The sequence below is a fragment of the Quercus robur genome, chromosome 9 (genome assembly GCF_932294415.1).
Source record: "Quercus robur chromosome 9, dhQueRobu3.1, whole genome shotgun sequence".
NCBI classification, from domain to species: Eukaryota; Viridiplantae; Streptophyta; class Magnoliopsida; order Fagales; family Fagaceae; genus Quercus; species Quercus robur.
The window spans coordinates 35,820,083-35,885,847 of NC_065542.1; the positions used below are offsets into that span (position 1 = coordinate 35,820,083).

The following is a 65,765-nucleotide window of genomic DNA, read 5'->3' on the forward strand; positions in this document are numbered from 1 at the left end:
CTAAATTCATAGCACATCCTTCAAATCCATTGAACTCCACCATTTTGGTGTCTCAAAAGAATGTCCCAAGATCAGCTTATAATGAATACTCTAATTAGCTTAGTCACCAATGTTAAGACTCAATGGTATGATTATGACATACAAATTAAGTATCTTGATATTTATAGGGATTATTCCATCCGTTTTATAGTTTATTTTATTTTCAATTTTTTATTAAAAAACAAACAAAAATAGAGGGTAATCACTCCTCAAACATTTTCCCCCTTCTTCGAATTATATGTTTATAAAAATGAAAACGATTGAAGATGATAGATTTTCAAACAAGTTTAGAGAAAAAAAAAAAAAAGTCTTCACAATTACCAACATATCTTGATATGGTTGATATGAGAGCATGTTATGATTGATGAACGATAAAAATATGTAAGTAATGAGACCATGTACAAGTCTTGTTACTTACAACTTGACATTTTAGCAAGTTATGAAATAAATTATGAAAAATATGTACCTATTAGAAGATTTCAAGAATTTCATGATAGAGTTATTCTAAAAACTCTAAAATTTTCTTAATCCTACGTTAAATTATCATGTTGGTAGCCAAAAAAAGAAAAGAATACACAAGTGCTAATATCCATTTGATATCAACTTATTTGAAAGAAAAAATAAAATAAATAAAATAAAATAAAAAATTCTTGATTATACTAGTATGTCGTACCTCATTTGCACCCCATGTGACTCAAACCAGGTCCCCATGTCGCGCTCCATGAAAAGAAGGTACCATTCAAACAAATGAATCTTATAGTTAATCCATGAAAAAAAAAAAAAAAAAAAAAAATCTTATAGTAGATATATAATATATATTTGTACTTTAACTTGTTATACACAAACAAAATAAACTATAAACTAAAAAGACTATCTATCCCAAAAAAAAATTATATATATTATAAACACATACACAAAGGGTTCGAAAGGATCTGAAAAAACTGACAAAAAAGTTAATCACTTTTTCATTTTCCTATAAAAAAAAATTTTTAAATGATTTTCTAAATGAAACATGGGAAATGTTAACTAATACATTTGGTTTAAAAACTATTTTTAGAAACATGTTATTGAGAGAATGATAGAACAATAAATGTTATTGATAGTTATTGATATTTTTTATGAAAGTAATGTTAAAAATTTCTTATTAACTAATAGTTTATTAACAATTGTTTTAAGGCTATCCGTTAATATGATTCCAAAAAAAAAAAAACTTTAATGAGTAGCTGGTTAAACGACGGGAAGGAATTTGGAATCTCTCCTTGGATATCCGAACACTACTACATCGGAACTAATTTGGTACGCACTCATTTTCAGTTATTCCTTATTCTTAACTTTCTCCCAGAGATGTGCCAGCTTAGCTGGCGTATGAGATTATTTTAATATTCAATCTTTTCTTTTTTATTTTCTTTGTATCCATTTGGGCCGGGGTGCTCAAATCAGGGCCAGTCATGTCTTTATTTATTAAATTAAATTGTGTGTGTGTGTGTTGGGGGTGGGAATTGGCAATAGAGAATTTGGAATCTTCATTACACACGATCCGCACATATTTGATATTTCAACTTCAGCAACCTCCTATTAAAATAAATAAATAAAAACAAAAACAAAACTTCAGCAACCGTTTATAATGTTACTGTTCTCCATGTTTATTTGAAATTTTGAATTTTGAACTCATTTTGATAATTATTATTTGTGGTTTTTTCATTTTTTAATTATGGAGATAGGATGTAACTCGAACCATTTATTTTGATAATATGAAAATTTATTACTTATTTCAAAAGTTTAAATCTCAAAGACTCAAAGAAAAAATTTAGATATATTTTTTTCCCTCTTTTATTTTGGTAAAAATAGAGAATTTTTATGTAAAATAAGGCATATTTGATAACACACACAAAAAAGAAAAAAAAGACTATTCTGAGGACAATCGATACTATGTCCAGTATAATATAATTTATTATAAATAATTCAAGTGCTTTAGGAGTCGATTACAGATTGAAATATTATATAATAGAGCAGCGTCATGCCATCATCCTATATATGGGTGATAATAACTGATACGCACAAAATCAAAAAAATTGTTCATATTCTTTGATATCATACAATATGTAAATTAAACTTCAAACCTTTTATTTTATGGTTAACAAAAAGTAAAAATATATAATGACTTGGAAAAATTAAGAAATCCAGTGGGGCTTTAGAATTTAGATAGTAAAAATTACTTTCTTGATCTTGAATCAATTTATTATTTATGTCTACAAATGAACATTTTTTTAGATTATTAAAAAAAAAAAAAAAAAAAAACCTTATCTTTTTGCTTACGCTTTCAAAAATTACTTAAACATATATCTTTTTTTTTCTTTCCCGGGCTCCTAAAATTAAATAAGATCTCTTTTTTTCTTTTTTCTTTTTTTGAGAAAAAGGTAAGATCATAACGTTAGCTAGGCACAATTCCTGCGCAAAAACAACAACTCGACAGGCAGCTAAAGCCTCAGCCAAGTCCACCAAGTGAGGGAGAGGGATTTTCTGAGATAAAGCGCCAATAATCACTCCACTTGAGTCTAGTATAGCCACCCCAATACCTGCACAGCCCGAACCTTCAAACAAAGTAGCGTCAAAATTCACCTTATACAGACCATCCGGAGGACAAGTCCAACGCACGGGGGCTACAGGAACACTTGGACCTGAAGCAAATTGGCAGGCATCAAAATACTCGAACATTCGGTAAGCACTCCGAATGCTAAAATCCCCAGCTGGAGTAAGAGGCCATATTAGCTTATCCGTTATAGACCCTTCACAAACCGGAATCCTTAAAATTGTTTCTACCTCCCATGACAAAAAAATACACTCCACCAAACCTGGATCCCAAACCCTTCTACCCTCAAAAAATAGATCCTTCACGTACTTTGCATCAGTGGAATTCTGTGGAGAAATAACTCGACTGTTGGACAGATTCGGCAACCAACTATGCTCCCAGATTTTAATAGATTCTCCATCCCCTACTCTCCAAACAGCGCCATGTTGAATAACCTTCCTTGCCTGAAGAATACTCCGCCAAGCAAAGGAGCTTCTAGGATGAACCGGGGTCTCCATAATATTCCCAGTGGAAAAATATTTGGCACTAAAGACCTTATAGAATAAAGTATCTTTGTGATGCAAGAGACACCAAACCTGTTTTGCAAGAAGAGCGTCATTGAAGTTTTGAATGTCTCAAAACCCCATCCCACCCACCGATTTCAAGGAACAAAGAGTACTCCATTTAACCCAATATATTTTGTTTTACTCCCCTTACCCTCACCAAAACTTACGGATCATTGCTTCAATGTCTTTACACTTCAATGTCTTTACACAAACGAATAGGTAACTTAAACACACTCATAGAATAGGTGGGAATAGATTGTACCACCGCTTTTATCATGACTTCCTTGTCAACTTGAGAGAGAAGCTTTTCTTTCCACCCTTGCATTTTTGCCCAAATCCTTTCTTTAATCTGAGTAAAACAAGCTTTTTTCCCTCGACCAACAAAAGAAGGCAACCCCAAATATTTCTCAAAATGCTAGATGACCAGAACATTCAAAGACAATTTAATATCCTCCATGGTTTGGGCATCTGTATTTTTGCTAAAAAATAGAGTAGTTTTATGCTTATTCACCATTTGTCCCGAAGCTTCTTCATAAAATCCTAGCAATTCCTTGATCTTTTCACACTCAAGTAGTGATGCTCTACAAAACAGTAGACAATTGTCTGCAAAAAAGAGATAGGTGAGTTTTGGGCCAGTCCTACAAATTGAAAAGCCATGGATCTCTCCTCTCAAAGCTACCACTTGTAGTAAAGCATTTAAACCTTCAGCATAAAAGAGAAATAAATAAGGCGATAAGGGATCCCCTTGTCTCAAACCCCTAGAAGGTCTAAACAATCCTTTGGGCTCACCATTAACTAGAATGGAATAGGACACAATCGTAATACACTCCATCAACAGAGCCACCCAATCTTCATGAAAACCCAATTTCAACAGGATTTGTTCAAGAAAATACCACTCCACTCTATCATAGGCTTTGCTCATATCAAGTTTAAGAGTCATAAAACCCTGCTTGCCTGTACAATTATTCTTCATATGATGCAAAGACTCAACAGCAATTAAAATATTATCCATGATAAGCCTATTAGCAATGAAGGCACTTTGAGTTTCAGATATAATAGAGTTAACTAAAGGTTTTAGACGATTGGCAATAACCTTACTAACAATCTTATAAATCACATTACAAAGGCTAATAGTCTATAATCAGACATCCTTTCTGGATTTTGGACCTTAGGTATTAGAGTGATAAAAGTGTGATTAATAGATTTTAGGATGGGTCTAGAATTTAAGCATGATAAAACAGCCTGAGAAATGTCCATACCTACATCAGTCCAATAGGTCCGGTAGAATAAAGGGGGCATCCCTTCCGGACCCGAGGCCTTCAAAGGAGCCATATCCTTAATTACACACTCAACCTCCTCCACCACAAAAGGCTTTGCCAAATTAATCCACATCTCTTCGGTCACTACTGGCTAAATCCCCTCCAAAATCCGCTCTAAATTACCTGGAATGGAAGAAGTAAATAAGTTTGCATAGAATTCTATCAACATGCCTGAAACCACCTCCTCATTTTCCTGCCAAGTGCCATTCTCATCTCTCAACCCCTTTATAAAATTCCTTTTCTTCCTTTGAGTTGACACCCCATGGAAGAATTTTGTATTTCTATCGCCACTTTGTAACCACTGAACTCTAGACCTTTGCTGCCACATTTTTTCATCATGTTCACATAATTTATTAAGCTCCATTTTCAACCGGTTCACCTCCTTAACCTCCCCTGATTGGATCGAATCAACTTTTGCCTTCCACAATTGCTCCTTAAGTTTTTTTTTATTTTTTTCAACACACTTCCAAAATGGTCCCGGTTCCAAGCAGTTAACATCTTCTTGCAAGTTTTCAATTTTTTCGATACCACATGCATCAGAGTACCATCATGATTTATCGCCCAAGGTCTAGAAACAACACCATTGCTATCCAGACTAGTTAACCACATAGCCTCAAACCTAAAAGGCTTATGTCTCCATTGTTGATGCTCCCCATTTGAGTCAAGGGACAAAAGAATCAGGCGATGATCAGAAGTAAAACAGTGTAAGTGTCTAATCCTTCCTATAGGAAATCGAGCAAGCCATTCATAATTAGCTACTCCACGATCCAATCTCTCCCATATCAGCTCACCTCTACGACGCCTATGCCAAGTAAAATCCAAACCCGAGTAACCCAAATCCACAAAACCACAATGATCAAGAACATCCCTAAAGGCCTGCATGAGATTATGAGCTCGCAGCGCACCCCCCTTTTTTATCTTCCACTTGAAGAAGCTCATTAAAATCCCCAAAACAACACCATGGGAGCTTCGGCTTTGAACTCAACATCCGTAACATATTCCAACCCTCACCACGAATATTCGTATCCGGCTCACCATAAAATCCTGTCAGTCTCCATGCATCCTCTGTTCCACCATTAATAATGGCATCTATATGATAGCTAGAAAAACTATCGACCCAAACAACACTACTATTCTTCCACAAAAGGGCCAAACCCCCACCCCTCTCTTCATTATTGACAGTGAACAACCTAGCAAAATTCAACTTAATTTTAATACGTTTTCTGACAAAAACACAATCCCGAGATCTTTTGCTTGGATAATATCCCCAAGCTCATCAACTGCACGGTGGTTCCCAAGCCCCCGGTAGTTCCATGCTAACATATTCATTGTTGTCGACAGGGCTAGGACCCAGCCTCCACCATTAAATCATTAAAGTCCACCCCTCTTTGCTTCTTGCTGCTTTCTAACTTCTTGCTGACCCCATCCATTTCTCCAAAGGATCTCTTTAATGGACCTGAAGAGGTGCCTTCTTTTGGACTACCCACATTAAAGTCTCCCTTGCCCTTAGCTTGATTCCGAATAATAGACTGGGTATAACCTGATTTTGGCTTGCCTTTTCCATTATTTTTTACTCCATCCTGAACATCTCTGGGCAGAGGTGTTTGCTGAGCCTCTGAAGAGAAGCCCACAACATTCTCCTCCAAACCCCCTTCGGACTTATCAAAGCGTGTTATCTCTCTATCAATTTCCTCCAGTTGGACCTGAAACTTTGAAACCGAAGCCATCCTATCCCTACTTATAGCATTATCATTTTGCAAAGCTTCCAAACTCACATTATGACCCAAAAGAAATATTCCCATCATCCATTATACCTTGCTCGGTCTGAACTACCTGTGAACCAATCTCATTTACCTCTACCCCACTCCTCAGCACCTCCAACCCATTTTGAATCAGGTTAACCACTTCAGTGGACGGAACCATCACTTCCCCACGATCTGGATTGTCATGTTCCAGTCCTTCGTCGAACTTCTCGCTACATACTGAATCACTGTCATAGTCCTCCAAACCAGCCACCTTAACCACTGATTTCCTAGCCAAGTTAGGTGTTGTAGCCCTCATCCATGACCTATATTGCTGACTAGCCTCCTTCGAAATATGCTTACCTTTCTCCCCAATAGGACAGTCCCTATCCATATACGTGAGTTTACCGCACCAATGACATATATTGGGTAGTCGCTCATACTTGAAACTCACCCAACGTTCTTACCCACCCCTAAAAGCAATCTTTCTTCCTCGGCACAATGGCTTTGTCACATCTACTTCAACCTGTAATTGTATAAAGTTGTTGCCTTCATACACTTCATCCCCAGATGTGCACTCAATCACCAAACCAACCTCAGAGACGATACTCTTTGCAATACTGAGTGATACTTCGATAGGCAAGTTGTGTATTTGAACTCACATACAAGTAGTCTCAAACAGAAGTTTGTCCATATTAGTGTGTTTCTAAACTCTTTTCAAAGCCACAAGATGCCTGTCAAAAGACCACAGTTCCCCTTTCAGAATCTGCTCCACATCCCTTTCATCCTGAAAGATAAACAAGACCATATGATTGCCCATGTCCCTGACTTCGAAACCTTTTCTTGTTCGCCATAATAACTTCAAGCATTTTTGCAATCGCCTCCATGCTCAGTACCCTACCTGTGTAAAACCGTGCAGCCAAGAAAAACTCACGTTCATCTTCAATATCCTCCATAAGAAACCTCTTTCCTTCTGATTCCGTTAAAGAGAGCTTCTCCCACAAGCCAGACAGAGCCTCCATCTTACGTCTCAACGTTGAAACGACTTGTGAAATATCAAAACACTAACCGCCTCACTCCAAAGAGTAGGCACGTTTTTCTCCTGGTGGCTAGGGTTTCACAAGGTGCCACCCTAGGTCAGAGGGTCTTGCGATTTTGTGGGAAAATGGACAATTTTAAATGATAAAGTATGCATTTGATTCAAATTAAAAAGTTAGCTTATTTTACTATTTTGCTTATTTTTGCTACAATTTATGGGTTTCATTGCACTTTTTGGTATTATTCATGAGTTCCACCGTACTATTTCAGCTATCTTTTACCTTTATTTACAATACTTTCAACAAAAAGTTTTTAGTTTCAGCAAAATATATAAATTCGAAACAAACCCAAAATGAGGCAAAAAATCATGTTTTCAAATTTTAGTTCATGGGTTTAAATTAAAAACACACTAAAGTTTTTAGAAAAACAATATATAATAAAACCATTTAAAAAGCAAAATTGCGTTTTGAGTGCTAAAGAAGGATTGTATTTTTCGAAGGCGCGTTGAGAGGTCATTTTCGGGTGGGTCACAGACAACAAAGAGATAAAAAGAGCAGTGTGAAAGTGAGAAGTGAGGACAGCACTGCATGTTAAAGTGTACCACAATGCAGAGGATCACGGAGATACCGTTTGTTTTTGCTGGTGGAAACACTTTGACCAAAAAAACTGAGTCAAAGTATGCAGAAGCTGAGCTGAGCTGAGCTTTACTGCTACTCTTTTTCATCATCGTATTTTGGAACCGTCCTCGTGAGTCGTGACCTGTTGGTGAACCCAATTATTGCTTCTATCTATGCCAACGTTTTGTCGGAACGCACAGTGTCTTTTTGACTGCTCAACCCAGAAGGACCTTTTCTACCAGGAAAAAAAAATCAAATACTATTTTATGATGAACAGTTTTAGACAAATTTGAGCTTGTTTTACATTTTAACAAAACTTAAACCTATCATTTCATAAGAGAAACTTGTGTTGGAAATAAAATTAAATGAATAATTGTGAAATTTTAATATATGACTAGACTATATTAATATATGCCTGATGTTAATTTTATTAAATATTTACGTAAGTGATCGTACGAGCCAAGTGAAAAGAATATAAGATTAAATTAATTTAGTTATGTCCCACATGATAATATACATTTGATAAGTTAGAGGTTTAATTTTGATTAATTATATATCTCTTAGTGTTGGTTACTAGAGAAGTAAAAATTAAAAAAAAAAAAATTCTAAGTAACTCTAACATTGATGGGCAAGTGGAGGTTAATTCAACAAGGAATGCAATTCTCTTTCTACCCATAAAAAGACATTTAGATTTTTCCATCTAATTGATGGAATTTACCGTTATAAGCAAAGATGGTCAAAAAGAAAAAACTATCCTATAGAGAATGTCTTTTGATCTAAGATGTGATCTTAAGAAAATTGCCACAATGGATTCGAGTAAGTTTTATAATTATTTAATTATGTTTTATGTACATGTGAAATTCATGGTTATTCTAAATCTTGGGATTGATGAAGCTGTTAATGTTCTAACAACATAAAAACATTTTTTACACATTTTGAGATTGTTTGGTCAAGTGATAGGAAAGCTCTTAAAACACCTATGAAAAAGAATGAGTTAATTCAATTTGAAGGAATGAAAAGGTAATGATAACAATGAAACAAGGAAGATATAACATTTTTTTTAAACTCTAAATTTTTTGTTTCTTTTATTTAAATGTCATTTTTATATTGATTTGGTGGTTATGATTTGGTTTTTAATGATTGAAACTTTAGAAAAATAGATGTTGTTAGTAGAAAATTTTCGATGGAGTTCCACCAAAGTCAAAGCACACATTTATTTCCCCCCCCCCCCCCCCCCCACCCCAACATTTTAAAGATTGGATTCATTTGCTTGTATGTTTCTCTTGCCATTTTTGGTTTAATATGAATTTCTTAGAATTAGATCTCTATCTCTCCATGTTTAATTTCAAATGAGCTAAGTTTTTGTGATGATGGGCAGGATTGAGTGATTTTTTATTATTATTATTATTTTGGAATCACAACTATGGCTATATATTATTATTTTTGAGGGTCACTCCCTTTTTCTAGACCTAATAGGTTGCTGCCATGTGTTCAAAATTACCACATGTCAACATCTTATTGGGTCCATTCAACCCATGTCTCTCTCATTATTTTATTTATTTTTTGGGTGATTGATAGTAAAACACAAGAAAAAGGAAGCTCTTGGGCCACATAATTGCAATTGTTTCAAGTACATTGTTCCAGGAAGCATGGCATGCAATGTGCTTGTGTAAAGATTTTTATTATATTTTGATTGTTTTAATTTTTTTTTTTTTTGAGAGAGATTATTTTAATTAATTAATTAATTTCTACTCTACTTTATTGGTAATTGGTCAAATATTAGAGAAGTAAAAAATGTACATCATACCTTCAAAGACTTTACCAACCAATGTCTAATAGAGTGATACCAAATTTATTTATTTATGTTTTGAGAGAAGCGGTGCCAAAAATTAACACTTCCAACTCTGCAATTGTTAAAAAATATAGTAGTTTTCTTAGCATGTGAATAGGAATGGGGGGCTGTTATTTTATCTATTTTTTGGGTCATTGATAGAAAAAAGAAAGAAAAAAAAAAAGAAAAGAAAAAGGAAGCTTCTGGGCCACGTAATTGCAATTTTTCTAGGACCTTGCGAATGTGAAAGGAATTTGTTAGATTTCAATTGTCCTCAACTTGAAGCATCTCTTTTCATCACCTTTCTCCAGGCCCCAGTTACCAACCCTCATTTGATTCCCTCTCTCTCTCTGCACCCCCTCCCACAACTCACACACTGAGACAACTTGGTCCACCATTCTTGCTTGCAAGTGATCCTCCAAATCAATCTCTGACTAATCTTCATTTCTTCCCATCATTCTACTCACAATGAAATTGTGTGATCTGCACATTTTAGAAAGGACCCTTTTTGAGTATTTCAGAAGGTTGTCTGTAACTAAATTGTTTCACCATCATAGCAGCATCAACCACTACCACCAGAACAAAACATATTTGATTCTATCCCCACAAGCCCCGAACATAACATCGAAATTATATTTTTACTCCACTTTTGATCAATAAAAGTGTCGTATCTATGAGCTAATGTTGTACAATCAAGTGCAAGTTGTGTGCCGAAAGCATTTTCAAAAAAGACGTCTAGTGCTCAAATTCTCCCTTCCTCCCCTAACTAAAGAACTATAAAAAAGAAAAGGCGCAAAACGTGTTGAATACTGGAACTTGATGTGTTTGGTGAATTCCCAGGACATAGAAATTGAAAACTATAAGATTTCATCAATGGCAGAGAGATAACTTACAAACTTCCACTCACTTACCCTTTTGCAGCCTTTTGAGAATGACATCAACCTCAATATGATTCCACATGACGAGACAATGTTCGAGACATGGACCCCTATATTGTCTAGCTACAACAATAGAAGGCTGTGCATATGGAGAGGTGGGGAAGTCGCTTTCTCTCCCAACAGATTACACATTCTCACAGACACAGACACAAGAAGTACCCCACATCCATAGGGCATATAGGGGTTTGTATGTTGGGACATACTAGTGCCAAGACACTCCAAATGTTCGTCAGCTCATCAGAAAAGGAATCTTTATATTTGCATGTTTTAATCATTCAACAGTGATAAAAATAATACAACTTCTGTTTGCAACATAATGACAAAACCCTAGAAACAAATTATTATGACGCCTAGGTCATAGATCTCAATCATAGTCAGCACAACAAAATTAGGCATCTATTTGAGTACCTCTTGAAATATAAGTATAACCTAATTGCTATAGCACCTAACCAATCATTGGACAATTTATTCAAAGAATTTCTTTCATAGCTGACAACAGAGACAAAAATTCCTACAAATGAATGATCATCTGAAATAACCATGACCCAACCACTTATCATATGACATCAAAACCGTATAAAACACTGTAAAATGGTTGTAATTTATGAAATTTGTCCTACCCATTGAGCTCTAACTTAAATGGCACTTCATCTCTTTATAAGAGTACGATAGATGTGAGGTTGTGGGTTCAAGAACTAGAAGGTGCATGTGTAACTTACCAAAATTATAATAAAAACTAAGTTGGACAAGGTCTCATAAAAAAAGAAAAGAAGACAGCACCAAAGTAATAAGTGAATTGAACAAGTGAGTAGACATAAAGAAAAGTAGGGACAATGATCATCATCGGTATGCACATGATGCAACGTGATAGTTGCCGCTGGTTAAAGGTGCATAGGAATCTTCAGTCAAGTTTTCTTCTAATCAGCCCTTTGAAGAAGTCCAAACTGCAGCCACAATGTAAAAAAATCATGATTACTTATATTTCTATCATAATTAGATTTTTATGTAACATACTTCTAGAACAATAACATCTCTAACATACTTTTTTTTTCAGTTCATGTTTTAATGGACTACTGTAATTTTAGCGCTTGATTGTTCTTTGTCCCTGATGTACACTTCCTGTATACTTGGTGACATTTTTTCTTTTTCTTTTTTTTTTTTTCTTCTCTTATTTAATATATCTTTCATTACTTATCCCCCAAAAACAAAAAAAAAAAGTCACATGTAATTCCAGTAATGTTTATATTTTAAACATGATATTAGAGGGAATAGAAGCACAATTTATTCGACATTCGTACACTTATTCGAAAAATGGCAAAAAGTGTATTAACAAGTTGTTAAAGGACTTACTCAACACCACGCTCAGAGGGCTTTTTGATGCAGCATAAATTCTCAAAGGGATTAAAAATCAACAAGAGCAGAAAAATTAATAATAAACCTAGAAATTAGTACTTACTCTTGATTGGAATCAGCACCTAAGGTCATCTGGAATCAACACCAAACTATTGAAGGTAAAACTTCAAACTGTACTATAATGGTGAACTCTAGGTTCTTTAAATAGAGTTCCAAACTAATTATCCTAGTAAGGTTGGGAAATGATTCTAACCAATGAAAGTAATTCTACTAACATAGGAAAAGGAATAAAATCCTAAACCAAGCAGGAAAAAACAAAAGGTTTAACCAATTACATAATGTAAATAAAAAAAATCCTACACATTAATTGAATATGCCTTAGACCGAACTGGTGGCAGCCTCCATTCACCAGGTCAGTGGTTATGCTATCTTCTTGCATCTACATCCATAGGTCTGCGTAATTGGGGACCTATATTTTGCTCCTGCAGCACCTTTCAGAAGAAGAAAGGTAGGATGTTTTGACTGTTTTGACACGGCTGCCTACATCTATGGACCTCCTTTTGATCCATTGTAGTGCAGCATTTGAGCTGTGGAGTTTTTACATTCAGGATGTTTGGGATTTAGTGGGTATTATTGGAGAAGGTTCTTGATTTATTATGTGGGTGGCAGTGTAGGGGACCTAATATTTGTAAATATTTTTTCAATTGTAATTCTTTAGCTACTTCGGGTATTTTTACACGAAGTAGTCTCATTTTAGTAAAATTATTATTAACTATAAAAAAAAAATTAAAAAAAAAGTTATACAACAATGGAAGGCTATGAGAGGCCAATAGCAAAATTTAAGATTTTTTTTTTTTGGGTAAGTAATATAAAAACTTATATTAAGAAAATAAAACAGCACAAGTACACAAGAAATGTACTAGAAGGGCATCATCAACAAGAGACCAAATTACAATGATCAAGCAAAACTGGAAGGGAAAGACAAGAAAAAGTCGGAGCAAAATTTAAGAATTAAGATCCCCAAAACATCTGTAGTACGTTAGTTAGGTTAGGCTCTATGAGAGTATTATGAGGACAAACTTTATGCATTGTGACATGAAAGGAACTATGATGAGCAAACACATTTAAGCCTTTTCATGCTTAAAATGGGATTCAAAAGGAATGGTTGCTTTAAGGAAGAAATGGTTTATTCTATCAAAAAAAGAAAAAAAGAAAAAGAAAAAGGAAGAAACAGTTTATGATAATTTTGACAGGGCATTGGTTTTAATTGAAAAGGAAACCTTTATGCATTTGGTCTCTTTTGCTGGGACACTACCCTGGTGTCTTCATAGTGTTTCTGTCTACCCAACTTAGAGGAGTCCACATTGTCAAACCATAACAGACCTCAGGCATGTTTGTTTATCACATTCTTTTATTGACAGTTAATGGTTTTCTTAGTGTAATTTGCAATTAACCATATAAGATAATATACCGTACTGACCTACATATACTTTGTAGCATATTTCCATAATTATGAAAAATCTCAACAACTTTTTACAATATTATTTTATCCAACATGAAAATACCATCTAAAAAATTTACCTATTGCCATCAGGATGAAGCTCATACATTTGATTGTCATCACCAATAGCTAGCAAATATCCTGAGGATGTCAAACCCTACAAAGATAGAATTAAATATAAAAAATACAATTTTCTAGGATCAGCAACTCATATGTCATACTCTGAACAATTGAACAATCCCCATTGAAATGAAATCGCACAAAGTTTGGCATTGATTATGCTTGAAAATTAGTGTTTCCAATGGAGATGCCTAGGGTTTGAATCCCCCCTCCCCGACTGTAACTATTGAATTATTAAAAAAAAAAAATTGATACTGCTATCTAATTTTTAGCCAGATCATTGGCACCCTCATTTACATCTCCATGTGTTCTTTAATAGGATATAGCTGAAGATCAAGGTTGTTAAAGTCAAGATCCTATATAGAATTATAGAAGGGTGTCCAAGATTGGATAAAAAAATTGTGTGATTTAACAAAATGAAAAATAACTATAAAAAGTACAGGCATACATTACGAAATTCTACAAGCAAAAGTATACAAGTTTGCAATGTAGCTCAAAAAGTAGAGTTTGCATTTACAGTAACTGAAAAGATCAAGATTTAAATCCTTGCATTCTGTTTAAAGTGTAATTAGCATTTTAAATTTGTTAAAATCCAAGCTAAAGTAATATGGAAAAAGAAACTTCTTAATAAAAATATCTATATTTTCCATAAGCACATACATCACAACTTACAGACAATATTGCAAGTCACACAAATTTTATATGTAATTAAATGTTTTTGTTAAAAAGCATTTTGCTGTATGTTGCATTCAGTCATTCTTTTATATTTTTTCTATTTTTGGCCTGGTGCCTGTATGTAATTTGATTGGCTGATTGTATAAATATCCCAATTTCCAACAGATTGTAGAATCAATAAAATCTAGAATTCCAATTTTACTAAACATCCCAATTTCCACAAAGTTATAGAATCGGTAAAACCTTAACTAAAAATCTAGGTTTTACTGATTTTACATTAGATCCAATTATGGTCTTACAAGTTCACAATTTTTAAAGCAATCTAGATTGTTTGATAGAGTTGGAATTGTGAAATTGTATAATTTATGATTTAAATCTAGATCTTAAGAACCATGCTAAAGATTCTGATCACTATTAGTAAATTGCAATGAATTGGATAAGTTTTTCACTTAAATCAAAATCTTAACCATGAAGTCCCAAGTATGAAGATGTTCCCCTAGCTATACAAAATAAGCAAGTGAATACATTTTTTTTTTTTTTTAATTTTTTTTTTTTTTAAGAAATACATAATTTCATCCATATACATTCATTCGGCAACTTATCTAGCAAGTAGGAAGCCTTTAAATTTCATCCTACCTGAATAGTTACTACATTTTCAACCATTTGGTCCTCGTTCTTTTCCTGTACAATTACTCTTTGCCCACTGCATGCACATAACAAAAGAGAAAAATCATGCGTTTGTAACTGAAACATTAAGGCAAATATACATGCACAATATTTTTTATTATTTTTTATCGGTAATAGATATTTTCATTAAAAAAAGTACATGTTCACGATGATGAATAGAGTACTAGGAACAAATACAAACAAATCAAACAAAAACACAAACAGATTGCACGAAATCAAAAACGGAAATACATTGTGTAAAACCCCAAATACGAGACCACTCAAAAAAAGTCCCAACTAGCAAAGACTTCAAAAAATCAGTAGATTTCTCAACATCCTCAAAATGCAGGTATTATGTTCCTTCCAAATCAACCACATCAAACAGGCTGGCACCATATTCTAGATCGAAGAATAGTATAACCCCAGAAAATTCTCCCATGCAAAAAGAAGAGAAACAGCCGTCCTTTGCATCACATCACCCACTGCAAACCAAACATCAAAAACACTTCACTCCATAAGGCGTGTGCAAACTTATAATGAATTAAAAGATGATCCACTGTTTCTTCATCGCAATGGCACAAGCAACACCAATTAACCAAAGACAGGTTTCTTTTTATAAGGTTGTCAATAGTAAGAATACCATCCCGAGTTGAGGTCCATAAAAAGAAAGACACTTTTCTAGGTACCATAATACTCCAAATACACTTCCAAGGGAAAGGAAAGGTAGGAGGAGTAGATAAGGAATTATAGAAAGAGTGCACATCAAAAACACCATTCGGGGTTGAATTCCAAAACAAACTATCAATTCCCTCACTCCTAGGCATTTTGGAATAAACATGCTCGTAAAAAGAAAACACTCTCTCCTCCTCCCAATCATCAGGAGCCTTGTGGAATTGAATATTCCGACTCCTACTACCACCATTTGATGAAATAGTAATCAACTCAAAAATCGAAGCTTCTTTTCCCATAGCACGAGAGAAAAGATTAGGGTAAAGATCCTTTAAGGGAATCTGCCCACACCAAAGATCATACCAGAATTGAATATGAAAACCCTCTCCCACCACATTGTAACACATGACCAAAGAAACTCTCAACACCTTTCCTAATATTCTTCCACATTCCACATCCCTGAGCACCTCTACTAACTCTAGTGCACCAACCTCCACTAGACATTCCATACTTGGTAGCTATTACTGGATGCCATAAATGATCGGTTTCACTTCCAAACCACCATATAACCATTTTCCAAGCAGGGCTTGATTAAACAAACCAATCCTCCGAATCCCCAAACCTTCATTCTCCATTGGCCAACACACCTTATTCCAAGCAACAAGTGGATATTTGAAAGCTTCCTCAGAACTCCCCCGTAGGAAATTTCTCTAGATCCTTCCTAATCTATCCACCACAACTTGAGGGATAGAAAACAAGGATAAGAAATAGGTGGGAAGGCTTGAAAGGTTACTTTTCAGTAAAGTTAATCTTCCCCTTTTGACAAATATAAACGTTTCCAACTAGAAAGCTTCTTCTCCATTTTTTCTATAATAGGATTCCAAATTGATGGATCCTTAAAATGAGCTCCAACAGGCATATCCAAGTACGTCATGGTTACGTCATGGTTAGCTTACCAACATTGCAACTTAAGACACTAGATAATGTATTCAAACTCCCTATCACCCCCATTGGAACAATCTCACTCTTACCAATATTAACTTTCAAGCCTGTGATAACCTTAAAGAAAATCATCACCATCCAAATATATAAGAGTTGTTCCCCGGTTGCATCACAAAAAATGATAGTGTCATCAACAAAAAGAAGATGAGAAATACACAAACCTCCTTGAGAATGGGAATTTGCTTGGAAACCCCTAAGAAAGCCTCCCTCTTCTGTTCTTTGTTCAACAACCTGCTCAAAACTTCCATCACCAACAGGAAGAGAAGAGGAGACAAGGAGTCCCCTTGGCGAAGGCCTCAAGTACTACCAAAAAATCCCACTGGAGAGCGCCATTAACAAGAACTAAAAAACGGACAGTAGAAACACAAAACTTCATCCACCTCCTCCACTTCTCTCCAAAACCCATCCTCCCCATGAGATAAAACAAGGCATCCCAATTCACATGATCATAAGTTTTCTCAATATCCAATTTGACAATCACACCTGGAATTCTACTCTTCATTCTACTATCCAAGCATTCATTAGCAATGTGAATGGAATCAAGAATTTGCCTCCCTCCAACAAAAGAATTCTGAGATAATATGTTATTTATAGTCAAATAAGACATTTGTAGTTCAATCCACGTCTACATCAAAAACCAATTGGTATCTCGGCCTAATAATAAAGAGCAATCATTATGGAGTAGACACCATAGATTTGAAATAATATATGTTATTCATAGTCCTTCAACAAACCCGATATTCTAAAGTGATGGAATGAGGGAATAATGAAGTTCAGATGGATGAATGGTGATAATTATAAACACACAAAAATAAAGGGAAAAGAAATCGTGACACTCTTAAGAAGATGGAGGTAGCACCAATAGGGGATATGATGAGAGAGAAAGCCAAAATGCTTCAGTCACGTGCATTCAAGACCAATTGTTGCATTCATAAGGATTAGTTAATGAGTAGCAAGGTTTACATTGAAGCAATAGTGAGGCCAATTCCAAGAAGGAAAAAAATGGGGGAGGGGAGGGGATTTTGGCTGTGGGAAAATATTGATCGCCTATGATTTCAACAATTAATAATACATCATAGGATGTAAAATTTGTAAATGAAATTCACTTTGCCATCCCAATAGTTGGTAAAGGGATTTTAACTTGAGTCAAGTCGACTGTCTCTATTAGCCCTTGATCTCTTTGACTTTAGTGTCACAGGAAGACAACAAAAAACGCCAGGAGGAGGGTTTAGTACTGAGTCAAGTTGGACAGCTGATGTAATTACTATTCTTTTATTTAACCTCTGAATTGTGAGTAAGGACAATTTTTTTTTTTTTATTACAAGAATAAAGTGAGGAGAAAGGAATAATTTGGACATGGGAGTAGACATTTTCTCTGCCTTACAGATGCATGGTCACACAATCCATAATGCTGAACCTTTAATTCTTTCACGAATAGCCACTAATGCATACAAGCAGAAGAATATGCATTATTTGCAAGAATATAACTGAAAACTTGTACAAAAAAGGCTGCCATTGTCAACCACTGAAAGACAGAATTAAGATTGACACGTCACCTGTGCAGCCATGTCTTATAATATAGCTCCTCAAGAGTCTGAAATCCTGCAAAATGCACAGAAGAATAATTTAATAATTTGGCATGATTCTACATATTATATCTAGTTTATTACATAAACTATGGCAGTCACTGAATGACACAGCATTTCATCAAACATACCTTTTTTAGGAAGCAATGATACAGACACAACACAGGAAACGGCACTACATGGGACACTAGCATTTTTTGAAAATGAGGACACAACATGTGGGTGATATGGCAATTAATAATTTAATTAAAAATAATTTTTAGGTATATTTTATATATTTTTAGGTATAATTTATGCTTATTTTAGGTTTTAAAAATATGTAACACATATAAAATATTTGAAAATATATCTAAAATCAAATTTAAAAAAAAAAACAATAATGGATAAAAATAATAAACAAACAAACCAAATGAGCTGAGCTTACATACAAATACTAACCCTGGTCATGCCCCCCAAATTTAATAATAAGGGATAATTATACTTTGCCCACCTATGATTTGCACCATTTTAATGTTGCTTACCTATGTTTTGAAAAAAGTCATTTTACCCACCCGAGGCTGCCTCCATTAAGCAGCCATTACCCACCTCATCATTTTCACCGTCAAAAACAAGAAAAACATAAAACAAACATAGAAATCAAGATATAAAAGTAAGCGTTTTATAAAAATTGTGGAAGTTTTTATACTTTGGCTAAGAACACGAAAAAAAACAAATATTACTTTTAGATCTTGATTTTTTTATGAAGTGATACCACTAGTCATAAGCTGAGCAACAAACCTTAAACTTGAAATCGTAGCAAATCCATTAAAAGTTAGGCGAAACTCCAAGAGATATGGGAAAAAAATAATAGAGCTGATGAGAAATCATAAACTAGTTAAAGGATTACCCATCCGAAGACACAACTAATTATCAACATCAGATAGTGGTGGATAGCTCGCACAACTAATTATCAACATCAGATGGTGGTGGATTTGTATCCGAACCTTGAATTAGCATTCTCAAATTAGAAGCTTGTGCTAAGGCCGGTCAAACCAGAACTTCTGCAGAGCAAGTTTGTTTAACCTCTTGGAGTGGCCATCAACGTGTACCTCTTTTGAGCAAAACACATGGCAGAGAAGAATGCAGTGGACAGGGAGATTTGATCCGACTGTTTAACCTCTTTGCAGATTTGTTTCTTCTAATTGTTCCCCCAAATATCCGATCTGATTGCTAGGATTTGGAATGAAGATTCATATATTTTCAAAAGAGCTAAAGAGAGAGATGATGGAATAGCATAGATGCAAAGTGTGAAGGACCAAAGGGAGAAGCAATCTTGGAGTCCCCCATCGCCTGGGGAAGCACATGGAGATGTGCTTATAAGGAGTGATCTCCCTTCAATGTTTAGAGGCCTTTTCCTCCCACTGCTGTGTGCTCTAGGGGATTGGCTAGACACAGTTTGTGCTGTGTTGGCCTCTCTGTAATGGTCATTTTTGTGGAGGTAGCTAAGCATCTCGGTGGTTGATTTGGTTGGCAGTGTGGATGAAGGTTGGTGGTGGAGATTGGGGATTAGGGGTCTTTTGGCCTAGTTTGAGGAGAGAGGCATAAAAGAGGATCAAAAGGACATATTTACCCCTTTTTTAATGGTGATCAGTAACGAAGGTTAACGGAGGCGACTTTGGGTGGACAAAGTGACACTTTTCAAAACACTGCAATGTTAAAGTGACCCAAATCATAGGGGGTAAAGTGTAATTAGCCTAATAATTTTTTTTTTTGATAAGTAAAGATAACTAGTCGTTATTAAAATAATAATAATAATAAAACTAACACTTAACCAAACCAAAACAAACAACTCAAATAGTTCCACTACCAACCGGGAGCCATCATTTTTTTAGAGAGAGAGAGAGAGAGAGAGAGAGTAAAAAAAAATCAGTGGGTGGTGTGATCTCCAATATCAATGGGTGGCGATGGATGAACTAGCATTGCCGGCCACTGATCTGGCACTTCCTGGCAGCTGTGAGTCACGAGAGAGAGAGAGAGAGAAAGAGAAAGAGAACTCAACTCTAGGGCTTGAAGACTGAAGAGTATAAGGGCGAAAACACTAGATAAGCAATGGAGATTGTGCCATGTGTAAGCAGATCTATCTTTTTATTTTTTATTTTTTGCATGCCCGTGTTGCGATCGTGTCCGGGCCATGTCCTATCCGAGCCACATAATTTTTTTATTTCTTCACTGACATGGATGGGACATGCAGGCAGCCTTGTCGGTGACTTTCCCATGTCCGACACTGACCCAGTGCCCATTATGGCGTGTCTGTGCTTCACATATAACTCACATACTCATGCAGGATTGAACGATTACCTCACTGTCAACCCTCTCTATTAGGGTAGTATTAAAGGCTAGCTTATTAAGCACTGCTAAAAGCATAACAAAATCTTTTCTTATTGTCAAACTAACAAAACCCTGATGCACAACAAGTACTTGCCCAAAAATTGGTAGATTGGTGTCATCATCAACAAATCATGAAAAAGGTTTCAAAATCACATGAAAAACATATTAGGCTTTTGCGCAGTGACATACCAGTAGCTTACTGAAGCTAAATCCAACTGATCATATATGAAAAGTGGGTGACAGCAATGTATATTCACCAATATAAAAGATTTGTTTGGAAACAGTATTCTTAGTCCAGTGTTCTCTATTTCTAAAATATTCATGTAATGGATTTGATGTGTTTTTATAGGTTTCAGTAGATATTGAGGCAAAAAAGTGCATTCCAATTCCAAACTCCCCTTTTCATTTAACTGGTTGATGATCTGTACCTATAATTCACGTTTTATCCTTTCTCTATAAATTAAGTTGACTTGCTAAAAGTAAATGGGAATTCTTATAGCCTGAGAGATATGAAAGTCAAAGAAAGCAGCAAAGTGCATAGTTAAGCTGACATTTAACAGAAAAGATCAAATTCAACATGACAAAGGAAACGTCAAATTGATCATTGCAAGGTCATACTATTTAGAATGAAAATGGTATAAAAATGATTAGATCATAGATTTACCTTGATTTATGAAAAGATCATTAAATTTCTCAAATTTTTCAAAGAAGGCCGCAAGTATTTCTTCTCTACTTAATTGGTAAGCCACAACAGAAAGTTCTTTGAGAACTGCATTCAAGCATGTTGTTGGTTTCTCATTATCAACATTCAAACCTATACCTGCAAGAACATGGAATGATTTAATATATAGATCATGCAAAACATTTAATATGCCATTATTTTAGCTTTGAAAGAAAACAGCTCATTCAGTTACATAACAGAAGCATGGTTGGCTGCAATACATTCATATTTAGCCCAAGGACAATTCCATTACCGGCACTGACATTGAACTTCTTCGATCTATATGTTGAGGTGCACAAAATGCCTCCAACTTTAAGGCCATTTAAGTAAAGATCATTTGGCCACTTTATCTTAACATCAATACATGGTAAGCCCTGAAGAGAACAATGCAACCAAAAATTAGCATATCCCATGTACCCTTCCACGCCGCTCATTGCTCAGTTTGCTAGATTGCAATCATGGCTGCTGTGCATAGTCCAACTGAGCCAAAGATAAAAAAATATAGACGGTCTGAACTATTGCATACGTCAAAAAGTTGACAACATCAATGATCACTCTTATGTATACTACAATCTGTATATCATGTAAGAAAGTAAGAGTGAAATTAATCTTTAACTCTGTGACACTTCAAACGCCAAATCAAGTCAATCTAAAAGTCCTTAAATTTAAGGCTTCCAATTTTATTAAGTTTTCTCCAATGCTAATTTTTTTTTTTTTTTTTTAATTCATAATATTTACCAGATCCATACTAGAGATGACAATAATCAGAAGAATAAATGCTCAGCTTAATTCAATTGGAAAAATGGTCAGTGTAACAACACAATATACACAAACTGGCAACTCACATTTTTGTCACAAACATCCTTTATTGCCTCAGTAATAGCAAGAGACACGACGTATTGCACCAGAGGCACAACTCGCCCATCCTCCATTTGCGTTGTAAAAGAAAACATAAGGCAACCCATTGGAGATTCCCACACATTCTTTGAACGACCTGCAAAATTCCTTATCATAAGTAATTATAAAACATAACGGCAATATTACATTTAGTCCTTAAAGTTTCCACAATTTTCCAGAATCGTCCCTAGAGTTTCAGAGGTTGCAGTTTAATCCTCAAATAATTTAAAATGATCCAATTTGGTCCGTATGCTAATTTGAATGGTGTGTATCATTTGATTGGGCACATTTACAAAAAATAAAGAAGTAATAAAAAAGAAGTACAGGTGGCTTAAAAATTACATGTGAGAGTCCAATGGATTAAAAGTGGCTTGTAGCTACCATGAAGGTTTACTATTGCCACATTAATGTTGGCAAAAATTGATGCTATCCATGTGGCAGTTTTATTCCACTTGGACACTTGGGACTGCTCGCATATACTTTTTAAGCCACCTTGAAGCCAGCTCAACCATTATGCTATTTACCCAAGTGAAAGGAGACACCATAATTTTGGTCCTATAATAGATCTATCAAAAAACATTTGGACCTATTATGATACCATACTTAAAGTAACTTAAAGTAGAATATATATGATATGCATTGACTTCTTTTGTTTGGAAAAGTGGTCAATGTCACTAAAAATGAAAGCTTTTTTTTTTTTTTTTTTCACTCTCTCTCTGGAAGTATCTCTTGACAACCACTCTTTTTCTCTTTTACCCCTAAACTAAATGAAAGCTTTTTTTTTTTTTTTTTTTCACTCTCTCTCTCTCTGGAAGTATCTCTTGACAACAACTCTTTTTCTCTTTTACCCCTAAACTAATTCTCATGAGCATTATTTAAGGTAACCAATTTGAGCTACCCTTTTCTCTTCCCTCTTCCCTCTCCCCTTTTCTTTCTTTTCTCTCCGCTAGTTTTTTCCAAACACCGTGTAAATTGTAAGGAATCAAGGATAAGCTACCTAGATAATTATTAGGGTAAAATACAAAATACCACCCTTGAGGTTTGGGCTAATAAAAGATATAACAAAGATTTTTAAAAAATATCCAATTTTCTCCCTAAGCACAAAAAACACTTTAACACCATTTTGAAAGTTCCTGCTCCTCTATAAGTCCTCTACTTACTTCCAACACCTTGTCTTGATTGCACAGGTCTCACAGTGACTGCATTATGGCAATTAATGTGTGAGGGAAGTCTGTATAGCCCATGGCAGATAAGCAGCAACCAAGGATGGAAAATGAAGCAGGAGGAGAAAGGGAATTTTCAAACGGTGTTAAGTGATATTTGTGACTAGGGAGTAAATTGGTTAATTTTGAAAAGTTTTGGTAGTATCAAACACCAGCCCAAGTCTTAGAGGTAGCTTTTGTATTTTACCTTATTATTATTATTATTGTTTTGTTATAAATTAGCTGATCAGATCACACCTTATGATTCATTCATGATAGCATACAGAGCAATTGGGATCATCTTACATTCTTTAATGACCAAATCACCATTTTTCAAATTTAAGGAGTGAAATTAGAATATTGGGCAAACTTTAAGAAATAAATGTGGTGTTTGCTCAATAATAATAATAATTTCCAAATTGTAAGCAAGCAACAAGCACAAAAAGTTAATCAAGTAGTGTTTCACACCTCGTCCTTTAAACTGAACATCGGCAACACAAACCGTACCAAGTGGAAGCTCACCAAAATTGCTGATGAAACCAAAAAACGCACAATTACTAACCCAAAATTATAAATCAAAAGAAATTTCCAACATAGCGGAAAATAAAAGTTTAGCGAAAATATTTCCGTCCCTAAACTAAAATTTATATACGAAAAAAAGATAGTTTATAAGAAACTTACTGAGAAACGACGTCGTGCGTGGAAGGCAACCTCGGAGACCAAATGAGAAACCTACCAAACTGACTGGTTGAAAGAGAAGCCATGTAGGAATCGATGCGAAAAGAGTTTTCTTCGAGCTCCGATTTCAAAAGAACAGAAACTTCGCTATCACCTGGGAGCTTCAGAGTCTTATTGCTCTTTAGAGAGACTGCGATTTCATTCTCAGCCGTCGATTTTCCACATAAAACCAGGGTAGAAGATGAATTGGAATCCATAGCTGCACATCAACAACAACAACAACAACAAAAGAAAAATAAAAACAAACAATTCTAAGTAAAAGTAGTATGGTTTTTTTTCTCAGTGACCAAACAGGGAGTTTTGATAAATCATTGAAACCTGAAAGAGGAGAGAAAGAGAGTTTGTATGGGAAAGTGAGCTTGCGCGGAGAGAGAATCAGAGAGTGGATGGAGTTTCTTAGAGTGAGAAATCGCAGTGAGTCCTTCAAGGACATGTAAGTAAAAAAAATAGGAGACAAGCAGTTTGGTATATGCTTTTAAAAAACTAAAAATTGTTGTTTAAAAATATTTTGAAAATACGTTTAGATAAAAAAATATATCAAAATATGTATAATGTTGTTTAAAAATTGAAAATTGTTGTTTGAAAATACAAACCAAACATCCCTGAACCTCGTAGTTGTATCATATGTTTCACCAATTTTTTTTTATTTTTACAAGATAGAATTTATCTTATAGGCTAATATATATATATATATATATATATGTGGGAAACTCCTTCTTTAATACTTAAAATTTGGCTGTTATAATTTGACTCTACAGGGTTGACTTAACAACTTTTGGGGTCTTAGGCGAAAATTTTAAATGCGACCTTTTTATAATTAAATATTAATCAAATAAAATATAAATTGAATTTTTTTATTTAAAATATATTTTTCTTGCTTTTTGAGATGCAAAATTACTAATTAAGTTTTTGTAATTAAGTTCCTCTAACATTTCTTTTTCAATTGATAATATAGCTAATCCGCTTAATCTTTCTTGTGACATAATTTATAATTAAAAATGATAATTTAACTAAAAATAAAATTAAAGTATAGAACAATAGAACCTGATTATTGAAATTTTTCTAAAACCGTGACCACTTTAAAATTTAAACTTGCACAAATAAAAATTAATTTAATACATACTTTAATAAATTAGTGTCACTATAACACAAATGAGTTGATATGATACACATCATTATTAATTAATATAATAATTTATAATAATAAATAAAGTGTTAGATTAAAAAAAAAAAAAAGTGAGAAACCGTTGGACCAAACCATGTAAGTTATAACTGTGGTTTGTGGGCTGTACTCCTAAAAAATAAAAAATAAAAAGTGAGAACCATCCAGCTATACTCCACTACATCCTATATTCCTATGGCTAAGTTTTAAAGAAAAAACGTGTCCTATCATAGAGAATACCACTATGGAAAGAAAAGAGAGTTTAGTACTAGTTTAGTAAAGTTTTTAGTACTTTGTGTTTGTTTTGTCCTATCAGAGTATTAGACTATCAGTGATTCATGGTCCAAAGAGGGGCAGAATTAGAAAAGCCATCATTAGCAAAAAAACGTGTCCCATGACTCCCATCCCATCAAACAATTGTGCAATGCAATGAAAGTGGGAAACAAACTAAAAATATATATAATTTTAGTTAAAGAAATAGAAGACTCTGAGTTTTTATTTTCGAAAAGACAAAGAGGAAGAGGGGAAGAACTGAAGAAGAAGAATACCTCTTGTGGTCAACTGGTAGACTGGTATGATGCTAGAATCAACAAAGAAAAATTTTAAGCCAGACTGACTAACTGAGTTGATGGAAAAAAATCAAGAATCAAGATGAAAATGAAGAAAAGAAAGGTAAGACGGTGGAGAGGCAGAGAGATAGAGAGATGAGAGGTTTTTCTTTTGTTTTTGAAATTTATAATCTGTATTTTAGCATATTTCAAGACAATTACATTGTATTATTAATGAATTTATCTGCTATTAATTTTGATTTTAGCATATTTCAAGAATGAGTTAATAAATTTGTCTCCTAAAATTTAATTTTGTTAGCTGGAGTTTGACTCTTTTTTTTTTTTTTTCCTTTTTAATCTTTTGCATTTTAGGATACAATGGGCCTTTTTAATGCATTTTATTGACCAATAAAAATGCTTAAAATTTTTTTAACTAAAATATATAAATAAATATTATATATATATATATATATTTTTTTTTATAAGTGGGAGCCTTCTTTTATTTGGGGCCTTAGGCGATTGCATCACTTGCATCACCTATTGAGCCGGCCTTGCTCCCATACTTCACAAATATTTATATTTATAGAGTAACCGTAAAAAAAAAAAGTGCATGTAGCAACTAAGGGTGTCAAATGGGTGGGTTTGGGGTGGGCATAATTGGGTTGGGTATATAAAACTCATTTACCCATTAAAACTCATTTAACTAATTTGTTTCTAACCCAAATCCAACCCAACCCAATTATTATGAGTAAACCCCAACCCACCCAATTACCCAATTATCAAAATTATCAAAATGCCCCTAAAGTGAAAAACTCAAATCTCACTGCTCCACCCAGCCTAATGACCTTCTCTGGTTCAAAAAGTGAGTTTGGAAAATTTCATCAAATCTCCAAAAAAAAAAAAATCACAATAATCCCAAACTCTAATTTTCATCAAATCTCAAACTCCAATTTTCTCAACAACCAAACACTCCCCAAGCCTCAAGAAATAGAAGTGGAAAGTATACTGCCAGAGACTCAAACTCCCACCAAAAAATCTCTACACTCCTCTCATAGTAATCCATGCACCGGCGCGTGTCAGAGATCTCGGTGATCCGCTCCTCATCCCTGGGGATCAGCTCGTGCACGTTGATCCACACGCTAGTGTGTTGCCGAATCAACTTGATAATGCTCCCGGACTTCCCGATCACCCCTCTGGCCTTCAAGTCGTTGCATAGAATCTGGAACGACGTCGTCACAGTCTGCGACGGGTCCGGCTGGGGCTTCGCAGCTCGACCCGACTCGCCTCTATGGCGATGGTGAGGCAGGCCTGGTGGAGCTGGAGTCACCGCGTAGTGGTGGTTGTACCGGTTTTTTTGCCTTGCTTTGTCCCTTTGTTCTCTGTTTGTTTCTTAGGAAAATGGGATTTTTTTTCAAACTTGGAAACCCTCGAAAATGGAAGAAGAGAAGAGAGGCTGAAAAAGGGGTAAGGGTTGAGTTTTTTATTTTTATTTTGGATGGGAAGGGATGGGTTAAATTTAGGTTAATTGTTTTTGGGTTCAATGGGTTTTTACTTAAAACCCAATAATTATTGGGTCTAATTGGGTTGATACCTATTTAACCCAAATAATAATTAGGTGGGTTTGGATTCAATTAGAGTGGGTGGGTTTGGACGGGTAAATGGGTTTAGGCTTATTTTGCCACCCCTAGTAGCAGCTGTGTTTTTAGTTTAATTTTAGTACTTTGTTGTGCAATGGGGTGTCCCACGTTGTTTCCAAAGTTGAAATGACACGTCACAATGATGAGTGGGACCCTGTTATATTTCTTGAATCAATGGTGATCAAGGGCAAAGGTGCCTATGAATGTGATGATGTTTAGGCGAATTTTACATTGACTTTTTTTTGGGGGAGGGGGGGGGGGGGGCTAAACAAAGAGTATATTAAAACAAAAACTAGCCAACAACTTTCAGATTAGCACCAAGTCTGATCGAGTACAAACCAGAAGCATCAAATTCTATCCTACTTCTAATGTCCTCAGGCCGACAAGGAAAACATAAAAAGCTACTTTCCTGCTCAGCACCCATCTTAGCAAGGCCATTTGCATAGCCGTTAGCTTGGCGATAGACGTGATTAACTTGGACCTGATCAAACCTGGACATGAGTTGTCGACAGTCATCTAAAATGGGAGAAAGGACATTATTCTCATAGTTAACATTGTGGAGAATATCAACAACCACTTTAGCATCTAATTCAACTATTAGAGAAGAGATATTTAAATTGCAGCACAAAGTGAGCCCATCCCGCGGTCCCCATAACTCCGCCTTAAAGCTGCTAGCTATCCTGATCTTCTTGCAAAACCAGCCACCCAATTGCCTCTTTCATCCCACACAATACCACCACAACCTGCTACACCCGGGTTGCCCAAAGCAGCCCCATCTGTGTTCAATTTAGTCCAGCCACTTGGTGGTTTCTCCCATCGAACCAGCTTACTTGTTCTGGCATTAGAAGCTTTAGAAGACGAATAGCAATATATGAATTCCATTGCTTGGTTAGTTATCTCAGTAGCGAGCCTTGGATTTGCCGGTTCCCATTGAAAATGTAGTTGTTCCTGCTCTTCCATATATGCCAAACAGCAAAAGAAAAAAGCAACTTCTAGGGAGGATGCCCATCAGTGATACTCCTACTCAACTTCCCATTTAAACTCATCTAGTTCGTTAACTTTGACCGCCAAAAGCCATGGTTACTATCTTGCACTCCTAGCTGTCTCCAAGTACTCTAAACTTGAGGGCAGTCCCTTAAGGCGTGGAGTATGGATTCAGCACCCCCTTGGCATATAGCACACTGATTATCGCTACTCACCCCTCACCCTACAAGGCAATCCTTCACTCCAATACTGTTATGGGCACATTACCATAGAAAAAACTGAATACGAGGAAGCGTCTTTAACTTCCAAATCCAATATGCATTGAAGGGCATACTTGTATCGTCTCCCATTGCTATCCTATACGCACTTTTCAAATAAAAAATGCCCTTAGGATTCTCCACCCATGCTAATCTGTCACAACCTCTTCCTAAAAAGGAGATTGGGATAGCTTGGAGCATTAACTTGCAGTCCAAAGGAAAATCAAAAGACAGCTTGCTCCAGTTCCACCCTGAATCTTGAATCACATTCTTGATTTCTAGCGTCAATGCTTCTTGAGTTAATGGTCCTTGGATCAATTGTCGAATGGGACCTTTTTTTGTCCAATTTCCATACCAAAAGCTAATCTTGCTATCCTTACCAACCGTCCATCTACTACCCTTCATAAAGACCTCCCTTCCCTTTTTAATGGCTACCCAAATCCTTGAGCTAGGAAGACCATCAGCATTACTCTAATTCCACCTTCTCCTAGTACAATACTTCGCATCAAGCACTTTTTCCCATAAAGCATCTTTTTCATTATGCAATCTCCAATTCAATTTGGCAAGGAGAGCAATGTTCCTCCCCCTGGCTATTTGGAGGCCAAGACCACCTCTATCCTTTGGTTTGGTCACTTTATGCCACCCAACCCAATGAACCTTCCTAGCTGCCTCCGATGTACCCCACAAAAAATTCCTGTTCACCCTATCCAACCCATCAAGAATCTTCCCCGAAAGGTGGGCACACTGCATGACATAGGCTAGGATTGTTGCTAAGGAGGCTTGAATGAGGACATTTCGACCAACCATGGAGAGCAAATTGGCCGCACCATTAGCATAGTCTGCTTTAGCAAACAACACTAAATCATCAGCAAAGAGTAAATGGGAGAAAGCCGGACTGCCTTGCAAGGCTCTAACTGGCTGCCACTCCTTCATACTACACTTCTCTTCAATTAGTTGACCAAGAAAATCCATACAAAGGATAAAAAGGTACAGGGGTAAGGGATCCCCTTGCCTAATCCCTCTCGAAGGATAAATTGGGTCTAAAGCTTCTTCATTCACCATAATGGATGTTGACACAAACAAGACACAACTCATTATGATGTCAATGAGATCCTCTGGAATATTTGCTTTAATTAACATTACTCTTATAAAATTCCATTGAAGCTTGTCATACACCTTCTCCAAGTCAATTTTCAAAGCCATGTACCCCACACTCCCTCTCTTTCGACCAATGGTGTGAATGACTTCCTGAGCTATAATTGCATTATCAATACCCTTCCTCCTTGGCACAAAAGTTTTTTGCAGAGGGGAAATCAGCTTCTCTAAATAAGGTCTTAGTTTAGTCACAATGATTTTTGTCACTAACTTGTACACCGAGTTGCAGAGGCTTATAGGTCTATAGTTTCCCAGAGTTTCTGGGCCCTGGCTCTTGGGAATGAGAGCAATAAGAGTTCAATTCAAGTAATCTGGCATTCTTCTTTCTGTAAAAATTCTTGACCTCATCTGTCACCGACCTTCCCACTGTTAACCAAAATCTCTGATAAAAACCTGCATGAAGCCCATCCAGCCCCAGGGCTTTAAAGGCCTTCAAGGACCACAGAGTTGTTTTAACCTCTTCATCTGATACCCCCCCCCCCCCTCACTAATACTGGCCTTGTCCTCCTCCGTGAGACTAGATTGCCATTGGGTGGAGTAGGGCTTTGACCGAGATACACTAGATAAAGAAGTTGTGTAAATATCATTGAATCCATTTCTGATAAATGCCTTAACTTCTACCTCCTCATAAATCCACTCCCCCACTGCATCTTTGATGGCCAAAATCTGATTTTGCTTCCTACGGATCAGCGTTGAGGCATGATAAAAACTTGTATTTCGCTCCCCTTGAATCATCCAATTGACTCGAGACTTCATCGCCCACAGCTCTTCCTTTTGCCTCAGAATCAAATCAAGCTTCTTTAGTAAGTCTTGTTCGAGGTTAAGAAGAAAAGAAGACGGCTTAACTGACACTACCCGCTGAATACCATTCAATCTAGCCTTAATATTCTTCTTTTTAGCAAAAATGTTTCCAAAATGTGCCTTGTTCCAAAGGCCAGCATCTTTGGTGAACTTTTCTACGGCTTCAGCAAGGCTATGAGTTTGCCCCCAAGCCTGTGAGACAACCTTTGGAAAGGTGAGGTCCATCAACCAGCAAGTTTGAAACTTAAAAGGCCTCTTCCTTACTCCCCAGGCTGTAAGAGTTAAATCAAGAAGAACCAGGCAATGATCGAAGTGACATCTTGTGAGGTGGACAACTTTAGCTTCAGGAAATAAGAGACACCAGCTCGAATTGACAAAGAACCTGTCTATCCTCTCTTGAATAAGGGCTTGTATTTCCCTTTTGTTAGTCCAAGTAAAACGAGGCCTAGAGAAGCCAATATCCATCATGTTACAATTATCTAAATAATCTTTGAAATGAAGGGATCTATTAATACTAACAGCCCTACCCCCAAATTTATCATCGTCTAACAAGGGTTCATTAAAATCACCCACCAAAACCCAAGGCATATTATGCAATTCTGCTACTTTATTTAAATTATCCCACAATATGTGTCTTTCGGCACACCTAGGACTAGCATATACAGCCGTAAATAACCAACAAGAGTTAGAATTCATTACCTTGATGATGGTGTGAATCTCTTGCTCTGTGCTGGCCAATGAGGTGACTTCCACTCTGTTAGAGTTCCATAGCATCCATAGATCGCCTGTATACCCAATAGTGTTCATGTGAATAGCATTATCAAAAGGCAGCCTACCCGAAATCTCCCTTGCTCTCTCACCTCCAACTTTTGTCTCCATCAGGACTAGAATAGCCGGATTGTGATTGCGCACCAGCTCTCAAACATGGGTTTGGAAAGAGGGCTTCAAAGCACCCCTGCAGTTCCATATTATTATATTCATGATGATCATGTGTTGTGGGGAGAGACACTCAACACAAGGTGACATCACCATCACTTCCTCCCTCAAACTCCATACGATCCACTTCAACATCTCCTTCATCTGCCCTTCTCCTAAACATAGAGTTAGATTGTGTTGAGCGCACTTGCTTCCATTTCCAGTGACAGCAAGAGTAAGTTGAGCATAAGCTTGTTCCCCATGAGCGAAGTAAACATCGGATCCCATCCCTTCATTCTTCATTCCAGTAAGCTCTCCCACATGTTCACTTTGCACAAAGTTGGAATCAGCAACACCTGGGCTAGCGACTCCCAACCCATTCTCCAATTCTTCTCCGGCGACAGCACATCCCTCTGGAAAGGGTCGCCCTCCTACACACTCTCCTCTATTAAAAGACCCACAATCATTCTTGCTTCTAGACGTTTCTCCTTGAACCACCCCTTCACTTGCGTTTGGCTTCTCGGATCTTTGCTAATACCTCCTTTGGAACTTCCGTTGTTACTTCCTCCAAATTTAAAACCCATCTCTGGCCATGGCAAGCTTGAGAGCTGGTTCTCAATAGCAGTCCTTGGCCTTGAGCCTTCATCACTTCCCTTGATTGGCTTCCTATCCCCATTTGACTAAGCACATGGCCTTGACAAAACTCGAGAAGCCTCTTGAGCATGTGAAAACGGCGTCTGAGAAGTGTTAGAAGAAGAACCTTTAGAGACCTTAGGTCGTCCAGCCCCCCCTTTCCCTTTATTAGAGCCGCTTGGAGTTTTCAGCTTAGCTGAACCACTTAAACCCAGCCCAATGTTAGCAGCATTTGGTCCATTAGCAATTTCTGGGCTTTGGCTTTGGGAGTGGGCCTGCTTACCAAAGGCCTTTCCTAATGTTGTGATAGTACCCATTACCTGGGCTTCAGTTAACACTCTTGGGGGAGTATGTTTTCTCTTAGCCTCTCTCATAGGCCCATCCGAGGATTTCACATTCCCTGAAGTCGTCCATGTCCTATTCTCTGCATATTTCATTCCATTAACCTGTCTCTGAAGACCGTTATCCACCACCGAGTGGGTCCCTCGACTCCTCTGCTGTTTTGTCCCTATTCTCTTACGCTCAACCATAATCCACGACCCGTACGTACCTTCTTGCTCCTTGTCAAGCACACTCTCATGCACGTTATTGCTGGGCCCCTCCACGTCTCCTGCTTGCACAGAAACATGCTCTTTGCATGAGTGACCATTCACGGCAACAGCGGCCACCGTTCTCTCCTCCTTAGAAGTTGAGCTAGGCAATACGGTGTCTGGACAAGCCTCCTTCCTATGACCGATCCTTCCACAAGAGAAGCATAGCTTCTGAATGCCTTCATAACAGACCTGTTGCTCGAATTTTCCGATTAGCACTGCCGTAATTAATGGTTTCTCCATATCTATTTGGACGCACATTCTCACAAACCGCCCTCTAGCTTCTGTGGCAATCTGCGTATCAACCCTTAGAACATTACCAATGGTCTTCCCGATATGATAAAGAGCTTCAGAGTTGTAGTACTCTATAGGAAGCCCGGTGAGCCTTACCCAAACCGCTACAAAGGTAACACTAGCCGTTTCCGGCCTAAAATCCGGCTCCCAAGGTCTAATGGAAAGGAAATGCTCTCCTATAAACCATGGACCTCTTTTCAGTATATTCTCATAGTCCTCTCTCAAGGAAAGATGGGTAAGAAAGAACCCATTTCCCAAACCCACGCAATCCAGCCGCCCTGCAGGTTTCTACATCGCTAACAACCTATTGTGAAGGAAGTTGAAACCAACCGTCCTTCCATAGACCTTAACAATGAGTGCTTTCGACCATGGAGTTCTTATCTGCCGTTTGAGCTCTCGAGGGAATCTAATAGCAGCTAGCCCTTCACGGATAGTCTCTACCTCCTCATCCGAGACGACTTCTTCATCCATACTATCACCAAAACAGAAGGCCTGCGAAAATGCACCTGGTATTTCTCCAACCAGCTTATCCTTAAAAGAGGCTGAGCCACTCCAAGACCCTTGACCACTGCTTGGTAGATCAGTACCTACTTCTTGCCCACCTTGAAATCCCACATGACTCACATCTTTCACCTTCTTTTTACTACAAGCCAATTCCTCTTGTTCTTCCCATGAGAGAAAGCGAGGGAGAGAGTCACCCATTAGCAACATCATGGCCGAATTTTTACATTGAAGTTTATTAGAGAGTGTTTGGTAATTTGGTTAGGTTAGCTACCATGCGGCCACGCCTACCCGATTGTTTGGAATGGACAAATTAATAATTTGAAGAAGAAATTTGATGATTATTAGAAGTGGTTGGAATCATATCAGCAACCAAACTGTTTTTTTAAAAAAAGGCTAGTCTCACTCTCAATCCTAACAAAACCGAGTGTTTCTTTCTAATATAAATAACAAGAAAAAGAGATTCCATCAAAAAATAAAAGACACTTGTTTAATGTGGCTATATCTATATTTTTCATATACTGTCTATTTTAACTCAATATAATAATAACTAAATTGACACATTTAAAATACTAGAAATCATTTTGAAATATAGGACAAGTATTAGGGTCCAAAATAATAATTTATGGTGAAGAAGTTTGAGTGTTAATTGTCAATGAAGGGTTGAATTAGGGGTATGCATGGGTTGGGTTGGGGCGGGTTGAGGGGATTTTTTGACTGGTAGGTAAAAAAAAATTCAACCTAACCTAACCCATCACATAAGTCCAACCCAACCCAACCCACATGGGTTGAGTTGGGTCAGGTTGAACCCATAAGTTGGACAATTTTTTTTATTACTATTATTATTAAATTGAGCAAAAAAAAAATATATATATATATATATATTTATATATATATCATATTTGCCACCTGAGTTGATAAACAAAATATACATTAATATATAAACTAATATTCCAACTTAATTGTAAACAAAATATGTTTAAGTATCCAACTGAGTTGATAAACAAAATATAAATGAATTAGTATCCTAATTCACTTATAAACAAAATATACATGAGTTCCTAATTCAGTTATAAACAAAATATATCTAATTTTTTTTTAAAAATTTATCAATTATATAATATATTTAAATATATATTAAAAGAATTAATAAGATTTTATATTATATGTGATAGTAGGAACCAAGGAAGTGCTCTACAGCTGGTTTTTTTTTTTAAATTTATTAAATATATAATATATTTGAAACATATATTAAAATAAGGGTGGGTTGGGTTGGGTTTGGCAGGTTTATAATTTTATAACCCAAACCCAACCCGACTTACTATAAAAAAAAATTGTAACCCAACCCCACCCACCAAGCCCTAAAAATCGACCCAACTTGGCGGGTTGGGTTGGGTAGGGTCGGGTCGGGTTTGGCAGGTTTTTTGCACACCCCTAGGTTCAATCAATTTGTGGTGAAGCTTTTGATGATTGTTCTTCTTATGGTATTTGTAGCTTTTAGAGGAAGCAAACTATGGCAACCATTATGTTGCCACGATGATCCTTTTTGTTGTGATTGCCGTTCTAGTAGCACTCTTGAACCTTAAGATGAAATTTATGGTGACCCTCCACATGACAATGTATAAGACTGATCATAGCTTTAGCATTGGTTTCCTTGAATGGTGAACTTCAAATAGCACATGCTTATTTAGTCTAAAGCAAAATTTGGAATCTGAACCTCAAAATTTCCCCTCTAACCCTACTACCATCTATTCATTGGGACCAACAGAACCATTAGTAAGTGATGATTTTCAAATAGGTTGTAGGAACCTAAAATTCCTACATGTAAAAACAGAAATATGAAACATTAAAATTGATAGTGTAAAGATTGAAAAAAATAAATTAAAAATCAAACGATGTAGCTGTAGTGTGACTAATTGTAGGAGTTGATCGAGAACCCAACAAATGTTGAGGACTCTCCTTAAACCTTGGGATCCATGTGAACCGAAATGCAATTGAATTCAAGTTCAACAAAATCCAAACCATTGTTCCCCCCCACTATCCCACAGGAGGGAATGCATAATTAAAAAAATTCATGAGTAATTTGATTTTCATGCTAAAATATTTCTCTTTTGTGCGTTCTCTATGAGAGAGAAAGAGAGTGATTCACAAATTATATATTTGGGAATTGATTGAAAAGGGAGTTGGGATTGTGGAGTCACCCTCATATTAAGAATTAGGATCATGTCCAATTGAAAAAGGAACCCACCTAGTGTGATGTAAAAACTCAACTATGAGTTTAGCAAATCGTTTAATCCTCGAGGAGTCTGCATATATATATATATATATATATACACACACACACATAGGACAAAGTTTAGTTACAAAATTGGTTGTAGCCTTAGGCTGTAACTTCACTTAATAAAATAAATATTATTTTATATTTTGAAAATTTAACCGTTGAATTGCATGTTCTTTACACTCTTAATACAAATGTTAAATTTTGTATCAGTCGGATATTATTTGCCCATATATAAAAAAAATAAAAAGCTCTAATTCTTTCTAAGATTTGATCATAAAACCTACCTCAACTTCACTGCCACAATCAAGGACAGTGGCATGTAATCCTCACATAAAATTAGGCACCATAAGCCTCAATTTGCTGTAAGCTAAAAACCTCATCATGCAACTTATGATTTGAGAACTTCAAATAATGTCAGTATTTACCAACAAAACAACACTTTGAATTGATGGAATTTCACTGACAATGTGGCACACCTGTAAAATCATCTCCTGTGTTAAATAAGAGAGACTATAAATATACAATGTTTTCACATTTGCATCTAAGAGTCCAGAATAATCTATGATTACTTGGTAAGAAAAAATTCTTTAACATAATCACCTACATTAACAGACTAAACAAAAAAAATACAAGACATCCAAATTGCATCTAATTCAGATTACAAAGCTGAAATGACAAAACTGCATGAATGAGACAGGAAAATAAAATCTTTTTTTTTTTTTTTTGATAAGTAAGAAAATCTTATAGCAGCCATGGACCAAAGGCTTAGACAGACTATTAATCTAAGTACATTCCATGGATGTACAACAGTTCAATCGTAGGATGGAGCCAGGCATTCATCAACCATATCCACAAGATTTGGATTTTCAAGTGCTGCTGCCACCCGTTCTTTATCATTTAGTTGCTTGTTAACTGCGTATACCAAGAAGGAAAAAAATCCTACATGAATGTCATTTCGTAGTGTCATAATTTCTACGACAAATTGAGTGAGCATACAAGAAAATGCTAACATATTTTAGCAACATCAAAAACAATAGTCCTAGATTCTATTCTTACGGTTTTTTTTTTTTTTTTTTGCCTTGATTTTCCCCCAAAATTTTCAGGTTTAAGCATTTTAAAACACCACGATTTATAACCCTGCTCTCAAACTCCTCTTCTTCATAACAAATCTATAAATTAGCAGAGAAAGTCTTCCAAGGACCATGGAACTTTGGATCACTAAAGGTTCAAACATATCTATATTGTATGGACCCCCTTCGCCCTAACGTGGGTCAGCCCTTAGTGGTTATAGAAGTAATTGTCTTTATAGTCAATCCACTTATACTTCAATAAGTGTTTAAAATATTAATTATCATGTGTGTTTTAATACGGTGGGTTTAGTTTTCATCAAAAAACAGTTTTCCCTGTGGAAAATATATGTATCTATTTGTTGCTTATATGAAATGATCATCTTCATTCTACGATGGTTCTTGACTATCCAACAGTGATGATTTAACCAATCCAGCCTTTCTGTCACAAAATGAAGGTCTACACAGTGGAGACCTTTTAAAATAGAAAAATGTTAACGAATGCCCTAAGGGAATTTGTTAGTGAACCATTTTAAGAATGTTTTTATGGGAAAAGAAAAAGAAGCAATTAATGTCTTGATAGCTTTTTCTATTTCCAATAAAAGTGGTGTCAAAACTTTCCTAAAATGGTTTGTTAATAAATTGTCCTAAGAGCACCCATTAACATGGCTTAAAATATTGGACAATTTGACTATAGAGTATAGTTTTAACTTAACAAGTATTGCTCTTTAAAGAGCTATAAAATAGAAAGATGTAATTGATCCTGCAAATATGAGGTAACCAACTTTGCAAGCAAGATATAAGTTCATCTCAGCAAACAATAAGTTTTTGGTTGTTTTGTAGATTATATTTAATTCCTTTTGTATAAGAATTAGAATTTCAAGAGATTTTGCTTTTAAGTGTACAAGTATACAGAAAAGGCATTTCTAAAAGATTGTTTAATTTTTTAAACCTTTTTTTTTTCCAGAAGTTATTCGTGGTCAATTGATGATACTGTTGTTCTTTCCAGATGAGTAGCAATACAAAAATGTTTTGTTACCGTAGAGCGGGGAGCATATATTATTGCTAAACCCATCCTCCCTAATAAGTAGATAAGAGCCTCCCAATTTATATGGTCATAAGCTTTTTTCAATGTCCAATTTGCATATCACTCCTGGGATTTTGCTCCTCACACACACACGGCTGTCTACATAGTCATTAGCAAGGAGAACTGAATCCAGAATCTGTCTACCATCCACAACAGCATTCTAAGACTCAGAAATAAGCATATCCAAATCGCTTATCAGAAAAGCATATCTAAAACCTAATAGAATGAAGATGATCGGCCTGAAATCTCTAAACCATCGAGTAAGTCCTTGTTTCCAAGTCTATGAAATGCTATATAATGAGCAGGCATACAAGTGAACTTCAATAGCAATATTGGTATATTGCGTCTTTAAATTATATGATATTGAGATTAAGGGCCGTGCAATAGACTAGTATTTCTTTATAGGTAAGGATTTAAAAAAGCACTTCAAGAGAGTAGACATGACTAGGATTTAGATAAGCTGAATAGCATGTTAGCTTGGCAAATGTGGCTCTACATAACATGCATTAACTTGATAAGTAATATATCCATAATCTAAGAACCACATGTAGATAATCATGCACACGCTAGCCACAGAGAGAGAGAGAGAGAGAGTGATTACCTGCAGACTCGGATGCATGAGATCGAGGGGCAACCTAATATCAACCTAAACAAAAATTAAGAAAGAGTTGTAATGAGGTAAATCTTACATGTAGCACAGGAGATTCCAAGCCCAGTTCAAATTTCATATATATATATATATATATATATAAAAGTAACAAAGACACAGTTTACATAAATTATGTTCCAAATTCCAATATAAACCATTAAGTGGCATCAGTGTATCACTAAATGATAATTGTGGTAAATGCTCACCTAAGGGTATACAAGTCAAACAACAACACCTGTAAGACCCACGGTCTATGAGTGGAGTGGGCTCATGAGATATCGCCTCATGTGTTACACATCATAGTCCTTGAACTTATCTCACTCCATGTATGTTTTAAGACATTGGTCCTCATATCATTTAAATCTATAACATCTAACGTTAATTACATACATGTATCCAAAAATAGTAAAACAAAATCTCAGTTACACACACTTGTGGCTTTGATCCCATGACTTAAATCTCCAGCCATTTTTATGGGAGAAAGAAGTGCCATTTGAGCTAGAGCTTATTGGAAAAATATCAGGCATTTTGCAGTTCAATGTACAAAGCTAACAATCTTGTAGACTGTCCATTGTTTAAAGCTAACACTGCAGATCTTACACTGTTTCTAAGGTGATTGTTACACTCTATGCATGCATTTGTTATCCATATATTTCTACTTAGAAAGAGCCATCAACCCATTCATCAAAGACAAAAGACCAACAATTTTTTTTGTCGATAGGTAAGAAAAATTTATTGAAAAAAGACTACTTCATGCAGAAAAAAACAAAGTAGCCAAAGAGTACAAAAAGAAAGAAAAAAGGAAAATAACAAAACTATGTATAAGAAAGAAGAGACTCTATAAACATCGGGAGGGAATCACTAGTTGTGAGTTCCCAAGCCCAAGACTAGTCAAATAAAGAGCCAGCAAAAGAGGCAAGAAGCTGATTTGCCACTCTCCAAATCTTCAAACATGCGGTTATTGCGTTCCCTCCAAATGCACAACATTAAACACAACCTTTGGCCCAAACATAGGCAAAGTCTATCAATCTTATGCATTAATCAGCTTATTTAGAGCAGTGTACAAACCTGTCAAACTCTTACCACCCCCCTCCCCCCATCCCCACACCCAAATAAAAAACATTTGGCCCAAAGGAAGTGTACAAGTATAAAATCTCTAATGTACTGGTTCTCTATTACTGGTCTGTGATTTGTTAAACTGAAAGCTGGTTCTACATGTTCATGCAAAATAACTTAAGGAATTTTAAAAATGAAAATGTGTGATGAATGAACAATTTGTGTGATGAATGTTCACAATAAGGAAATAAGGTCGATACCTTGTAACGAGAGGGCAAGCTCCTCAAAAGTTTTACTCGCAAGCAAAGACCAATAATTGTTGCCATACTACAATGTTCAACTGTGGGAGTAAATGTGATCCTGAAGCAAAGCACCCTTTTATTAGAATGAGGAGAAAAGAACACAATCAACAAAAAATGCATTATAGGATCAAGAATAAGTTAGACAGAATATTGTCACTACCTAACATAACTTTGCTGGTCATCTATTTCAATTGCATCTTCTGTTATTACTTTGAGCTCCTCCAAAGAGTATGGATGCTCTAGGTCTTTTATATCTCTTACATGATTTAAGAATGTTAAGGAGAAAAAAAGAAGAAGAAGGAATAACTAACCACACATAATTAGATGCAAAATGAACTTGTACATTCTCTTCCATATCATAACCAGAAATGAGTGATCAACTTCAGAAAGCATCTTAAGAACTACAATGTTCAAAAGAAAATTGAATATAAACATATTTATTTTTAAGTTCAGCATATATTAATTCAGAACTTGAATTTTAACATAAGATGTCAAGCATCCAATAATAACATGTTTAGCTGATGCTGAAACCATATTTTATTTACTTGTTAAGTATCAGCTTACATACACACATCTATATGGCTGTAAACCTAAAGATGATTGTATGAAAAACGAAAAAAAAAGACACATGGAACTAAAATCAAGTATTATTTGTTTGCACCAACATGCATGAGTGTGGGCGTGCATGTGTGTGAGAGAGTCAAAAACCAAGAATTATTTCTTTCATTTCATTTCCATGTCAAAAATAGAGGAACTAATTCCCAAAGTAAGCTCAAAACAACTCAAAAAGCAAAAAAAAATTAAAAATTGTGTAATCCAATCCCAATTCCCTAAACACAACTTTTGATATTCCTCTATAATAAGTACTTTTAAAAGTACATAGACCATACCAAAATAATTGAAGAGAAAGGATATCAAAAACTTCTTGTTGGTCAATGGGTTCTACAGCATACTCTTCCACAACAGTTGGCATGCTTCATGCTCGACGTTCTTTCTTCTCATACACAATTGGGTTTGCATTTATTAATTCAGAAACCATTTTCCCACTACTCTGATTAACAATAACCTTTAATCAACTTCTCATTTACAGAGCATTACAAAAAATGTAAACTATAAATTCACGATCAAAAATCAATTTCAATATTATATTATCGACACTTTACTTAATTAAATACACTCCCTTTTAGTTACATATTCTAGGAGTATGCTAATGAATCAAGAAAAATGTAAATTTACCAAGCCAAACATATAATTTATTAATTTCAGTAGTCACACTCAATCACATAATGTATTAAAAACCTTTTTACCAAGCCAAACAAATACCAATAGTATCACATGCATGCATACATAATATTCATGAAAGTAACTGAGTTGCTAACATAAATGTTCATGAATTCAGCAAGAGTCCTAAAACAGAACACTCTGTCCCTTCCAGTATAATCCTCAATTTATCATCTTTTTCTTTTTAAATCTTATTTGACCCAACTGTGGATATCACAGTGGTTCATGTTACTTCAAACCTACACAATAGGCACAACATTTGTTTTTGATAAAGTAGGGAACCTTTCTAAAGAAGACCCCTTTGGACTCGCCTCTAGCTAGTAAAACCTATGGGCAACTGATTCCACCTGCTAAAATCAGTTAGCAGGTAATCGAGGGGCATTTTCTCCTGATGGGCTTAGTAGACAAAATGATCAAATTTTCTAGGAAAGAGAACACAACCTACACATTCAATTCAACCTAAAAATCAAACAAACTATTTTTATTTTGAAAAGTAATAAACATTAATTAAAAAAAAAAAAAAAAAACTCAAGAGTACACCATGTACACAAGTTGTGTACATAGACACAATGACATTAAAACAAAAAGAACAAGTATCAATAGAAAGGAGGAAGAAAAGATATCATCCAATCATACAGCAAACTTAACAGCAAAGACTTCAACATATCCAGAGCAACCTCATTGTATTGAAGGTCAACTATTCCTTTCTTGCCAAGGGTCCACATATGGCAAAGCAAAAGAGATTAAATCTTGTCTATCCTCCAATCCTCTAAAAATAGTGTTAATAACCTCTTAGCATCTGAATTTCCAAATTTGAGCTTCTAAGAATATTAAAGAGAGGTAAACAACAACCTTTACTCATAGATAAGAGCAATATATCCATAAAACAATATTATTGAGTAAATCATTTTGTCATTAAGACCTAAACAGAAAATAAAAAGTGGCATACGGCATACCAACAATAAGATAGTATAAACACACACACACACACACACAAAACAAAATATTTTTTCTTGTCACGGGTATGAAACTCCTGAATAGAAGCCATTAAAACAAAGTTAAGCACCTTTTCCTTTTGATATTTTTCAACATGTACTTGGAAAAAGGTTATATATTACCTTAAATTGGCAAGTATAAATCATGTAAGGAAAGAAAGCTCAAAAAATACAACACAAACCTTATTACTATCTGAATACATTAGAATTCATGAATCAAAAGCAAATATAATTAAAATTTCAGGTAGAAAGAGTAATCTTTTAAACCAGTTATTGATAATTCGTATTCAAGCAAATAATAGGCGGGTAAAACGTGATTTTCCATTTCGTGTTTTCAATATAATACGATGCCAACGCAAAAAGGAAGAGATTTTTTGGCTTATTAAAATTAAAAAGTTGGGATCTCTTAAAATTTCCACACAACACAAGGTACAAACTTTCGGGATTTTTCAGAAAATAACTACAAAACCGAAACTATTTCATTAGTTAGGAAACGTTTGAAACTCATTTGGAATATAACAACTCGAGTTCAGTATCCACGATTTCCTGGGTTTATTAGTTTATTATTGCGAGAAATCGAGTTAAAAGAACTCGACTTCTAAGCCTGGAAAACGAGTCCAAAGGACTCAGTTTTAAAGCATGGAAACCGAGTCCCTTGCACTCGGTTTCAAAGCCTGGAAACCGAGTCCATTGGACTCGATTTCTACTCTTTGAAACCGAGTTCAACGAACTCGTTTTTCAGGCTTAGGAACCGAGTCCTTTGGACTCGATTTCCTTTTATAAACTGCCAGCATGTTTCCAACAGTCATCGTTTGAAAGTTGAATCTTTTCTGAAATTTGTTTAGCGATTGAAAGTTGAATCTTTTCTGAACTGCTTTTCTTTGTAAGCAAAATGGTGTTGTGAGAGTTTACTTGTGACGGCGAGAGGCAGTGACGGCGAGAGGCAGCGACGGCGACGGTGACGGGAGCGAGAAGCAGCGACGGCGAAGGGAGGGAGAAACAGCGACGGCGACGGGAGTCGGCGACGCTGCCGGCGACGGAGCGACAGGAATGAGAGAGTGTCAGAGAGCTCGACTGAGATTGAAGTTTTTGGATTTTTTTAGAAAATAAGTTTGAAAGTTTTTTGTGTTTGGTTTTTTTGTGAAAGTTTTGAAAGTTATTTTTTTCAAGATAAAAAAAAAAAAAAAAAAACTCACAAATGTGGATGTCTATTTCTTGAGTTTTCACTCTCTCTCTGGTTCTGTTGCTAAACAAACCCAGAATATTCACCCCTTTCCGGGTTTGTTATGGTTGTTTTTTCTCTCGACAATTTGTTATTTTTCTTGAAAAAATCAAAGCGGAGAAAGAAGTGGAATTTTTTTTTTAGGGTTTATGAAACGGTGGTTACATATAAAAAAAAAAAAAAAAAAGGGAACTTCTAAATAATGTTTTGAAGATGAAGCGGCGGTGATAGAGCCGGGCAAGAGAGAAAAAACGTTTACAGAAAAAAGGCATATAAAAAGGGCGTGAATTTTTAATATTTTGATTTCTCAATCAGAACCGTTGGTTGTTACCATGTGAGGTTGTTGAATAGACGGTGGTGATTAGAGGTGGAGTGTGTTAGTCAGAGAGGGAAATGAGAGAGTGCTGTGTGTTTGTGTGCCTGCTTTTGAGTGGATGGCTTACACGCATAAATCGAGTTTACTGAACTCGTTTTGTAAGAGTAAAAAACGAGTCCATTGAACTCGTTTTTTACTCTTACAAAACGACTACATTGAACTCGATTTCTGGCATATTGGGCCCACCTCAGGTACTGGCAAAAAAGCAAAATCGAGTAAAAATTACTCGATTTCATAACACAAAAATCGTCCACTTTAGATTCGAATTGCTAGAATCCAAAATAGTTTAAGGTACTGGCAAAAAAGCAAAATCGAGTAAAAATTACTCGATTTCATAACACAAAAATCGTCCACTTTAGATTCGAATTGCTAGAATCCAAAATAGTTTAAAACGTTTCCTAACTAATGATATTGTTTGGGTTTTGTTGTTATTTTTTAAAAAAATCCCAAACTTTCCTATCCTAAGTTTTAGAAACACAAAAATCGTCCACTTTAGATTCGAATTGCTAGAATCCAAAATAGTTTAAAACGTTTCCTAACTAATGATATTGTTTGGGTTTTGTTGTTATTTTCTAAAAAAATCCCAAACTTTCCTATCCTAAGTTTTAGAAACATATTAGTGATCAAAACCCCAAAAAAAAAAAAAAAAAAAAAAAAATGAAGTAATTCCAAAATGAAAAATTGAGATAACCCGAAATAGAGAATTTCGAGAAAACCCAGTAAGGATTTCAAACTTTGTTTGAGGTTCGGTGGTTCTTCCTGGTGTCTCGAAGTGGGAGTGCTGTTGCTGTTTCTTTCAACTCAACTTTGTAAGCATGTGTTGCGTGTGACTCTACACTAATATTAAAGGGTTTTTTTTTTTTTTTTAATATTAAAAATAATTTTGACCGACCAGTCGCCCGAACCCTGAATTTCCGGGTCGGTTCGGGTCAACCCGTTTGCGTCGTGTTCTTCCCACACCGCTTCTTTTTATCACAATCACAATCACAATCACGGGTTCAGCTTCAGGGTTTAATTTCTTTCTTTCTTTCTAGTTCTATTTCTACAGCTCTCTGGTGTGGGTATATGTATGTATATGAAAGAAAAACCATGGAGGAGTTGCAGAGTGCTCTGAAAGGAAATGGTCTAACTCTTTCTAATCTTCCAGAGAAAGGCAGGTGCCTCTTAACCACCAGAGATTTCCATCCAGGTCTCTCTCTCAATTTTTCCCAATTACCAGTTGTTGAAAATTAATGCATGTTAAGAAGCTTTGAAAAATCAAATATAGCTAAGCTAAATTCAAATTTGAAGAATACAAAGTTATTCAAATAATGTTAGTGATAATTTTTTTTAAGCTTATTTTAATGCAGCTATAATTTTTCAGGAGAAGTAATTATAAGCCAAGAGCCTTATGTCTGTGTACCAAACAAGTCCCCAGTTGACTCAAGATGCGATGGGTGCTTCACAACAAGTAACCTTAAGAAGTGTTCAGGTTGTCATGTTGTGTGGTACTGTGGTAGCACCTGCCAGGTAAATTTGATACATATGTTTATGTTATGCAGCATCTTATCCAGTAAAATGTTTTGTGATTCACTTGCCTATTCCATCTTTCTACTTGGAAATTGGAATGTTGGGCTTGACTTGAGTATATAAAATTTCAAGTATAGATCATAATCAACCTATGGCACAGCCAAGAGCCTTTTAGCTCTCAACTGGTACTTCTTGGTGTTTCCAACAGAGACGGTCAATGTTCAAACCCCACCACACCCCCCCCCCCCCCCCCCCCCCAATTGTAACTATTGAATTATCAAAAAAATAATCAACCTCTGGCAAAGTACTTAATCCATGAAAATATCCTATGGAGAAATATTAGACTTGATATGGAAACATATTTGGATATTCTTTTTTTCATAAAAGGGATGATCCTTTATGCCAAGGTATGAAGTATTGTGATCACCTTTCCTTTTTAGTGTTTGCTAGAAGCAAGAATACTCTTTTATAAAATTTTAAATGACGACAAAATAGATAAAAATTGGAACCCTTTGTCCCCTTATGATGACTTAGAACTCAGAAAGGAATGTATAATTCATCATTCAGTATGTATAGCCAATTGGACTATGTATACTTCCCCTCCATTCATTGATTCTGTGCTTTATAATTTCAGAAGTTGGACTGGAAGTTGCATCGTCTTGAATGTGAAGCTCTGTCAAGGCTTGATAAAGACAGAAGAAAATGTGTTACACCTTCCATTCGTCTAATGGTGAAACTCTACCTTCGAAGAAAACTGCAAAGTGAAAAGGTATATATCAGTTATAATGTTTTTGTCAATCTATAATTATATGCTTCAGTTTGGGTACTCCAATTGGGAGTTGGGACACTACTTTTAGCTTCTCATTCACTTTATTTTCAATGTGTTCGTCAAATTACATGCATCACAATGTTGAGCTAGAGTGCTAATCTTGGAGCGTGACTACGGTTGTCTCTCATTGTCCATTGGTTACTCTCACATTGGCAGAACCTATCTGATTGGTATTATCTGACTGTTAGGGCTGTCTTAAACAGTTAAACTCAATGTTTTATATAGTTGGATAGGTAGCATTTTTCCCACAGTGTTGGTGGGTCTTGGTGTAGTGCCAACAATATTGTTTTAGCTACTTACAGGGTAGTGTATGAAAATGCAACAACAGAAAATAAAAGGTGAGACATCAAGAGAGAAGAAACATTAGAATGATGAAAAAGATAAGGCTAAATTAAAAAATCTACTTATCAAAAAAAAAAGAAAAAAGAAAGAAGCTAAATTACAAATTACACCATCTAACTTTGACCTGTTTTCAATTCAGTCCTTTAATTTAATTTAAATTTTTTTCATTTCTATCCTTCAACTTTAATATGTTTTCAATTTAGTTCTTCCGTTTAGTTCTGTCAAATCTTGCAATTATTTTTAGCATTTCACTTTCCAAAACGACTTTTTGGTGGACTAATGTTGTGGATTGGGCAGAGGTGGATAGAAGGAATAAATTAGAAACAAATGGAAGTTAAACAATTGAAAAGAGAAACTTTAATGACCGAATTGAAAACAGGTTAAGGTTAGAGTAATTCACCCAAAATATTATGAATTGATGTACAACATAAAATTAGTCCATAGTTAAGTTGTTTTTCTTTCAAATGCTGTATAAATTTTTTATAACTCATGGAATTAATTGTATTTCTTTTTAATGCTAGGTCATCCCTACTACTGCTACAGACAACTACAACTTGGTGGAGGCATTGGTGTCTCGTATCCTACCCCAATAATTTCTTTGCTTTCAATGTGCTCCATCTAGAGTCTCTTTCAATTGTTATATTTTCCAGGTAATTGTTTTGTTTAACCTTCTATGAAGACATGCCTGACATTGATGAGAAGCAACTGGTACTGTATGCTCAGATGGCTAACCTTGTGAACTTCATACTTCAGCAGCCTGACATCAACATAAAAGAGATTGCAGAAAACTTTTCCAAGGTCTTCAAGATAAATAGTTTTAAATTGATTATCTTAGTAATTTTCTTTTGCAGTTAAGAATAATTACTTTAAGGCCTTTAAGGCTCCTATTAAGTTTTTCTTTGGTGTTATTCAAATTATACTGTGGACATGATGGGTACTACAACCATTTGTGCTAAATAAGAGGGAATGTTCTAATTAAATAAACAGATTTTTTTTTTTCTTTTATATCAATATTCAACTGCAAATTGCATTAGCTATTGATATTTCAAAATCTTTTTCATGGGACCAAATTTTTGTTTAACACACTGATTTCTGAATAAGATTCGTCTCCAAAGGGAAGATTGATATTCTGATGAATTATGATACTTTCGATCCAATGTAGTTTGCATGCAATGCACATACCATTTGCGATAGTGAACTAATTCCCCTGGGGACTGGACTGTACCCTGTCATTTCCATTATTAACCACAGGTAACTACTTTAGTGAATTGATTTCTTCTGAATTTCATCATGTTGAGGTTACTCTGCTAAATGCTTCTGGCACTGTAGCTGCTTGCCCAATTCTGTTTTGGTGTTTGAGGGAAGGTTGGCTGTGATACGTGCTGTGCAGCATATACCCCAAGGAGCTGAGGTAATATATGCTCTTTTAAAAATTGTTGGATTTTATGTCTTTTAGCTTTAAAAAAAATGAATTCACTATGTATGCTCTTGATGTTTTTGCCTTCTTAGTACATTTCCTATGTACGGGGCTGAGTTCTTCTTTTTTATATATCTTCCTTTACTTATCAAAAAAAAAAAATGTATTAAATATTTGACATGTTATGATATATTGCAGACTGTAGTGGTAATAAACCTGAGTCATACTTCTTACCTACATGTTACAACTTAATCTCTAAAAATACATAATCATAATTGACCAGAGTTTGAGCTGAGAATTTGCTTTCTTTCCAAATTTCATTTCCTTCATGTTCCTGGTCTGTTCTATACGTTATGTTGCTTAATTGGATCTACACCCTAATGAATTTAGTCTGCCCTTTGACTTCAATCTGCAGTACTTACACGTATGTGTGTTTTTTTGTATTTTGATTTTTTAAAGGACCATTTCTTTTCTCTTATAATATGAATGTGAAAGCTTCTTACTTATCAAAAAAAAAAAAAAAAAAAAAGAATGTGAAAAGACAAAAAGAGATACTGCTGGGGCAAAGTGGTTTTGGCACTGTAGTGAGAATTCAGGATTCAAGAATCCATTCAAGGCTTGAAATTGCTTCTTGATTCAAGATTAATGTTAGGAAAATACTGTGAAGCAGTTGTAGTACATGGCTTCCCACCTTTTCTACATATGCAATGCAATTGTGGACATATAAGTGCTTAGATGGAGGCATTGGGAAGGAAAGGGGAGGGGAAAAGGGTTGGGGGTTGCTCTTCTCCCTGTTTGGATGTATTTTTTGTGGGAGGGGGAGAGGATTTGAGGGATATTGATGGTTACAGTAGCCCTTCAAGCCCCTTTTTTCAGTTCCTTCAGCAGAATTTAACATGAGTGGATACAAACTTTATGAATTTTCTATATTTCCCAATTTATTAAAAAATCTACAATGTATTACTGAACTCTTATCATTTATTTATTGCATACTCAGTTTGCATAATACCTTATCCTTTCTCTCCTTTACACCACAACCAAAGAGAGGAATGCTTACTTCCCTCACTCTGTCTCTCAACCTATTTTTTATTAAACATCCAAATAGAAAAGGAGATAACTATTCCCTCTCCCTTCAACTCCCAAACATAATATTAACTTGTCTCAGCCAAAGAAAAAAAGCTGTCTCTGTGATCTGGATCATACCTGGTAAATCATTTTTCTAAGGCTGAACCTTTTACATCAACTTATACGCTTCTTCTTACTCCCTAAATGAAGGGCCAAGGTTTCTGGATATCACCCATGTTTTCATCTGTAAAAAATGTTTCAAACACAGTTTAATTTCATGGTAATCTTTATAAGATCATTGTTTGTTATTTTTTATTGCCCTTTGTTTTACATTGCCTCTGAAGCTTGGACTACCCTCATTTTCCTTTCTGATATGCCTTGACCATATCAAAGACTTCATGCTTGTAATTGAGGAAGGTGAACAGGTCCCCCCTCAATAGGGCCTCCTTGAGAGCGATAGTGTCCCTGAGCAATTCATCCTATCAAATAAAATGAATGTTTATTACCAGAGTAACTCAGTTGTGTAATCCAGTGATGATAGAATGGTTCTTTCAATTCTCCGTTTGCAAAAACCACTCCCACCACTGTTATATGTCTTTTCTACTTATCTCTTCTAAGTAAGTTACTATCTCATAATCCATTAGAATGTTGTCTAAAACTCTTTGCTGTTAATTAAAATTGATTTAGAGGGTCTAAAGTTATCCCATAGACTTTGTTAAATTACTAATTATCCCAAAAGTTTAAGATGTTAGGAAATGATGAATTTAATTATTTAACCAGAATTCTAACACTCCCCCTCATGTGTGGGCCTAAACTTCCCCTTAATAAGTGGGGGCCCAACACATGAGATTTTTAACATTTTAAATGGGAGGTAGAGTAAAGCTAGGGATCGAACTCAATATCTCTTATTCTGATACCATGTTAAATTACCGATTGTCCCAAAAGTTTAAACTATTAGGAAATAATGAATTTAATCACTTAACTATAATTCTAGCAGCCTTTTTCTTCAAGTCAAGTGTAAATACTGTTTATATGGTTGTATTTTGTAAGGTCTTGATTAGTTACATCGACACTACTGGAAGCACTATGACTCGGCAAAAGGCTCTCAAAGAACAGTACCTTTTTACTTGCACGTGTCCCCGCTGCATAAAACTGGTACTTGCTACATTATGCTTTTTAGGATTTGTTTTTCCTTGTTAAACTAGTAGCATCTTATATAATATTGGAAACCTAGATATGCTGCTGGTTAATTAAGCTAGTTCTCCATTGAAGGGTCAGTCTGATGATATCCAAGAAAGTGCAGTTCTGGAAGGTTATAGGTGCAAGGATGAAGGATGCAATGGTTTTCTACTCCGCAGCTCTGGTTTGTGATTAGCTGTAATCAGTCATTTATTACAAAGTAATGGTCAGTTAGTAGGCCAAAGTTACTATTTTTGTCTTTTACTATTTGGAATGCAGATGACAAAGGGTTTATATGCCAACAATGTGGACGTGTTAGGGACAAGGAAGAGATAAGAAAGATTGCAAGTGAAGTAAAATCAATGTCAGAAAAGGCTCTTATGTCTTTGTCATCTGGCAGTATCCTTCTAAATTGTTTGTGCTGAGAATTCATTAGTGGCAATTTGACAGCATGATTCTATGTTTAATTAATCTACAATATCCTTTCCACTGGCACGATTTAAATAGTTCAACTTATATAAATTTGTTACCCTATTGAGCATGAACTTGTCTTTGACTGAGCTTAGATCAACTGGAAGCTGTTTCCATGCATCAGACAATTGAAAAGCTCCAAAGGAAACTGTGCCATCCTTTCTCAATAAGTTTGATGCAAACTCGAGAAAAGGTTTTAAAGGTAGATTATTTAGCTTTTATTTTCTTTTATGTTTCATTCATTTTTAAGGGTGAAATACACCTACGCCCCAATGGGTTTATTATAGTTTTTTTGACACTTACTAATTTCCTTTTTTCCTATGAGGCTATATCACTTGTGGCACCAAATTTTTCTAATCAACTACTTCCAGCCCTTCCGGCTATAAATCATTGAAGAAATTAACCACATGAGAATAATTGGGTACCATGGGGGGTGTGATTATAAGGAGAGTGTGTGAGGTCACATGCATCTCATTTGACTAATTTTTGTTAATGACCACAGCAGTGTAATTAGAAAAATTAGAAACCCAGGGATGTAAATAAAATTGCAAGAAATCACTAGGGGTGCTAGTGCACTTTATCCTTTTTTTTTTCTTTTTGAAATTCTCCTCTTGTTTTTAAGTTATATGGAGCTCAATCCTATTGGCATATCTTCTACTTAGTCAAATGCTACTGGAGCTTTCTTTAAATTTTGGATGAAAAACCAGATCTTGTTTGGGTCCTTTAGATACGGATACATGAATTCTTTACTTGCTAATCCTTACTTTTAGATTTGGGCAAACTAGCAATTAAACGAAGAGTGCATTAATGAGGAATTAAAACTAGAACTAGCAGGCCTCAACCCTGTAATTTTTTTTTTTTTGGTGGGGGGAGGGGGGGTGATTAAAGGTTTGAGATTATTCTACATCCTATTGGAGTAGATCTGTATAGTACTCTGCTTAAAATAGCACTGGAAGTAATTCCTTACTGATTTTTTGGGGAGCAGATATGAGCCTATGACTCCATTCCTTGTAATATGTTACTAAAGCTTGCAATGTTTTCTTTTTGAATATTTTCTTCTTACTTTTTATGATGACTCCCAAATTTTTCCTAATACTTTTCTACTTTGCAACACCTCTAATTCTAAAGCATGGATCGTGCCTCTAAATGCCTATTAAACCAAATGAAATGAATCCATTCTCATGGGAGCACCAAACTCAATAGTAAAACAAAATCTTACTTTTTTCTTTTATTTGTTTTTCAAGATTTTGATGGAGCTGCAAAATTGGAGAGAAGCTCTCGCATATTGCAAATTGACCATTCCAGTGTATCAAAGTATGCCATATTTTGACTTGAATTTGCAGCAGGAGATATATTAAGTCCTCTGCTATTCTAGTTGTTGTAGAGTACTTGGAGCTTCAGGGTTCAACTGAAATACTATGCATGACCTGTCATATATTTCTCTTTCTTTCAAAAAACAGTAAGAATGTGTTTGATTTTCGCGATATATGGACATCTGACAATAGTGCTTTGTAACTGGCATTGAATTTTTTAAAAGAAATAAGTTTGGGATTGCTTGCAAACAGAAATTTTTAGATGTTGAAGGAAGCACAAAGCTTAATTATGTATATTGAAATCAGCTCAACTACTGACATTATGAGATAGCAATGTGGAATGAGAAAGAAGGCTATGATGCACACCAGAACTTTAGTGACATTGATGAAAAATTTCTAAATAAACAAACAGAAGAAGAAGGGGAAAAAAACATGAAACAAACCTAGACAAAAAATTTCTCTGATCTTATATTCTCCCAAAGGTTGTATAAATATATATTTTGGATAAAGGTTGAAGATTGAAATGATTTGAGTGGATCTCCAAAAACATGAATAATGGTTTGAATATGATAAAGAATTCCACAGTGAATATCCTCTCATGAAGGCTGATTTCTTAATATTTTTTCATTGGTTTCATTTGAAATCCTCATTGATCCTTGTTTGAGTGGTCTTGGGTTTGGGGCTTTACACATTGTACTTCTGTTATTGAGTTTCATAGTTCTCTTAGCTTTTTTGTTGTATCTTTGTAATTTTGTTAGATACTTTGTGTTCATCATCGTGAACATAAAGTAATTATATTTTTCAATAATACTTTCTACTTACTTTTCAAAAACCTGGAGTTTAATCACCTTTCCTGATGGCTTTAATCTGTTACTGAATAATAGGCCTTCTGAATTCAAGCTTACACATCTATGACAGTTTCTACCCAAGTTTTGAAATTCTACTATATATTTGAAAACATGATTAGTTTACAATAATGAAGTCTTGTAACATTCTATACTAGAAGTCTAGAACCTTGAAGTTCTTTAAATTTCATTTTTAGTTATTGATAAGATTCTGTCAACCGATGTTTTAAATTTTGTTCCATTTTGGCCGGAATATTCCATTTCAGTCTGTAAACAAGTACACTAACCCTCTATTCCATCTCTGTCAAAATTTCACCCCATATTGGTCTGTACTGGCCATTCCATTGAAATTCCAGAATTTTAGGCAGAGCATGCATTCTGGATCAAAATTAATTTTGTGGCTTTCTTATAATTTTTTAAGAAGAAAGCCCACTTTTAGGAGATTTTATGAATTTTTTTGGTTAGTTTAATTATGTATGAGATGTTTTTTCATATATATATAAATATGTATGAGATTTTATATAATTTTAGTTTATTTAATTATTTAATAGATTTTTGTGAGCCTCTGGTTTGTTTAATTATCTATTATATTTTATGATCTCTTGTATTTATTTATTTATTTTTTAAATGTTTAGCTTTTATGAGTTTATGTTGGTTAATAAGATGGTATTAAATATAAAGTACTAACTTAGTAAATAATTTACATATATAATGGTAATCCCGAAATGGTACATCGAAATATTCTATTCTAGGAACCAATCTGGAAAGGAATTCAAAACTTTTCTGTCAACTGTAGTACAGTGCTTCTGCATTTCAAAACTTTTATTATAAAAAAAAAAAAAAAAAAAAAAAAAAGAGTAGGAAATGGCACAAAATTCATCTTAATTAAATTATTTCCAAATTGGTATGCATCTTTATTTAAATCAAAATATAAAATGCCTCATGCCTGCTTGTACTATGCAATTCATGTTCATGAAGCCCACATAATTCTTCTTCTTGTTTTTCCTTTCTTTTTTCATTTCTTTTGGGTGGGGACAAGTTATGAATTCCACTTATTGTTGCTGCTGACATCCCATATTTGGCTCTGTTTCACTGCAGGAGTATATCCAGGGTTCCATCCCTTGCTTGGACTACAATATTATACCTGTGGAAAGCTTGAATGGTTAGAATCCTTTGCTTAGATTTGTTAGTTGTTACTTCCATTCTGAACAGATTCTTTCATTGATTATTGTTCAAAATGCTCTAACTGATTCCTCACAACAAATGTTTCATAACAAAGACAGAAGTTGTGGTGTTCTGTTCGAAGTTTGTTCCTAGGTATTTGAAACTTATTACTCAAAATGGTGGAAACTATTGCCGTATAGAATAAGGCATGAAAAAGAAAACCACATGACCTCATGGTATTTAGTAGCTGTTGCTGGGGGATTTTAAGTTTATATTATGGAAACTTATAAATATACCTGTTTACGGACGGAGGTGCTACATTTTAGAACTTGTGGACTCCATAGAAAACCCCTAGTCAAAGAATATTCTTGAAACTATGATAGAATTTGGTTGGAGTCATTGGTTCCTATAAAAGGAGGCGTAGTAGTATTTGGTTTAGTCTTCACTTGCCTCACTACTTTTCTGATTTTGGTTACAGAGTGAATGTGTTGCAGTGCCATGATTGTACGGTTAGTCACGTGTCTCCCATAAATTGAACACTTTTTATGAATTTTTAGTTGACATGGGAACCATATGTTTAACAAATTTTGTTTTTTCACTTATCAAAAAAAAAAAAAAAATTTGTTTTCCACACACTTCAGACTTTTATATAATCTGTCCAAAATTTGAACTGGAGATTTCTATTGATTAATCATGTCAGGTTTTGTCCTTGCTCTCAGGACAATGTATATTTTTGTAGGAGAGAGGGATGTAATAAATACTCTTGATTGCCATCATGGTTCTATAAATGATTAGTATTAAAGGTTAAGATTTTTGGTCGTTAAAGCTTAGTATTTTAAGCAGGTTATATTGTGAAACTTGGAAGTGACCATGCGAGGCCAGGAGTTTCACTCAGTGTAGAGGTTTATTAGGGTTTTACAGATGTGATGCATGTATGGTATTCGTATGTGCACAAAAAGTAGGTCCCTTAAAATAGGACCAATTGTTACTTTAGGCACTTTGTGAGTTTATTAGTTAACGGTGCAATTCTGCCTCGAGTTGTGAAGCAATTTATCTTGGACATTTCATCTACCTATCTTCTAATGTTCTTTCCCCATCCCATTCCCTCTTTACATATCTATAATTTGTTACAGGAAGTGTCTAGGACACACACACACTTGCACACAGTACACACTTCCAAAAACAAGAGAAATCATGACTTCAAGTCACAATTTCAAAATTTGAAATCATGACTTCAAGGCACTTTGAAGTCAAGATTTCCCTTGTTTTTGGGTAGTGTGGGTCCTATGTGTGCACTAAACCTATGTTTGGATTGCACTGAAATGAAAGTTTTCTGTGTTTAGCGTTTTTTTATGTGGATCCCATGCATTGTTCACAGGACTCATAAGTATGGATTTCAGTAAATTTTTCTTTAAAACACAATCCCACGGCATTATTCACACATTTAAAAATTATTTAGCTACAATGTTTTCAGTTTTCAACAATAAGTAGTATCTAAACAGACCCTAAGTAGTGTGCAGTAGAAATTTCCCAATTTGTTACAGATTATGAGATACAATAATTTTGAGGATCCTTTTAGATTTTAATATGACTACCAAGGCATCATAACACTAAAGCAAACCAGTTTGGATATGTTGGAGTTGCTTTTAAATTAGTCTGGACCACATGCTTATGGAGGGGATTTATTTGCACCCCTCTGGCTATGAAAAAACATCTTCACAACAGTTTCCACCGCGATTGGATTTTTCCTTCAAACTGTGTTACTCTATTATTATTTTTGAACTTTTCATTAACGTAACAGGTTTCTGGGAGATACAGAGGATGCAATAAAATCAGTGACCAAGGCTATAGATATACTGAGAATTACTCATGGCACAAACACGCCTTTCATGAGGGATCTCTTAATGAAGTTGGAGGAAGCACATTCTGAAGCTTCTCACAAACTCTCATGTAAAAATGAGTAACGAAGTCTACCTCCAACTGTGTTTCTATGGTGGATTCTGCTCTGTTGAGCCATTCCTTGTACATGAGCTTATAGTAATGATTAATTCAGTTGCCATCTCTATTTAGGGCCCAAATTGGGTTTTACTCCCTTTCAGCCAAACTTTCTAGCAAAATGCCTCCCGTTTGAAATTATTTAAAAATATGCCCCTGTTTTGAAACTCGATTTTTAGAAAATCGAGTTTTAATGAAAAACTCAATTTGTCGAAAATCAAGTAATATGCAAAAATTTGCATGGAACTTGCAATTTTTTATTTTATTTTATTTTATTTTTAAGTTTGATTGCATATAACTCGATTTTCGACAAATTGAGTTTTTCATTGAAACTTGATTTTTAGATTAAAACAGAGCCATATCCTCAAATAGTTTCAAATATGGGACATTTTTTTGGAAAGTTTGACTGAAAGGGGTATATCCCCATTTTGGCCCTCTATTTAGTCATCGCAACAATTTTTGTGCTTATGTGCATAAATTTTTTTGTATAGTTGGAAATATATTAAATTGAAAAATTATTATACCTACTAAGGAATAACTATTTATAACTCTTTTAGAGATAAATAATATATATATATATATATTTTTTTTAAAGAATAACTATTCATAAGAAATGACTATTAATGTAATAGTTAAACTATAGAAATAGCTATTACATTACAGTGTCTGTGACCATCTACCAAACATGCCTTGAATAATTTCTAATCTCTTAGGGGAATACAAAATTGAACCTGCCACAGAGGGGTGGAAAAATCAAAATGGATTTGAAATTTTATTTAAAATATTTAACAACCAAATTAGAATAAATTAGTTTATTCTTTTCTTACGCCTTTGTATATAAGAACATTTTAGATATCTTTGTTATATTGATATATTTGAAGAGTGATGGTACAATGTATCTATATTGCTAATACTATATTCTTTCAATATTCTTGACGTCTTCTTAATTTCATTCCGAGTGGGGTAGCTTCCCACCTTGTTTTGTTAATAAAATGCTTATAATCCATTTAGATTGAGGGAGATTGAGGGAGAGGGAGGAAGACAAAGTAGAGTAGAATTGACTCAAAATTAGCCTATTTTTAGCCAACTTTATTCTATTCTTTTCCACTCTCTCTCCCTCTCCTCTCAAATCCAAACGGGCCCTTAAGGAAGGATGCTAGTACTCCTTTGTTTAGTTTTTATTTTTTTATTTTTTTGGTATTGAATAAAAAAATTTCTAAAAAAAGAAAAGAAGAAAAAGAAGTTATAAATTCAAGAATCAGCAAGTATAAAGCCGCAACAATTTTGAATAGTAGATACACGTAGATTTCATAATTTTATTCACAAATTCTAAGGTGATAGTTGTGATTAGTTCAATATCACTTTTATATAAAAACTTTATTGATATTATTTTATTATACACTAATTACAGCTTCTCACTCTAATAATTGTGAAAAAAAATAATAAAATTTATCATGTATCTAAACTTACTCTGTGTTTGGAATGGCTGACGGAGGAGAGAGGGTAAAGCTGTAAAAGAAATGAAAGGAAGGTTGGAGTTCCATTGTATATTACTTTTACATGGACCTACTATTTTTATTCACTATTCACAATTTATCATATCAAAGGTGTGACAAAGTTGTGACACAAAATGTTATGGTCCTAAATTTTATATTTGTTAGTAGGAAAAAAAGTTCAATTTGGACCACCTTTTCTAATACGTCCAATTTGGACAGAAATGAAAAGAAATGTGTAATGGAAAGATTAGCCGTCCAATACTGATTACATCTATCCTATTTGTAAAAGAGCTCTATATTTATGTTGATACATAACCTCCTTATCTAAGCAATCAAATCTTAGTGGCTAAACCTAGTGGGGTTGGCTGGTGGTAGGGGTGTCAATCTTCGACCCAACCCGCGAACACGACACGAACCCAACACGGTTTTTTTCGGGTTAGGGTTGAGCCTTAATGGGTTTGGGTTATAAACGGGTCAACCCGAAAGTGACACGATAAAAAACGTGTCATAAACAGGTCAACCCACGTAACCCACAATAGACACGTTTGACACGCCAATTTATTTGTGTCAAATCCGAAATGACCCACTTAACACAACCCGTTTAACTCGTATAACAAATAAATAATTATTTTATTTTAGATTTTTCAAATACCTTTTATATCCAATATATATTTTAAATTTAAAAAGAAAAGTAAGTAATTACAAATGAGAAAGGTAATCTTATTTGTTTCATTAGTTATTATTACTCTTACATTATTATTATTTAGTTCTTGTAAAACTGTTGAGGCGTGATCATATTTTGTAACTACTAATAATTTTTTTTTTTTTTTTGGCATAGAACTTGTACAAATGAAATTGGATGAGCTTGTGAAAGATGTTATGAACTTGGACATCAACAAAGAATCTATAGATGATAATCGTGGTCATAGTCAGGATTAGTCTACTATTTGCTCAAATTCTTTCAATATTGATACTTAGCATTTGGCGAGTTCCAAGGATATTATATTTTTGTTGAACTATGTTATTTTATTTTTGTTAAACTATGTTATTTTAAATTTGGGTTGAAGTGCTGCACTTCTTTTGGAGTGTAAAGAACTTATTTCTAGATGAATGTTATATTTTTATTGAACTATATTATTTTGAATGTGGGTTGAAGACTTAAAATGTATGCACTGGTTTTTGGGATATAAAAAAAGATAATCTATAGATGGATGTTATATTTAATATTATACAGGTTGAAATGGGTTGTGTTACATTCGTGTTAACCCAACATGATCCGTTTATTAAACGTGTCAAATTGGTTGGGTCAGGTTAACCCGCCTTATTAACAGGTCGGGTTAGGGTTGAAGGATCCTGACACGATTATTAAATGGGTCGGGTTAGGGTTGAGCCATTTAGTCTAATACCCCTACCTCGACACGACACGAACTCGACACGCTAACCCGAATTGACACCCCTAGCTGGTGGTTGGGCACTCAGTCTCAAAGTGGCTATCTTGAGTGGAAGTGAAAAAGCCTGAGTTTGAGCCCTAACTCTTTGGAAAAACTCCTTGGGCCAGCGATTTATCTCTGCCCACTCGTCGCGACAGTGATTAGTCCTTAGGTTGAAAGCTTTGGGATACATTGGGTCTAAGACCCACCCAAAAAAAAAAAAAAAAAAAAAAAAAAAAAAAAAACCTTAGTGGTTAATGGCTATTGATGCAACAATTGGAGAAAAAAATGTTGGCGGTTACTTAGGAATTTCAGCTGTGCACAGTGCCCAAGCCGGCTTTTTCAACAAGTTACACATTTTCTTCTTCTTTTTCACTCCCTATTTCCAAACATATGCAAGGGAATTTCTTTTCTCTTTCTTTACTTTCCTTATTCTTTTCTTTACCTTTTCCCAGCAGCAACCAAGCACAGTACAAAGTAAACTTTATAATTCGATGGAAAGGTTGTCAAGCCTAAAGACTTGTACAAGTCTTGTATACACACGCATAAAGATATTGTACAAGTCTTTTTTTTTTTTTGATAAGTCTTGTACAAGTCTTTATGCGTGTGTTCGACAAGGTTTTAAAATCTGAACCGGACTGTAAAAGAGAAAGGTTCAAGGTTTTTGAGGTTGAACCGAGGTCGAACTGGGATCGAACCGTGATGATGTCATAATTAATTTAATAATTATTTTAAATATATATAAAAATATTAAATTAATAAAAATTGAAAAATTAACTAAAATAGTCGAATTAAAATAAAAATCTAAATTTCAAATATATTTTTCATATCATAATTTTTACAAAATAAATAAAAAAATATCAAATCTTAAGCAAATATAGATATAGTATTTATTTATTTATATGTTAATTAGTAAAACCTTGGTAATAATAATAAGAATAGTAGTAGTATAATAATTATTATAATATAAGAACTTGTGGGCTTGTGGCAAATTGGCAATACACGTCACGTCACGTCACGTTGGGCTCAAGGTTGCTCAAAGCTCAGCTCATTTGAATTAATCTTATGTTATGCCCAACAGCCCAAGTCCATTTAAATGGTCAACTATGTATTGAATTTCAAAAATAAACCGCAAAACCAGAGGAGTGGCAGACTTGCCCATTAAAAAATTAGTTAAATAATGAAGAAAGGGACAAAGGGTTGCCCAAGTAAATGGTTGACAGCCAAGCATCTAACACAAGTAAAAGAAGAAAGGGACAAAGGGTTGATACTCAACACTTTGACAGCCAAGCATTTTCTGACTTGTGGAAGACTGCGATAGAAAAAAGTGAAAATTTCATCTTCATCATCAGCAAACGGGCGAAGAATAGCAGACTTCAAAAAGAGTAAAAATGCAGAAACGACAAAAACGCAGAAAAAAGAAAGAAAGAAAGAGAGACAAAGAAGAAAAAGAAGAAGAAAAATGAAGAAGAAGAAGAAATGGAGATGCAAGCTCAAGGTCTGACAACATCTCACTGTGGTTGAGAAGCTTCAACAATGGCTGTAAGTATTAAAAAAAAAATTCTGACTTGAAGTTGAACCTTTGAGAACCGTCCACAGTTCTTAAAACTGGCAGGTTCAACCGCGGTTCATGCGGTTCTCTGCTTTTTTTACATATGCCGGTTTTGGAAGCTAAAAAAATCGTATTGATGAACGGTTCCCGATTAACCTGGTTGGACCGTATGGTCCGGTCTAGGTTTCAAAACCTTGGTATCCGAAGCAACTAATCTTGCATATAGACCTAGCATTGACTTGATCTTTCTTCCCTATGCCTTTAAAAGTAATAGGGTCTGAGCATATCCTGTAAAAAGGACCATTAGCCTATAAACAAAGTTACTTAATCCAAAACAAAAATGTGTCATGCACAAGAGACTCTTGCCATTGGCAATTACTAGCATAAGCTACTTGGCCAAAATGGGCATTTGCTCATTTCGTCTAAAAGATGTAGCAAAATGCTATTGTTTTGAAACTATCTAGTAAAATGCCCTTATTTTTAAACTTGATTTTTAGAAAATCGAGTTTTAAGACAGGAGTATTTTGCTAAATAGTTTCAGAATAGGGGCATTTTGCTACATCTTTTCGGAGAAAGGGGCAAAAGCCTGTTTTTTCCTAAGCTACTCTTGTCATCATTAATCTTGCTGTGGGCAATAATAGAAGTAGCGGTTGTTGACGCATAAGCCTTGGAAGGTTGTGAAGAACACTATGGCAACCTTAGTATTCCATATCCATTCGGCACAAGTAGGGATGGCCATGGGTAGGGTATGGATCGGGTATACCCATACCCTACCCAAAATATTTGCCCATGGATACCCAAATACCAATACCCATCATTATCCATACCCAATTCTTACGCAGATTTATTATCTATGGATATCCATACCCTACCCGAAATCCATTTAATTTTTTCTTTTTAAAATCCAAAAACATTTTAACTTAAAAACTAACCAATAACTTTATCTTAAAAAAGAAAAAACTAATGAATAACTTTGAAATTAGATGCATCTACTTCTTCTTCTTCTTCTTTTTTTTTTTTTATTTTTACTTTTTTTTTTTTTTTTTTTAAAGACAGAGATCAAAACGAAGATATCCTTCTTCAACAAGCTCTTGTACCTCTCCGGCGGCAACAAATCGAGCAAATCTTGATAGTTCGCCAGCAACTTCGCCTTTCACATCGAGTCTGACGACGCAGCGCCGTGAAACGCATGGTTCAATCTCGCGAGGTTGCAAATCTTTGGCAAAGTCAGGTAAAGAAACACGCAAGCCATGCAACTCTTCGGTATGTCCCCTAGACCTGGACCCAAATCCAAACCCGACGACCTGTCCGCCAAGTTCAACAGTGACACCCCCATCAACTCTCAGTCTCCCTGACTCTGACTCTGACTGTGAGCGTACAAGTGAAAAACCGTCTTTCAAGTCATGGTTTTTAGAAGTAAAGACAGACCAAGGTTTTGTACAGAGAGAAAGTTCAGATCTAAGGATTAGAGAGAGATTTTGAGGTTGAGAGATTTGGTTCGAAGATGGAGAAGACCACCGTAGTGGTGGTGCTGGTGATCGGAGTGATGAGTTCAAGGCACTAGGCCATGGAGGCTCGAGTGAGAGAAATAGAGAGAGTAACAGTGAGATGGAGGCTCAGGTGAGAAAGAGTGCGTGTGAGTGAAAGTGAGAGATAGGGTTTTTTTTTTAATATATGGGTCGGTTATGGATAATATCCATACCCTACCTGATTAGGTTCTACCCATGAAGAACCGGGTATTACCCAAAACATTTGGATCAGGTAGGATAGGATATCTATTACCCAATAGGTATCACCATCCCTAGGCACAAGGGAAGGATGCTACATGAATAGGAGTTTCCTCATCACCTGCAATTGCACCTACGACCCTCCCTTGGCTTTTTTGCCTACGGGCAATATAAATGTGACAGACATATGGCTCTCAGGGGAATTGCGCGTCTATGCCCAAGTTGCATGCAAAAGATTGCTACAACCAAAGTGGTGGGTGTACATCTTATTATGAACCTAAAATCCATTTGGCAAAATTACCCATCTCTTACACCCGAAACAAATTCATGGCCATTGGTTGTGACACATACGCTATGATACAGGGTTCTAAAGAGAAAAATTACGCAATGTGGATAGAGATACTCGAGAGTCTCTATGTGACATTCTTGGTTTTGCTTCAACCCCGAATCTTGGCAAGTACTTAGGGATCCCTATAAAGCACTCGAGCACCTCCTCACAAGACTATAATTTCATTTTGGATAGGGTGAAACAAAAACTTGCAGGTTGGAAGGCGAATTTACTATCAATGGTTGGCCGATCTGTTCTCATTCAAGCTTCCCTAGCGACCATCCCTTCCTATGTGATGCAATGTGCTCAACTTCCGACAAAAATTCTTGATGGTTTGGATTGGGTTAACCGTAACTTTCTTTGGGGTTCCTCGGAGGCAGCTAGGAAGATCCATTGGGTCAGTTGGCATAAAGTGACCAGAACCAAGGATGAAGGTGGCCTTGGATTACAAACTGCAAAGGGAAGGAATGCTGCCCTTCTTGCAAAACTCAATTGGAGGTTCAACAATGAAGAAGATGCCCCTTGGGCTAGGGTTCTAAGAACTAAATACTGCAATAGGAGAAGAACAAATACCCCTGATGCCGGTAGGCTCCCTTGCTCCCGAGTTTGGACGGCAATGAAGAAAGGTAGGGAGGTTTTCAATGCAAGCAGCATGTGGACGGTGGATAGAGATAGTAAATTGAGTTTCTGGTATGGTAATTGGACGAAGATGGGCCCTCTTCGGCATCTCATCCAAGGTCCCCTTACTCGGGAAGCCTCTAAGTGGGAAGTGAAGGATCTCATGATTGACGATGGGTGGGACTTGGATCAAATCCCATTTGTACTCCCTTCAAATATCAAGCTTATGCTCCAAGCCATTCCTATTCCTTTAACAAGTAGAGGAAGTGATAGATTAATAGCATGGTTGAATAATCCTAGAGGTGATCTTGATCTTAAGAGTACATGTAGTCTTGCCATTGGTTCTGCCCGTGACACTCCTTTCCCGACTAAATGGATATGGAAGGTAAACACCTTGCCTCGAATCAAAACTATTCTGTGGCAATGTGCTCATAATAGCATCGGTGTGAAGGGTTGTCTCATGCGAAGAGGGATGGTTAGCAATGATAGATGTCCCATCTGTCAAGAAGAAACAGAAACTGTACTGCATGCCCTTAGGGACTGTTCTCAAGTTAAAACTGTGTGGAGGCAGCTAGGAGTGCTGCCTTATTGTTGAACTTGATGCAAAAGCAGTTGTGGATAATTTTCTTAACCCAAGCTATCAGAATAATGTAGTCTAGCCTATTCTGGATGATTGCAGGCATTTGGTGCTCCAGTTTTGCCAAATTCAGTTCAGACATTGCTATCGCCAAGCCAACAGGTGTGCGGATATGCTTGCTAGATGAGCATGGATCAAGTTGCTGCTTTTAATTCCTTTGATCGTCCACCTATGGACGTTAGAAGTATTCTAGAGGATGATGTTGCTGGTTTGTATGTCAACAGAGCTTGCTCTGTCACTGATGTAAATTCTTAGCTGTTTGAATGAATTCGTCTTTAAACCAAAAATAAAAAATAAAAAAAAATAAATAAATAAAGGAAGTTATGCATGCAAGAATAACAGTGTCTGTCATGGCTCTGACAATGGTCCAGGGTACCGGTGCAGTTGTTCCAATGGATTCGAAGGCAACCCTTACCATCAAAATGGCTGCCAAGGTTACCATATTCATTTTTATATAAAATATATTATATTATTGGTCATTGTTTTCTGAATTTTATTTTGCTTACGATGGATTACAGGCTATTTGCCCTTGATGGGTTTTTTTATTTTATTTTTTTTTTATATATATTTATTTATTTTCTAAATCTACTTGTCACATTTTTCCCCCCAGATATTGATGAATGCTTCCACCCTTTGCGTCCAAAAATGTACCAACTTTGCTGGTACTTATAATTGTTCCTGTGAGCCAGGATATGAAGGTGATGGAAAATACAATGGAACAGGTTGCAAATGACGACATTTGACACAACTCAAGAATAAGATATAAGCATGATACTTTTTTTTGGAGGTTAGTATTTAGTATAAATGGATTTGTGTCTAAACAAATCAATTAATAAACCAGTCAACTTTGTGTTAACTTGCCTAACTTGTAATCAATTAGAAATAATTTGGTTTATTATTTGTGTCAAGGCTCAAGACAGGTCGACTTATTTTGATATGATCCTATTTAACCAATAAAAATAAATATCATTTTTATTCAACATAAATTTGAATTTTTAATATAGATTTATTTATTTATTTTATAGATAGTTTTAATCTATGGTGTCCGTTCCTAATGATAGCTCTTTATTATTAAACTAAGACATTTCTCGGTTTTTGGTGTAAGTGGGAATTAAACCCTAGATCTCTTATTCAACAATCAGAGACTTAATCAGTAATTACTAAATTTGGTCAGAATTTCATTTTTTTTTTTAATAAGAAGTTGTAGATTATATGTTATTAGTACTTTAATTGATGTTACCATGAAGTCTAATTTGTAAAGAATTTATTTGTTATAATTAATTATTATAATTTATGTTCTTATAAAAAAATAGAAAAATATGTTAAATATGTTAATTTTTAGTCATTTTTGCAAAGTAGATGAAATGGTTCATGTCTAGGTCATCCTAATACAACTTTTTATTAAATGAGTTGAAATAAGTCATGTATCTGTCAACTTAATTAGTATAACTTGTTTATCAAGCACGTTATCAAAGTAGTATTTGTTAAATCTATATAAATTATGTGTCGTGTCAACTAACCTATTTTTTTGTTTTTATTTCAATTATATTATTGGAATTTTTTTTATTTAGTTTAATTATATATGATTTTTAATTAATCCATAAATAAAGGGTATGATAATAGCATTGCATAAAATTTCCTTTTCTATAATCTATAATATATATATATATATATATATATATAAATGTGAAGATGTTTACTTTTGTTTGATCTTATAATATTTTCACCTAAGATTTTAAGGTCTCACAATTTTACACGTCATTGTTCTAATATATGTCTTTTTAAAATGTTTTCTATTATATATTTAAACCCTCCATCAAAATCTTATCATGTCATATTTTCTTCAAATGGTAGAATAGATAGTCTCATTTACAAATACAATCATAATAAATACTTATC

At 35.2% G+C, this 65,765-nt stretch overlaps 3 protein-coding genes across 14 annotated transcripts; 1 reads left to right on the top strand and 2 right to left on the bottom strand.

Moving 5' to 3' along the window:
* Nucleotides 1–11,123: 11,123 nt before the first annotated feature.
* LOC126698275 (biotin--protein ligase 2-like) lies at nt 11,124–24,641 on the bottom strand. Its single transcript, XM_050395382.1, has 10 exons — nt 24,475–24,641; nt 24,100–24,355; nt 23,887–23,948; nt 22,165–22,313; nt 21,573–21,693; nt 21,263–21,418; nt 18,202–18,247; nt 14,945–15,011; nt 13,594–13,670; nt 11,124–11,603 (listed from the first exon to the last, which is right to left on the bottom strand). The coding sequence occupies exons 1-10, from the start codon at nt 24,587–24,589 to the stop codon at nt 11,561–11,563; spliced, it is 1,092 nt and encodes a 363-aa protein (XP_050251339.1). The 5' UTR covers nt 24,590–24,641; the 3' UTR covers nt 11,124–11,560.
* Nucleotides 24,642–36,069: 11,428 nt separating this feature from the next.
* On the bottom strand, nt 36,070–44,843 carry LOC126698277 (protein AE7-like). 11 transcript variants are annotated; one of them, XM_050395389.1, is made up of 6 exons: nt 44,641–44,794; nt 40,989–41,069; nt 40,236–40,339; nt 40,034–40,133; nt 38,670–38,714; nt 36,105–36,405 (listed from the first exon to the last, which is right to left on the bottom strand). In XM_050395389.1, the coding sequence occupies exons 2-6, from the start codon at nt 41,046–41,048 to the stop codon at nt 36,319–36,321; spliced, it is 396 nt and encodes a 131-aa protein (XP_050251346.1). In that variant the 5' UTR covers nt 41,049–41,069; nt 44,641–44,794; the 3' UTR covers nt 36,105–36,318. The 11 variants fall into 11 exon arrangements, 7 of the variants coding, with proteins under 7 accessions (XP_050251349.1, XP_050251348.1, XP_050251347.1 ...); XM_050395388.1 differs by lacking the exon at nt 44,641–44,794 and adding an exon at nt 43,264–43,807 and having other exon boundaries at nt 36,107–36,405; nt 40,989–41,126; XM_050395387.1 differs by having other exon boundaries at nt 36,109–36,405; nt 40,989–41,121; nt 44,641–44,805.
* A 90-nt stretch (nt 44,844–44,933) lies between these two features.
* LOC126698276 (histone-lysine N-methyltransferase ASHR1) lies at nt 44,934–56,556 on the top strand. 2 transcript variants are annotated; one of them, XM_050395385.1, is made up of 14 exons: nt 44,934–45,138; nt 45,313–45,458; nt 46,093–46,227; nt 47,151–47,205; nt 47,309–47,427; nt 47,792–47,880; nt 47,959–48,040; nt 50,162–50,266; nt 50,390–50,474; nt 50,570–50,689; nt 50,857–50,963; nt 52,006–52,075; nt 54,018–54,081; nt 55,885–56,556. In XM_050395385.1, the coding sequence occupies exons 1-14, from the start codon at nt 45,015–45,017 to the stop codon at nt 56,045–56,047; spliced, it is 1,464 nt and encodes a 487-aa protein (XP_050251342.1). In that variant the 5' UTR covers nt 44,934–45,014; the 3' UTR covers nt 56,048–56,556. The 2 variants fall into 2 exon arrangements, with proteins under 2 accessions (XP_050251342.1, XP_050251341.1); XM_050395384.1 differs by having other exon boundaries at nt 44,935–45,138; nt 50,384–50,474.
* Nucleotides 56,557–65,765: the final 9,209 nt, after the last annotated feature.

What these genes read in the sequence shown, in the direction of transcription:
- LOC126698276 (XM_050395384.1), top strand. Translation starts at nt 45,015, where the DNA reads ATGTATGTATATGAAAGAAAAACCATGGAGGAGTTGCAGAGTGCTCTG. An exon ending in GAAAACTGCAAAGTGAAAAG is followed by an intron (nt 46,228 to 47,150) that starts GTATATATCAGT and finishes TTTTAATGCTAG; the next exon opens with GTCATCCCTACTACTGCTAC. An exon ending in TATGTCTTTGTCATCTGGCA is followed by an intron (nt 50,690 to 50,856) that starts GTATCCTTCTAA and finishes GACTGAGCTTAG; the next exon opens with ATCAACTGGAAGCTGTTTCC.
- LOC126698275 (XM_050395382.1), bottom strand. Translation starts at nt 24,589, where the DNA reads ATGTCCTTGAAGGACTCACTGCGATTTCTCACTCTAAGAAACTCCATC. An exon ending in ACGCACGACGTCGTTTCTCA is followed by an intron (nt 23,949 to 24,099) that starts GTAAGTTTCTTA and finishes TGGTTTCATCAG; the next exon opens with CAATTTTGGTGAGCTTCCAC. An exon ending in TGATCTTTTCATAAATCAAG is followed by an intron (nt 18,248 to 21,262) that starts GTAAATCTATGA and finishes TGCATTTTGCAG; the next exon opens with GATTTCAGACTCTTGAGGAG.
- LOC126698277 (XM_050395389.1), bottom strand. Translation starts at nt 41,048, where the DNA reads ATGCCAACTGTTGTGGAAGAGTATGCTGTAGAACCCATTGACCAACAA. An exon ending in GACCAGCAAAGTTATGTTAG is followed by an intron (nt 40,134 to 40,235) that starts GTAGTGACAATA and finishes GCTTTGCTTCAG; the next exon opens with GATCACATTTACTCCCACAG. An exon ending in TCATGCATCCGAGTCTGCAG is followed by an intron (nt 36,406 to 38,669) that starts GTAATCACTCTC and finishes TATTTAACACAG; the next exon opens with GAGATGATTTTACAGGTGTG.